Raw genomic sequence first — 72,089 nt, forward strand, 5'->3', positions numbered from 1 at the left:
CAGATTCAACTCTGCATTACATTTGACTTCAGCTGTTACACACTTTCATTTTTCTAGCTGTGTCACTTCCTGCTTTTTGGATCAGATAGTTTATCCATGTCCACAAATGTTTGGCTGCATATTTGTATCATCTATATTTTCCAGTCTTCATACAGCCGATATTTCATGTGGACTCCAATCTGCCACCTGCCATCACGTTTTCAGGGTTCATTCAGTGTTGAAATGTAGGACAAACAGCAGCACATGTTCTCTAAATGTTTGCAGTCATTTTAAATGAAGCTGATACTACATGAGACATTTTGCACATTTATTGTCTTTGAACAGAGAATAATAAAGCCATCAAACATATACAGGCTGTGCAAATACAAACTTCTGTGGTGCATTTGATGACCTGCAGAGGAGAACAAGTCGGGCTTTTCAGCCCTAACACAACCTCTTTGTTCTCAATACTACAAAACCTTCAAAGGCTGATATGCAAGTTTGCATGAATCACCAACACAGTTGTGTTTGTTTCTAGTATAGTTATAAATAAGCTGATCAAATATCTGCTGACTGATTAGATCCAGTATCTATTACAGATGAACTGGATATCACAGCATGTTGGGGATGCATGTTGTCTCTGCTGGGGACAGGAAGAGACTGAACAGGCTGATCCGAAGGGCCAGCTCTGTTCTAGGATGCCCTCTGGACCCAGTGGAGGTGGTGAGTGACAGGAGAATGGTGGCTAAGCTGTCACCACTGTTGGACAACATCTCCCACCCCATGCATGAGACTGTGACAGCACTGAGCAGCTCCTTCAGTGGGAGACTGTGGCACCCACGGTGTGGGACGGAGAGATTTCGCAGGTCTTTCCTCCCCACTGCTGTCAGACTCCACAACAAAGACTTTTGCAGCTGATCAAACACACAAACCCACACATGTGCAATAAGACTGCTATATGTGCAATTCTTCTTCTGACGAAGTTGTGTTTTTGTATTTTCCTACTCAGTTGTATATAGTATTTGTATTTCTATTTTATTCTATTGTACATAGTATTTTATTTTATTTTATTTTATTTTATTTTATTGCATTCCAGTGTTTTCTGCTGTAACAAAACAAATTTCCCACCTGTGGGACTAATAAAGGCCATCTTATCTTATCTTATGTTGTTAATCCGTCATATCAAACTAAACAGTGTTGCTGGTGTAAATATCCTCCAATAAAGTCAGATGAGGGCTGCTGTTGCCAGGTAACGATGATGTCACACTGGATCTTCTGATCTTTAGCATCGTGCGCTGGAGTCTGATGTTGGCTCATGTGTTGTCAGACACCAACATGACGTTCTACTAGTCAAGGCCTCACCTTAACCCACTGATGCTGATCACACAGACCCACTAATAGAACTGTTTGATCAGGTTTATGCAGCGTCACCATTAATGTCACATTTAATCACATTTACATTACAAGCCCACTACAACCATTATCAACATGTTAAATTACATTATACATCTGCACCACTATTTTAACATGATTCATTGTTTCCACCTTAACAGTTCATTCCTCAAATGAAACAAGATATTTGACCCTCAAAAAATGTATCAACAAATAATTTTGAAAGAAAATATTTATTTTTCAGCTTTTCCAAGTGAAATCAAACAAGTGTATTTACAGTGAAACCAGAGTGGAAGCTGCTCATATAGAGTCCAACCCAGGCTAAAGTGAGTTGAGTAGAGCAGCATCATCAAAGTGTCGGCTCTCTGAACACGGTGCAAGATCGCCATCTGCAGGACAAAACTAGTTTTTCTCCTCATCAACGTCAAGATGACGTCATCGTACAACAGAACATGCAGATCAGGTGACATGACTGTCTGAGAGGCGGAGTTAAACTGTGGCAGGTAAGCATGAGGAGGAGGAGCAACAACATGACGCTGGAACATCATCATTGCATTATACAGTTTCCTCTCTAACTGGATGCAGCTGTGAACAAGAACAGCTGTGGAACCAGAGTCCTGAGTGTCATCTATGGATGAATGCAGGTCAGTGTGTTGCTGGTGATGAGTCACAGCGTCCATCTCACGTTGGAGTCACAGCTTTTCTTCAGCTGCTCTGCTCTTCAAATGTAAGGCATCGACGGCTCTCCTCTTCAGCTCTGTTGGAATATCACCTTCTTCTGTCTGAGAAATATTCGTGAAACAAACCTGACAAAATACAAACAGCAGCAGTAACAGTAAACTGTACTTATAAACTCACTGAAAACCCACATTTGAACTCTACCTACTTGTTCATCAAGGCGTGAGTTCAAGGCCAAGGAGACGTCACAGACATGTGGAAATTGTGATGTGAAGACGGTGGACTGTGGTGGCCTCTGCAGACTGTTGGACTCTGTTACAATCTTCTTCAGTCTCTGTTACAGCCGTGGGTTTGCTTGGACAGCCTTATAGCGACTCCCTGTCTGTCTGGAACAAAGCATTTACATTAAAGACATTTACAGAAAATACAAACAACACATGTCAACATCACATGACATAACTAAGCACAACTGTTAAACTGTATGTTTTAAGTGCTAACATTTGAACTCTTAGCCACTGTCAGCTTCCTGAATACCCAATAAGAAATAAATCAGGCCAAATCAACAACCTTTGCGTGTCGTTTTCAAAAGTGCACGTTTGGCAGCTTCTGTCTCTCTTTCCATCCACTGTTGGATGTTCTGAATTCTTTCTAATCTATTAATCTGAATTGTTCTGAAATAGTCACTTGGACAAACATGGAAGAGAAAAATAACAAATTCACTTGTGACTACAAACATACCTTCCATTAAAGTCGGGTTACTTGGGGACTCTTTCAGGATGACAGAAATCTGCTCCTCAGCAAGACTGGTGACCTTCTCCTCTTTGTCCCATCTCTGAAGGAGCTGCACGTCTATAAGTAGGAACTGTTAGCTCTCTCAGTTTGAATCTAAATGAATCATTTTTTTCTTGCTCTTGACGAAGGCGGTCGCACTTTTCTCCTCTCCTCTCCTCCCTTAGCTTCCCTGCTTAGCCTCTTGTGTCCTTGTCTAGTCTCGTGTTTTTTGTATTACTTTTCCCTGGAACACTCTCTCACAGTCTGTTCTCTAAAACCTAAAAGAGAATTATGGATTTGATCAACTGGTCCCTGAATGCAATTGACACCCTTTTCCCAACGAGATGTCTGGGCTCGGGAGAGCCTGACTGCTGAAGATATCTACCTATTTAGAACCATGATAACAGGGTTCTTGCTGATCGGAGCTGGCCTGGCACTGACTTATCGAAGAATCAAGAAAGTGGAACCGGCTGTTCAAACCCCCACAAGGCTGCCTGCTGACAGACAGACAATACACTAACTAAGAATAGCCAATGATTTCGAGTCGATAAGAGAAATAACATGTTTGACAAACATTTGATTACATTTTTGACAACAGATTAATGACTTAAGCATTGATTAACAACTCAGTCATGTTCATGAGTCATGTTCAAAAACATGAAGGGAATTTAATGATGACAGGAGGCTCCACATACACCAGTTACACCAGTTACATCTAGTTTTAAATAACGAATCAAACAAAACAAGTCAAGATAAAATCTGTTTTACAGCAATTATGAAATAAACCTGAAATCCCAACATTTATGAATATAAATAATAATTAGCTGCTTACATTCCACTTCTCTGGAAGGTGGAGAGTTTTTGTGTTTCCCTAATGCAGGTATGGCAATATACACGAGTACTGCTGTGTTCATACACAGCTGTTCTCCATGTCCTTTGCAAATAATGCAGATGTTTGTCGATTGTTCTGACGATTTATATGACATCTTTCAGTGAATCCCACAGGCTGAGTTATTCTCTCTTTGTCTTACTGTTTGCTGTCTCTGAACCAAAAGTGCTGCAAGACACATTATCCATGTTCTCAGGCAGTGGTGTGACTGGTGTGGGGACAGGTGAACCAGTCTGACTGAAGCTGGGAGGTGAGGACTTCAGCTGACTTCAATATATGACCAAAAACCACAAAGTGGAATGAATTGTTTGGACTATATGAATAACCTGCTGATTTTTAAATGTGAATTATTAAAAAATCAATCTAAATCATTTTAGAAAATACTTTTAAAAGGCACGTCGGAGCTACTTTAAAACAAACATTAAATCATAATATAAATGACCTAAGTCATTTTCCACACAAATTAGATGTTTAATGTTTAGACACACCTGTAATAAGGTCCTCTAGCCATATATTGTTAAGGAGATGCCACGTGTAAAAAAAAAAAAAGACGCTAAAACAGCTTCCGTTTTTTTTACCGGTTTGTATCAAACTGGAGTGTGTCTGTACTGGATCTGGATTCATCGTCGTCCCTCCAACAGCGACACAGCGATCCAGCTCACCAATTGGTGATAACGACCTACTGAGCCTGGTAGCAGGTGCAGGAGGGCCAATCTGAGCCACAGTTATGGACTGATAACTGCTAATAACGTCCACTGATGGACTGATAACATCTGAAGCGGGTGGAGTATGAGTACAGGTGTTTAAACAAACAGCATCTTCTTCCTCTCTCCTGGGACTGTTGGCCGATGCTTTCTGGACAAATTTGTCACTTTGAGCTTTTTGACCTGAAGGGTCTGTGCAGCCTGGATCTGATCCAACATCTGCTCGGAGAATGAAAGTCATGACCTGATTGGCTGTGAGCAGCATGTGGGAACAAAGCTGGAACACCTGAGGACAGGTTTGAAGAAGCAGGGAGTCAGTGCAGACAGAAAGCCTCAGAGCTTTGAAGGAGAGGCTGCAGGAGCCCAGAGCACAGACTGGATATCAAAGATGGCCTGTTTGGAGTGAGTGTATTTGGAGCGGATGGTGGAGCGCTCAGTTTCTCAGTGGAGTCATGTTTCAGTCCTGGACGTTGATGCTTGTTTGTTTGAAAGGACACAGATGGACCTTGTTTCCTTCTTTCCTTCCTTTTTGTGTCCTCTGTGCTTCATCTGCTGCTCTTCACTCTGTTACTTTGGACTGATTTCACTCACACTTTGTTTCCATGGTTTCTGTGCGTCACGCTGACAGCACGTGAACAACACGACATGTTTGATCTCAAAGAAGGAGCAGCATCCTCTCTCCAACCTGTTTCTCCATCTTCTACAACACCTGATTCATTCCAGTTTCTCTGCTTTGATTCATGTCAACATGAAGCCTGAACGTCTGTGATGAACACACTATCAGCATCACTGACATGTTTCATCATTTAAAACACTTCCTGTCACTGTGGTGGTTACAGTGACATCATGCAGTTTGTGCTTTGACCTCCAGAGGGCGACAAATCAGCACAGACAGAGAGCTCCATTCAAACTTTGCTGCCATCAGTAATAATTCTTCAAATATAATCATCAGTGTTTGAGCAGTTATGATATCAGGGACAATCTAGACATGTGTGACAATACTGAACATGTCACATGACACACCTTAAACATCATGTGATCCACTCTCAGTCTGCACTTTCATTCATGACTTCATGAATTTATCAGTTCAGTGCTGAAATATTCAAACGCTGCAGGATGAAGAACAACAAAGTGATGACACATGTTTGTGTCTCAAACAGGAAAACCAGCAGAAATAAATCATCTTTGGACAACATGACAGAGATTAGTGAGTTTCCAAGTTGCACTTGAATGCAGCACAGACAGCTTCTGATGTTCGTGGTTGTAAACGTGTCCTCAAACGCCTCTCTGACTCCTTCCTTCCTGCTCAAAGTTCCTCTTTTCTGAACTTGGTGTTTGTGACTGATGCTGATCGTCTCCGTGTGAAGCTCCGTGTGAAGGTAACGTTAGCAGTGTGTAATGTTTCCTGGCTAACATCAGCTGTGTGCAGCTCAGTTCCAGCACAAATCTGCCGCTCCATAGTTCACGGTAACGGACTCATGAGGCCGACCGTTAAACGCTCTCCCGCCATTTTGTCTGTGTGCGCGGATGTGTAAGTTTTTGTTACCACTGTCATCTCATCAATAGCTTATTTGTAAAAGATCTCTGTTCATAGTTTAGTTGGATTTTAAAACTCTGTAGTTGCAGTTTTATTTTGGGACTGATGCTAAAATTCTTGCTGATTTTTTCTGTCCAGGTTTGTACTTGACATCCGCCATTTTGGACGTGATAAGCTGTAGAGAGCACGTTCAGAAAGAGAAACAGAAAGAGAACCTGTTTTATTAATAACCTCTATCAGATAGAAGAATGTGAATAAAAACAACAACAAATAGGATAAACACTTTAAATTACTTGAATTTTTAAAATCACCAGCATCTGTTGACACAATATTTCATCATTTCAAATTTTTGTTTTCATTTTCTCTTCCTAGTTACTTCTTTCTCCTTCTCTTCAGTCTCCTTGTCACCTTACGTCTCACTCCTTAACTGAAGTTATAGTTCTAACATAAGAAATCCCACAAACATCCTTTATTTAATCTGTGTTGTCACAGTTAGTTATTATCATCAGATCAGACATGAGACAACAACATAAGTTTACAAGCTAACATCATGTCAGCTAACATTAGACGATAGCATCATAAAACTGTATATTACTTTGCCTCTGATCAACAGTTTGATTACATTCTCACATCACAAGTTTATTTGCTAAGTGTGAGTCTGCCCACATTAGATCCACTTTTCAGCAGGTGGAATAATGTGTAGTACTGCTGTGTTTAGCAGCAATAGCAGCATGTTTTGCAAATCACTGCATTTTGTTTGACTTCCTTGTGAAATCCAAACCCCCCCAATAAAATTACATGAGGTATAAATAAAAGCCAAATAAAAGAAAGAAAAAATAAAATCCTCCTGGATCTTGGTACCTCCAGGAGCAGCTGGTCAGCTGACCTGAGAGACCGACATGTTGTGTGGAGATGAAGAAGCTCAGAGAGCTACAGCGGGGCAAGACTGTGAAAGCATTTAAAGACAAACGGCACGAATTTTAAAATGAACTCTAAAAGACACAGGCAGCCAGTGCAGGGAGGCCAGCACAGGGGTTATATGCTCTCTTTTACAAGTTCCTGTTAGGAGTCGTGCAGCAGCATTTTGAACCAGCTGCAGACGTGAGAGCAACAACTCACTGACCCCCACATAAAGTGCGTTACAGCAGTCCAGGTGGGAAGAAATAAAAGCATGGATCACTGTTTCAAGGTGCTGCCTTGAAAGAAAAGACTTGCTCTTGCCAGTCGCCTTAAATGATAAAAATTGGACTTCACCACTGCTCTGATTTGGTTGTCCAATTTAAAATCACTTAAAACCAAGGTCAGTAACAACAGGTTTAAAGTAAACTTCCAGGGATCGTAAAACAACAGAGGAGGGCTCACAGGGACCACTGGGTCCAAACACCAACAACTCTGTTTTCTTTTCATTAAAATGTAAAAGATTTCAAGCCAACCAAGGTTTAATGTCATCTGGGCATGTCATGAGAGGTTTTATGGAGATGCCACCCTTCTGCTTCAGTGGCAAATAAATTTGGCAGTCATCGGCATAACAATGAAATGCGATCCCATGCCTTCTAAGGATGAAAGCCAGAGGCAGTAAATACAGTAAAACGAGCAGTGGCCCTAAAATTGAGCCCTGTGGGACGCCGCATGACAGCGGAGCAGAAGATGATTTGGAACCGAGAAGGCTGACAGAGAAAGTTCTGACAAATAAGACCTAAACCAATTGAGTGCAGTGCTACCAATACCCACCACCAATGTTCCCTCTAAACTGCGCATGTGCGCAACTGCACACTGTTGGCACGGTCTCTGCGCTGCGCCCACAAAAACATTCTAACCTGAATTGAAATGAAAGTAATTCACATTCGCATATATGTCTAGCCAATGATGCGATTCACATTCGTATATACGCAGCTAATCAACGTCGCTGACAGGCTATGACAGCGTCCTTATGTGCCGACACCGGTGTTTTAGCAAAGCGGCGTGGCTGATGTGCAGTGAAGCCACGTTAATGACAACGTGTCCAACCATTGGAGATGTGAGCAGAACAGACGGAACAACTGACGGAAAAAGTGTGGACTTTATACCAGTTTTTAAATTGTGTTGATAGGCCGCGTAAAACCAGAGTTATGATAAAAATATCTGCAATGTTTGGTTTTCTTCCTGAATACTATCGTTGTTTATATTTACTGCGGGAAGAAACGGTAAAAACGGCGTTTTATAAGGAAAGCACTCTCCGCCTGTGAGCAAAGAAAAAACACTCCTTCCCTATTGGTGGAATAATGTACCATGTCGTCCAATCAAAAAATGATACGCCAACATGTGGTATTTGGTTGTTGGGACGAAAGGGAAGAGAGAGCGAGTGAGCGAAAAAGAGAGAAGTTTTGATACGTGATGAGATTTGTGATGTTTATCATGTTTGGAGTCTCAAGTTGGTGTGTTGTCTTGTGTTGTTAGTGTGTAGTCGTTGTTTTGTTTTGTGTGTCAGTTCTACTAGTGAACGTCACAGTTGCTGCAAAAAAGCCACCAAAGGCAGGTTGCAGTGTAAACGCTGAGTGACACACCTGCTGTCAGACCTGCAGGTTTATCTCTCTGCTGTTGTCATCTGTGTTATAGTGGACACAAACTATGTTTTGGAGTTGCACAAATAATTTGTGTTCCTTCTTATTTGACGAAGAGCACCTGATTGTTCTGTAAATAGTTTTGAATGGTTATGTAAAAAACGTCTGAGTCTTGGCTGTATTCTTAGGTAAATAGTAACATATAACTTTGTTTGCAAAACTTGTTCATATTTTTTAAAAATGTCCAATTTCTATTTGCATTTGAAGTTATGAAAATGATTCATTAAACATGCTTGTGGTTTTTACAGTCAAAAATATCACTTTCCACTCGTATTTTAAATTTTGTCTGAATTTAGATAAATTGTGCTGACACATTATGTCAAAATGAGAAAATAACAGATTGGCAAGATAAACAGTTTTTAATGGTGAAATATAGAGGCCAAATCAAAAGTAGTCGAAAACGGCCAGTTAACCCCAGAGGGTTAAAGGCTAAAAGCAAAGTTGTCACCAAGTACTGTTTATATTTGCGTGTATTGCTGCAGCTTTTTTGAGTATTAATTTGGTGCCTTTGGGTGAAATAATGGTAATATGAGTGATCCATATGGTCACAAAGAATAGCCACTTGTTTCTGTGCTACCAAAGTTCCCCGGCTTTCATTCAAAATGTGTTTATCGCCACCTACACATTAAACTACTTAAACAGTCAGTGCTGTTCTCCATGCCTGTCTGACTTGATGTTATTAGCACAAACACTTTAAAGGTGATCATTTAGGACTTCACGTTTTTCTATGTCCTAACAAAAGGGGAGCTAAGGTGTCTTTTCACATGGTCTTACTGAGGTGATGCAAATTGAAACATGTGCTGGAAAAGCTTAAAAAGGGACCTTGAAAGTGCTTAAAAAGTGCTTGAATTTGACCCTGAAAAAATGTATGTTGCAGACAGAGTTACAGACTCTCTCCCAGACCACAGACTCATAATACAAGTCAGAGTTTCATTAACAAAAAAAAAAAGTTGTGTTTTCAAAATTGGAGTTCAAGTTATTTTTTACTTCCAATAGTGTTAACACACTACACAGGTCAATGACTAGATTTTTTAAATTTTCACTGTAAGTGGGCTAAAGCAGTTAATTAAAAGTAGTCTAACATAAATGTAAATGCTGTAATTTGATTATTTTAATAAACATGTAACTTGGATGGATTAGATGCTGGCGTGACCACAGTGCACACGTCTGATGTCGCTCACAGTGGTTCAAGGGACCACTCAGGGAGTTTGTGTGTTCGCTCAGACACATGAAAAATTAGAGGGAACATTGATCACAGGGAAACGTTTTAAACATTGAGGCTTTAAACAAAAACCAAAGTGAAACAGTTTGTAGTTGAGATCAGTGGGAATGAAGCTGAATAACTGTTTCTTCAATAACTTCAATAACCACATCACTTAATTGAGAAATTAGAATATTGTGGTCTTCGGTGTCAAAAGCAGCAGTTAGGTCAAGCAAGACCAGAACAACATGGTTACCAGAATCACATGCCAGAAGGATGTCATTAAAAACCCTTAATAATGCAGATTCATTGCTAGGAAGGGTTTTAAAACCTGACTGAAAAACCTCAAGGATGCCGTTATCATCTAGAAAATCTTTCAGTTGACTAAAAATAAAACTAAAAACTAAAAATATTTTCTCTAAAACCTTGGAAAGTAAAGGCAGCTTGGAAATAGGCCTATAATTAGCTAAAACGTTGTGATCAAGGCCAGGTTTCTCAGCCCTTTGAGGTCCTCACCAAGAAAAAAAAGCAATGGATTTTTTTTTCATTTCTTATTGATTTGGGTGAGTAATAACCACAATCATTTTTCAATAGACACTGTAGTTTTTAAAATATTGATCTCTACCAAACGGTTGAGATGTCATGCAAATACAAGTACATTAGATAATATTAGAGATGGACCGATCCGATATTACGTATCGGTATCGGTCTGATACTGACCTAAATTACTGGATCGGATATCGGAGGGAAATAAAAAATGTAATCCGATCCATTAAATATCAAAAAAACACCTCACAAAACTTGCGACACGGCGTAACTCGGCTCATAACCGTAGCACGTTGCAGCAGTGTGCATCAGGTGATAGAGCGGCTGTGTGTATTTGTAGCCTCGTTAGCAATCCAGCATTTCATCTCCGAGGAAGTTATCCCAGAGAGAAGTAAAGCAAGTGTGTAAGTTCATCTCTGAATGTTTGTAAAGCATTCCCATGTTAAGCTTAACAACCGATATATAGAGCGACTGCCTCTCTCTCTCCCTCACCTTCCTGTGGCTACTTCAATCGTGAAACTGCTTAATGATCAGCTGATCGGCTTTTCTGTCGCGAGTCCGTCTCTCTTCTTTGTTTTTGGCCCACTTTGCACCAGAAAGAGGAAACCAGCGGCTGAACAACAGCAGCACGTTTAAGCTTGATAAGCTGTTGTTAGAATTTATTTAATATTACTTTCTAGACCAGGATCCTTTTCTACGTAGCTGACGGCTGGTAACTGTGCAGGGGCGGATCTAGCAAAGTGTAGCCAGGGGGGCCGATAGGGCATGAACAGGGAAAAGGGGGCACAAAGACATACTTTTCTTTCTTATTCTCATTTAAAATGTCTAGCTTTTAATAAATAATTATCTGAATCTTACACCCAAAGTTTTAATCTGATGTAAAATGTATAGAAGTCCATTACTATATATAGTAACTGTTAAGTCTAATATACCCTAGTAAGCTATACTACTTTTTCCTTTGGGAAGGTACCATCTGTGCAGTCTGCAATTCTGTTGAAGAAAGATGTTGAATCTATTTAATTATTCTTGAAAAATAATTTATTTCTGTGCATTTTTTTTTCACCCTGCATCAAATTAAAGTTGATTACATCGATTAAGCATCATGAGGTGGAGGGTGGGGGGTGGTTCCCTTTTTTTTTGCTGGGAGTTTGCAACCCTATTAGTTAGGTTGCTTAATATTTCTGCTAAGTACTCTTTAAAATACCAGAATAGGGAGGATGGTGCAGGTTTAAGTTTATTAGATTGATCAGTGTTGCTGAACTATGAAATATTTTGAGTGCAGTGTATTTTTTACATACAGGTATAACAGAATAGCTTTAGTGTTGTTGTTTATTTAAACTGGAGGATGAACTTATACAAAATGCAGCAAGATATTAAAAAACAGTTTTATTGATTAAAACACACTATATCGGATTCATATCGGTATCGGCAGATATCCAAATTTATGATATCGGTATCGGTATTGGACATAAAAAAGTGGTATCGTGCCATCTCTAGATAATACAGTTGAAAAAAATTAAATAAAGAGCCAAATTAAAATTAAATGAATAACAAAAACTATTCAGGACATTGGACACAGTTTATTTCTAGCAGCATGCCAGTGAACATTGCTGTTTTCATTCCATCAAAGGACAGTATAATATCAAACTACAAAATACATAGCTTTTAATCTGCAAATGTGAAAAATGTGCTACAGCACAAAATACTCACATTCAGGCTACTTCTGATTGAATGCTACTGTGCAAAATCATTTTTGTTTAAAACAACAAAAACAACAACAAAAAAAAACCCCCAGTGCAAATCCAGCACATCTGCTTGTGTTTTTGGTCTTTGGGGTCTTAGTGTGTAGCATCTATTCTGTGGTCTTGGAGAGCTGAATCATGTTAATCAAATTAACACTTAATTTGATTTATCAACAGCAATGGATAAACAATGATTTTATAGCAAATAATCAATATTAATAACATTTAGGTTATGTTAGCATTAGCACCATGAAGGAACAAATCAACCGTTCGTCTGACCACTTTAAAAGAAAAAATTTAAATATTTAATTTAACTTTTTTAATGCTGTCAAGTGACATACATCTGTTTAGTAAGTCCTCTAACACTATCATATATGAAAAAATTATATCTTCCTATCTTAGTTTAATCAAAAACACTCAAAATATGTGTGACGACACATGTTTGTGTTTCAAACAGGAAAACCAGCAGAAATAAATCATCTTTGGACAACATGACAGAGATTAGTGAGTTTCAAGTTTGCACTTGAATGCAGCACACACAGCTACTGATGTTCTTGATTGTAACCGTGACATACATCTGTTTAGTCAACACGTTCTCACTCCCAACTCGTCAAATGTGTGACGCATGGTCAGGCTCCCTCTGCTTCACTTATGGACGCGCAGGGTACCCCCCTCGCGTCGAGAATTGACGTGCAGGGTCCTCCTATTGAATACTATAGCGCTCCCTAAACGTTGTTTATCGACGAAAAGAGATTTCCGCGCAAGAGCCTGTTGTTCGTATATTTATATATTTCCGAAATCACATTGTAGTGACGTATACAGAACACAATATATTATATAATGTAAACAACTACCTGAGAAACAGCAGATACAGCAGATAAATTAATTATAGGCTATTACTTTTGCATTTATGGAGGGAGAGGTGTATGCTGGGTAATGGCACAGCTAGCGACTGGGTGACTTTATTCACCCGCTTCGGCTGTTATCAGTCCATACAATGGGCGTTATTAGCAGACATCAGTCCCATAGATATGGGCCATCTCCACCTGCTAGATTGTTCAGAAGGTTGTTATCATCCATCCAGATGGAGGATCAGTAACAGGAGCGTGGGAAGACTCCAGAATCCACCCTGGCTGGAATCCGGTGGATACAGCAGTGTTACAGGTAAGACCATTTAAACGGACAGCATTTATAGAATGACTATTAAAAGTCAGCGAGTGTCAATAATGTTAATGTGGTTATGTTAGTAATACACCGAGTGCTAATATAACAGCTTTAAGATGCATTTGTAGATATTATTACGTGTTTTACCGTCTTTATGGTGCTAGCTTAAAGTTACGGTGTAAACGTTAGCTTATATTGTAGTAAAGCTGTTACTGTTTAAACGATGTTGGCACAGAAATATTAGCTTCTGTCATGACTGATGAAGTTACTAGTTAATAAAGTTTCCAGTAAAGTGATTAATCGCAGCCACAGATTAACAGTAAATATCCCGATTAGCTTCAATGCATCTGTAATAAATATGTGCTTCGTTTAAACTGTATGATACTTATACTGACCCAGGGTCAGTGTAAAATACAATCCTAGCTGTGTGAACAAAGCCTGGCTCCTTTAATCCTGCATGACAAACCTCAGGATGCAGGTTATTATTACTCTTTCCTGCTGGCACACCTGTCACACCTGAGAGTCAGCTAGAAGCTTACAGTGACGTGGACATCATGCAAAGACTGCCAGACTCTGTAATACTGTAAATGATCAGTGACTCAGGTTAACACTAAACTTTAAACAGTACCTCTGTGTCTCTGTGTGTGCTGAACATCTGGAATCAGATTGAGTCAGGCTGCATTGACTGTGGGACTTTAATGTGTTAAAAGCAGGTTGAAGACGGCTCAGAAACATTTGATGATTAAAATTTACATTTATTTATTAATTAATTAATTTATGGCTGCTGGTGATTTGTAAAGCCTCTGCTCAGCTGTATTTTTGTTACTAATTTATGTTTGTTGTTGTTTAACAAAGATTTCAGAAGAGCAAAGATGAGGACTCCTACTTCATCCTTAATAGTTTAACCTGATTGGAAATCAAAAAAATCCTGATTCTTCTTCCACAGAAGTTTCATTTGTCAGTGTGGATCTGCTGAGTCACCTGAAGAACTCATTTCATTCTCCACGATGTTGATTTACAGAAATGTTTCACAGGAACTGATTCCTCCCAAAGGGTGAACTAGTGTGTTTCCATAGATTATCTCTGTATGAATGTACTTCTTAAATGAAGGCAAGCGTTTGTCCTGTTTTGTTCCTCAGGTACAGTACGTGATATTAAGGGCAGGTGGTCATCACTGGGGGAAGACAAGAAGCAGACGTACTTCCAAGAGGGAGCTGCAGTGAACACAGCCTGGTCACTGAGGTCAGAGGTCAGAATCTGAAACAGCTCAGGTTTATATTCTAGGGTTATAAAAAATTCAAATGTATTTATAGAGAAACCTTTAAATAATATTTCAAATAATAGTCATAATTATGATTATTATTAGAAATATCAAACATCTAAGTGGATTTTCTGTTACACGTATTGTCTTAGCCCTGCGATAACTGGCAGCCTGTCTTTGTCCTGTATCAGCTGGGATAGGCTTCATCCTCCCGCAACCCTGAATTGGGTACATGAATTTTATTGAATTGTATCCCAATTATGTAATCTGATCTTTTACAAACTCAAGGTATCCAATCAAAATGTAAGTAATAATGATAAAAATGGGAAAGCAGAAATAAGTGTGACATGAATGTAAATGTGTGAGCTGACATAGAGGACAGCTACATGTAGTCTGAAAAACCTTTGTTGTCAAGTTTGCAGGTCTATCACGAGACATTCTTACATAGAAGAGACTGTTAAAGTCTCTAACTCAGTGAAGCATTATTGGTCCAGTCTGTTTGGATAAATATAGTAAACTGATGTTTGTCCATTTATTGACACATTTTCTTAAGTGCTTATCCAGTTCAGGATCACAGTGGAGCTGCAGCTGGATATGTTCAGTAAAGAAACCTTACAAAAGTTAACATAAACCTGCATCTCTGTACGTTGTTGTCCACAGGATGAGAAAATCAAACTGGAAGACTGTGGAACATGTTAATAAATGTTTGTGTGTTTATGCCTGTGTCTTTCACAGGAGGCGCTGAAAGGTTTCCCTAATAGTTCCTGGTGAATCCAAGCAGAACCATAAAGGTTGCTGGACTGCATCGTGGCCTTACCCCTGAGAAGTCATCCTGTTAAAGGAGGAACCAGTTAGAAGCTGTTTTCAAAGTAGCTGAGCAGATTTCATCTCAAGTAAGCGATTAACTGTTTGTTCATTTGTTCTGCCACTTAAAGAACATTTAAGGACGTCTTTTGAGTGTCCAGTTGAATTAATTCTACTGGCTCTCATGGTCATTTGTGATTATGGACATATTTTTCACCTTTAATAGTCCAAAGGTGAGGTAGAGAGTAGTGGGTAACAGGCTGAAGGGGACTGCAGAAACTTTAACTGTCAGGTTAAGTATCTTACAGTCTATCTTACAGTCTGAGAAATGACAGTGTTGATATTCAGCACGAAGAGAAAAGCTCACTTGTTTGAATTTATTTACAATCATAGTTTTTATAAATTCTGACTGTAAACAGCTTTTACAGCTTTGATATTGTTTGACACTCGATATCAGGTGATGGTATCTAATATAAAGGTTTGTATGTCCCAATGAGCCATTTACACTGACCAGTGTCACTTTAACTGTAACACATTCATTATTTACATCCAACATTTCTAAGAGAAATAACTGAATGTAAAAAATGGCAGCCCTCAGGCCAGGTTTATAGAGATATATGCATGCATTATGAAAGTTATGTATCCCAGATCATTTTTATTCATCTAGTCATGGCAGACCCACCCCTTCCTCCCAAGTTAACTGCAACCCAAAAGAACTAGTGGGGGTATTTACACACTCACAACCAGTGTGGGGTAGAAAAAGCCACCAAAAACCTGTCAGCCTGCACAGCTACAGATGTGCTAAAAGCTATAAGACTTAGAAGCTCTGTTTATGGAGAAACTTTCTAAGCCTAACAGGGGACAGGTACTCCTGCCCAAATAACATGATATAACCCCACATACAGCCCAGCCATAAAGTGAACCAAGTCATTTGGTTAAAGACAGCATGGGAGCAAATGCATGTAACCAGCCTGCACCAACCTGACATTTCTTCCTCCTGAATTAAATGAATGAATGCATGAAAGTTAAATGACTACAAACCTAAAGCCACTAGTTCCCACACTGGAGTTCCCTGACACTGTGTTAACTGTACTGAGCTTGTATCAAGAGTTGTAACAGGCTAAGCTACCTGAGAGACTGCATTGAACGATTGTTTCTATCTTAATGGTTTCAGCTCAGATGTTCTGCTTTTTCCTTTCAGTAGATCAAAGCAGCTCGTGCTCTTTCTGCTTCCATTCTGATGGCAAGAAGAAGAAGAAGGAGAAGAATGCTTCAGCGAAGTGGCGTTCATGGTCTCAGTGGACAGTCATGGTCACACACTGCATGTGGTTTTAAAAGCAACATTGTTCACCACAACAATGGAGATGTGTAATATTAGTGCAGCTACAGTTTGTTCTTGAACATCAGTTCTGTTTTCTACTTCGACCACTTAGACCAAAAAAGTGTTGTTTTCAGATTCTTTCTTATAAATCTGTAAAGCACCTGTTCATTTTTTATTACAATTAGTTTCACATAAATGTTAGTGTTTCCTTTATGGTCTTTTAATGCTTACACTAGACTGTACACGTCTACATTAGAGACATTTCTGTTACCTATTTATGAGAGTGGGCTGCTTTACTACAATTTGGAAATGGATGCAAAATCGTGCTATTGTTTGTTTTTTAATATGATTCAATTCAATTCAATAAAACTTTATTGATCCTGAAGGTTGACCCCGAGGGAAATTTGGGTTAAGGCCAACACAGGACGTGTCTGACTAAGCAAAGATTAATCTGATCCCATTTCTACCTGTCTCTACTGTTTCAGGATATATATTTATTCCAGCTCTCATAGGGCAAAGGAATGACTCAGACGTGTCAAATGTTCTTTGACTTGATAAACAATTTAAAGTTCACAATTTTCTTACAAATAAAACTTTAATGACAAACATGAACAGCTGTGCTTATTTCTGAGACATGATTTTTTTTGAATGTGTTCATATTTAGACAGTGTGCATCTGTATGCTGAAACTGTAATGGTGAACCTGAGGTGATGGTCAACAGAAGGCAAACATATATAAATAGAAAGCAATACTGAAGTAATGTCTTTACCCTCTGCAGCGTGTGGACGCTGTTCACACTATCACCTTAATCACTGTAGTAAACATGCACCGCTAGCTCACGTGACTGACTGTCTCCATGGTTACATCGTATATTAGCTATGTAAACAGCTTCCAAAGATACCGCCATAGCTCTCTGCAGCTGTAACACTTTCATGCTTTACAAATCATTTCACGTTTTTGATAGTTATGAAGACAGAATATGTTTTTAAAGTCATGCTAGGCGGTTGCTATGGTGGTTGCTGTGGACTAGGGTGGACCGCGCGTCCGATTCCTGTTATTAGCTGTCCGCCGTAGGAAGGCTGCGTTCCGTTTAAAGTAGCGACAGTCTGCCGTAACTCGAACTCAAACCCCGCTTTGTTCTGTAATTAAAGGGCTTTTACAGCCGTTCATGACACGCACACACACACAAAGCACTTTGCCTCACCATGAGAATGCAACTTTACTAAAACCTTTAAAGTATCTGAGATAGGACAGAAAAATGAAGCAACCAGAGATTTAATGATGAAGACTCTGGGTTCTGTAGTTCACGTTTTACAGTCCTGAATGACTCTCTGCACATCCATATAATTTATTGAAGAGGAGTTTAGAATGCACTTTAAATTTAGACTGTTGCTGTTTAATTTTTTACATTGTTACTGTGTTATGTCATGAATAAGGTTCACCTGCTGGGAGTTTGATGGATCAGCTGGACAATACAGTCAAAGACAGACTTCATTCATCATATGCAAGAATCCTAGTTGGATTTTTGTTTTCACTCATATTTTAGAACCAAATATTGAAAACAACTGTGACAGACTGGATACCTGGTCAGGGTGTACATTACCTTTCACTCAAGCATCCCAGGACAGAGCCCTGCCCCACCATGAGCCTGGGTGGATACGTGGTTATAATATAAAATGACTGATACTGAATATGAATATTTCATGAAAATCAAATTATAATATGAATTCCTAGGTGTTTGTTATATCCAGCAAGAGTAATATGTCAGACATATGTCTGAATTGCTAACCCTAACCCTAGCTCAACAGACCACAATGCCCTGGACTGTCACTATTATTACATGCTGTGAACATAAGTAGCTTTGATCACAGTTTATGTTGTAAAAGAGAAGGAATATTAAAAAAAAAGATCAACATTGTGATATTATTTCTTCCAAACTGACCAGAAACATGCTTGTCAGACTCTCACAGCACAGGATCAGACTCACTGTGCATGACGGCTCAGGCCAGTAATGTTTGTTAGATTGTCAGTTGTTTAGTGCTTCTGTACAGTTAGGGTCACCGTCTCTGTGTCAGTATAATTAATATGCAGAAAACACTAAAAGCTGATTGTCTTCCAATATTCTAGCATAATTAAAAAACTTTGACTTTGTTAGTACATATTGTTACAGTCCTAATGCCAGTATGATTCTTCATAACTCCTGCTTTGAAATACTGAACTTTAAAATTGACCTGATATAAGATAATTTACAGGCAGTCTGTCAGGATAATTCTGACTGTAAGATCACTGTATTAATCTGAATCCTTCTGAAATGTCCTGTGAATCAATGCTGATGCAACTGACTGTGGGAAAGCTGTTAATAAAATGAATCTGTGACACATGCAACACATTCACAGAGGAAGAGGACACAAAGGGAGGACACACAGAGGCTGTGTTAAAGTCAGAAATCCAAATCTTTAGTCAAAAACAGGCGGCGGTTACAAACAGGAAGACAAGCAGTCCATCAAACAGTCTACAGGGTCAAACATACACAGAATTCAAACAGCAGTAAAAAATAGCTGGACACTGGAAAAACTTAAAGCAATGTGAGACGCAATAAAAGGAAGCAGCGCAGTATATTCACTGAATTACAAAATTACAAAAGAGAAAAACGACAATTTCTAAGGATTATTTTCTTAATTGCGGGTAGAGTGTGGCTGGTAAAGATGGAAACATACAGAATGTAAACTGTGTGAGTTTGGTGAACTTTGTTAGTAACAAATGAGGTAAAAAAACCCAAAACAGACAAAACACAGAAAGAGGCTCTCAGTATTCATTAATAATTAGAAAGCATCTAAACATTCTGATTTTTACAGTCTTAGTTCCGCTCGCTGTCATCATTAAAATCATCATGATCAATGGCGAGGTCATGAGGTGGGCGGGGCCGTCTCTGGTGATGTCACCATGAAGGAACAGCATCTGGCACGTGTTGGTGAAACATCCCAGTACACTGGTGTAGTTTCCTCTCCAGCTGTTGGACATTTGACACTTCAACATTAAGGGGAAGAAGAAGAAACAGCGTTAGGTCAGGTGACCACATGGTTTCTAAAATAACTGACAGGAAGTAACCAGGCTGTTAGAAATGGATATCATGTTTTTAAAGTTACTGTAGTTAGGTAACTCTACTTACCAAAAGCAGAGCTGCTGAATGTTGCAGGAACTGATCATGTGTGGTGGTCATTCAGTGCTGCTCTGGCAGGTTAGACAGTCTAATAGTGATATCCTGCCCATCTGAGAGTTTGAAAACACACATGCAAAGATTTAATTGTATTACAGTCAAAGTTGGATGTTCATTTTTGTCCTTTAAAAATGTTTGTGTATTTGAAAGCACTAACATTTAAGGATGACTCTGATCGTCTCTCTCTAAGAGTATCTCCTTTAAAGGGGAGACAAGTGTATCCACTGATCAACAAGTCAAGGTGGTGAGATGGACTCGTGCCCTTGGTGACTCTGCTAATTCTTCTGAGGAAACACCACCGTCTCTCCACACCGTCACCATCTGTGAGCACAAACTGCCACTCTGCTCTGTCAGCATGTAGGAAATCACATATCACACACACACACAAGGGTGAAGAAACATTAGAGCTCAACTTTGGATACTTTAGATCAAAACTAGCTCTTAGTTTCAGCAATCAGACAAACAATGATACCAAACTGATTCTGTATGAATACAATATGGTATTTTCAATACAGGTGTCAAATTAATGTATAAAAACTAATACAGATATATGTATATATATTTTTGATAAATTAGTTTGCTAAATTAGAATATATTTTTATTTATTTTTGATTTAACAATTGCAACTGAAAGAAATTAAATATTGAACCAAAATATATTGTCACATTCTACATTCTCAAATACAAATTTCACAAAGTAAATTTTGATTAACAGAAAAATATGAATTACAAAAATAATTGTATATTATTAAAATATTATGCAACCGTGACCAAAGTCAGAATCATCATTACAGTATTGTGGACTTACTGCTTGCCTAATAGTGATAAACTTCAGGGGAGATCATGATGACAGAAAACTGTAAACAACACTCTGAAGTCAAACTGCTTTTCTTGTTTCTGTGACCTCAGCACGCTGACAGACCTGAAGTTGCTACAGATTTTAAAAAGTGATAATTACAGGGAAGAAACTTCTCTTTTTCATCCGTTTAATCAAACATTTGATGCCTCAGCTGTCTCAGTCCTATAGCATTCTGCAACTACAACTAACCTGAGGAGGCTTGGATTTGGCTGCAGGTGCCCCTGTACATCCTTCTCAGCAGCACACATGTGGGTACCATTTAATCACACTTCTTCCTGAGCTTTGCTTCATCACAAGACTAAAGGTGGCATCCCGTGTCACAGTCTTATCATCATCCAATTGGAGAAGAAACATTTACGGTCATCCTGGTTTTGTTTTCTGATCCTTCAAACAGACTGAGGACAACAAAGCCCAGAGAACACGAGACACACAACATCCAACATTCAGACTCAACAGCCTCCATAAATGAAGAGCACCAGGTTGGTCCAGTTATACTAGATATAAGCATACTTCACATTACTGTGTATGAATAATAATCAAGAGACAAACTTTGAAGATGCAGAGCATGATGTCCCATCATCAGACTGTAAACAAATATCCACCAGGCTTCTTTGTTGGCAGAGGTGATGATTCTCCCATCAGGGATCAGTAGAGTGTATTAACCTGTGGTATAAGCAGCAGTCACTGAAATGTTACTGTTTCAGATAAGAAATCTAGCACATAAAAGCCAGGGTGGGAGGGATCTCTACAAACTGACTTACCTCTGCAACTGTGAGGCTGTTCCTCCAGCTTCAACAAAAATCTGACTCTCCCGTCACAAACAAAAAAACTCCAGCTGGGAGATAGAAAACGCTGCCTGGGTCTTGCTGGATGTTGCTGGTCAGAGTCCCACATTAGCACAGTGCTGCTTGGTCCCACTGACCCATGTGGACAGCGACTGTGGCGAACTGTTCTGGAAAACGGAAAAGAGAATTAAAATGACAAAAAGCCAAACAGGATTTCCACAAAGACTCTCTTGGAATCAGCAATCAGAAAATCATTGGTTCATATTACAATTAAATATGACCAGGCTCCTTAAATGTAAGCAGTTAAGATCTGATTTGATTTACATCCTTCACACAGCACATTTGTCCAGGCTGTCAGGTAAACATAGAATTAATCTCGGTAACATGACTCATAGTAGAGATTCAGTAAGAAAGATTGCCAGCTCTAATATTATTACCACACCAACAGTTCAGATTTCTAGAAGTATTTAAACAAATGTCAGTCTATCCATCATTTTCTTCTGAATATTCAATTCAGGTTCACAGTGGGGGGGGCGTGTCGTGGAATTTTGTAAAGTCTGCAACACAGAAAGAGCTGTGATCAAGCTATTTATTACTGCGTGCAGCAGAGCCAACACACATCAAACATCACAGTTCACAGTCATGTCAGCTCTGCCACAGAAGTGGTGCTCCTACTCCTTTATGCATTCCAAGGAAGAGGGAGGAAGTTACAAACTGATCCTACCACACTTCACGCGTCTCGCTATGAAACCTAACGGATCAACGGTTAAGCTGTTTTGTGCCCTTGGCCTTATCAGCACCTGTAAAGGGAGTTGTTTTCTCAAACTGCTGATGCTGAAGTAAGTTCATCTAGTGTTAGAAACTTTCACTGATCAGTCTATAACAGTGTCACAACTAAGCATATGCATAAGCACTTAAATACCTTAAATGAGAATAATAGAAAATTTCTATTACAGGAGCCAGAGCCTGTCCCAGTAGTCATAGGTAGAGCACACCTGGACAGGTCACCAGTCTGTCAGAGGACTAACAGAGACACAGACATCAGAGTAACAAATCTATTTAAAATTAATGTAAGCTTGCTGCAGCTGTATGTATGAACATGTGTTTCTGTGCTCACAGTCCACCTCTCAGGAACCTGCAGTTCATTTTAAGTCTACTTTAAACAGACCTCACAAAAGGCTGATGTGGCTGGATCAGTAGTCTGATGTAAGTACGATACCTTTGGCCAGGGATTAATCTGGTACATCTCTTCACTGCAGTCTTACATATTATCCCCACACCTGAATAAAAAATATTGATATTTACAAATAACATATTCAGCTGATGCAGCCTGACTCAATCTGATTCCAGATGTTCAGCACACACAGAGACACAGAGGGACTGTTTAAAGTTTAGTGTTAACCTGAGTCACTGATCATTTACAGTATTACAGTCTGTCAGTCTTTGCATGATGTCCACGTCACTGTAAGCTTCTAGCTGACTCTCAGGTGTGACAGGTGTGCCAGCAGGAAAGAGTAATAATAACCTGCATCCTGAGGTTTGTCATGCAGGATTAAAGGAGCCAGGCTTTGTTTACACAGCTAGGATTGTATTTCACACTGACCCTGGGTCAGTATAAGTATCATACAGTTTAAACGAAGCACTGAAACTTGCACATATTTATTACAGATGCATTGAAGCTAATCGGGATATTTACTGTTAATCTGTGGCTGCGATTAATCACTTTACTGGAAACTTTATTAACTAGTAACTTCATCAGTCATGACAGAAGCTAATATTTCTGTGCTAACATCGTTTAAACAGTAACAGCTATAGTATTCAATAGGAGGACCCTGCACGTCAATTCTCGACGCGAGGGGGGTACCCTGCGCGTCCATAAGTGAAGCAGAGGGAGCCTGACCATGCGTCACACATTTGACGAGTTGGGAGTGAGAACGTGTTGCTGAAGCAGCTGCATTATAACCAATCTGCTCCTTTGTGGCCTTTAAAACAGCTTAAATAACTGTTGTTATATTTGTTTCTGCTCCTCTTGGACAGACGACTCTTGAAAAGACATTTTTGAATTTCAATGTGACTTTAACTGGATAAATATGGGATATATAAACGTCCCTCTGCAACAAACTGATTCCAGCTTCGACCTCATGATAGGAATGTTTTTGTGGCTCAAGATGACCTGATATCTTTCATGATGGAGACATTTGACACATGTTTCACATATTATAGACCAACAAGTTATTCATAGCAGTTTAAATACAGGGAGTCACTTTTGGGCCCAGCAGATAAAACAGAGCCAATATTTCCTTCTTTATTTAAGTGACGTGTGTCACAGATGTGACCTAGTAAAGTGTAGCTGAACATTAGTAACGTTATTAACACTCTCAGCTCGTCCTTGTTCCAGACCTGAAGATCCTCTTCTTTCATTCAGCAGCAGCTTCAGGTCTCTGATGGTCCAGGCTTGTTGTTGGGAAACAGCCCTGCTGGGATGATGGTGTCCTCACAGAAACAGTCAGTGATGCTGTTGATCTCCATCACAGAGCACGTCCCAGTCTGCAGTCTCAGTCCTGCAGGGCCTCGCTGGCTTCCTGACTCCACCCAGTCAACAACAGGAAGTGTTTGCAGGAACAAAGTGAGGCTGTGGTCAAACAGGAGTTTTTATCTCCTGGCTCTGACTCTCACTGCGGCCCCGCTGCTGTGTCAACATGTGTTTGTGCTAAACAATGATGGAAAGTGTTATAAATGACTTGTTGGCCTCTGATCTGTCACAAACAGCTGAAACGTGTCTCTCATGAGTCACATGAAGGTTTCTGACAGAAAGGACAAAAAGTAGCTGCAGTCAGTTTGTGTCATTTTTATATTTATTCATCTGGGAGAAAAATCTGAGGGACATTAAAATGTGTTTTTCAACAGAGACAAGAACATAAATATAACATCACAGGTAAATGAACATATTTCAAGTAAACAGCTGGACTGATCAGGTCCAAACACAGAGTGATCAACAAACAGCTGTCATATCTTTATATATAAGCTCTTTATAAATCCTGTTCACTGCAGTCTGTTTACTAATAATGTCAAACTGTTAGAAACACAGAAACATCAGAATCGTCTTTGTTGACATAAACCTGTCTGGGATCCTTTGTTGTTCTTTTGATGCAGAGTTACATTATAAATATAAAGAGTTATTTCAGAGTCTCATCAGTTTTCCTGCATGTCTTTATTGAACACATCAGCAGGGCTGAAGCTCTCATGTTAAACACACACTGATCTATGGACACGTTCATGTGTTTCTAACAGAACCAGGCTGTTATCAGCTGCACTAACATGATGTCACACACACTGAATGTAACAGTGACAGTTTACATCATCACACAATCAGCTGTGATTGTTTCACTGTCATCAAACTAGTCAACAGGAAGTAGAATCAATAGAAACCAATCATTTACTGACAGCATGTCTGATTGAAATCAGTGCAGATTATGTATGAAGTATAACTGCACACAGTAACTGTGTTACAATAAGGACTTAACAGCGCCCTCTGCTGGAGTGTTTCAGTACTGCGTTAACTAGAATACACCACCTCCTCCTCCTCCTCACACCACCTGCTACAGCTCTACTCTTCTATGACTACAGTCATCCACAGCACTGATGTGAGGTCACATGGTTCATATGTAAGGAGCACAGAGACGTGCTAGCAGCTGACCTCAGGTCAGTTTAATGACTGTGAGCAGCAGCTGTGTTATTGTCACTGTGACAGGGAGACACTCTCAGACACAGCGCTCATGTCAGCTTGTTCTCATGCAGGAGGATCAGGAGCTCCATGTTTGTCTTTCTGTTTGAATCATGATGTGTTTGTGCCATCAGAGTCTGTCATGAGTACTCAGGGTTTCACAGCAGCTCTTCTGGATGCTGACGAGGACTCCAACCTCATGTTTCACCTCTCTGAGCTTCTGATGTCTGTGAACACTCGTGTTTCTTCTCTGGGCTCATCTGGACAAAAACACCTTTCTGTGTTTGGCTCCAGCCTCATTCTGACTGACAGGAAGTGTGTTATCCATGAGCTTCTTTGTTTCCTGCTGTGTTTCCTGTCTGTGGACAAACACGAGTGTTTCAGCTGAGGACTTGGTTCCTTCCACCTGTCCATACAGGACATCACGCTGTCTTTTCTCTTTAAATGCAGCTCCAGGTCCTTCCACGTGCTGCTCTGTATTTGTGCAGTTTGTAGTGTGTCCTGGGAAACGTAGCACACATGGTGTTCTTCTGGTGTTTCCTCCTTTCACTGAGTGTGAAACACTGACGCTGTGCTGTTGTTCACAGAGCTGATTCTAGCTGCAGCTGGACTCTGTCATCTAACTGAATGTGTTGGTGCTGATCACGGGGCTCTGAGGGGGAGCAGCAGGAGGACTCTGGATGCTGACGTCAGTGTATCTGTGGAAGCTCACACAGCGTCTCTGTCATTCAATATTGTGCTATATATTGTATCTATGCAAAGATGAACAGACTGTGTGTTCACTGGTCTCTGTGCTGCTGACTGCTGCAGCTCTGATGTCATCATCACTCCCTCCTCCACCCTCAGCAGTCCCAGCATGCTGCTGTGGTGCACCCCACCCTCACTCTACACCTGAGCCATAGACCACACCCTCCACCTCAATATACACCAGAGTTTTCTCTGCTATGGAAATGAGATCAGGAGGAAATCATTATTATTATTATTTAATAAATGCTCACATTAATGTGGGCTTATTTGTTTCATATTAGAAACATTAGTCGAGTGTTTTTAGTATAAAATGGTGAAAGTCCCTCTTCTTGCTCCTCCCCTCACCTGTGGATGGACGGTGCTGTTACCGTGGTGACAGCTGTGATGTGTTTCAGTCCTGCCTGGTTATCACTGCAGGAATCTTTCACATTTATTACAGGTAATAACTCTGATTTTTCTGTGTATTATGAACTAAATGTATCCTGATACACACAGAGATGGATGAGCAGAGGTCACATGATGAAAGAACAAACATGGAGTCTTTGATTTATTTAGATATTTATTGATGAATGCAAACAAACCCTGACACTGAACCATCGTCCAGCAGAACAAACCTGATCACATGACCTGCTGACCCAAACAGTGAAAAGCTCCATGGCAACAACAACAAACAGCCTCACATATGTTAACAGAGGCTGTTAGAAGCACAGAGTCTTTACAGTCTTTCTCCTGTTTGTACACAGATCTCTGCACATCTTCATCACAGTTACTCACAGACGTGCAGAGTGTGTGGATATCAAAGCTAAGTTTCCACCATGTTTGTAGTCTGTACTGGGACTCATGGAGCATCTCTCTATGAGCACTCAGTGCTTTAAACAGTGAGTCCCAGTTTAACCAGCAGCCTTCACACCACACATCACACAGACATGGAAACTTCAAACCCTCAGACTGAAGTCACTGGCAGTCTCTGGCACCAGCGACTCGCGCTAACAAACACACAGCAAACAGTGAAGGTTTGGTAGAGAAAGCTGGTTGGGTAATACCAAGTATGCAGCGAAGGAGGCGGGGTTACATTACTAGATGATTAAACATGAAACTATTTTGCTGATAATAATTGAAATGATTAAAGAAAATCAACAAGATATTTATGCAAGATAATTCATAATTTTATAAACTGGAATGATGAAATTATATTGGCTGGATCTGATTATTGGGGGGTCATGACCCCCGTAACCCCCCTGGAAATGACGCGCCTGGTCCTGAGGTCAAATCCACCATCTTTGTTTCAGTGCTTCATGTTCTCCCGTGTTTGTGTGCGTCCTCTCCGGTACTCCGGCTTCCTCCCACAGTCCAAACACATGCAGTTAGTGGGGTCAGGTTAACTGTGAGTGGTTGTGTGTCTCTGTGTTATTCCACCTTAATCAATGACTTCCTGTTAGCATTAAGTGCTTCTGTAGGACTGATGTCATTTTCATGGTTGGATCATTTAAATGAAGCTGGACTCAGATGCAGTAAATAAGTTGATTGATCATTAATGAATAAAGCTGGTCAAATCCATCACGTGGACACATGTGATTGTGTAGTATTGATCCCAATGCTGGTATTAGTCCTGGATCAATAACACTGGATGGATGCGTTCAGCATGGAGCCCTGAGCTGTGTTACAGACAAACATGAAACTGACAGGTCTGTGTCATTCACAGTCTGTAACACTTCTAAACAACAGAGGCTGACCCAAGTGCCTCAGAGCCAGGCACGCTCACATCACAGCTCTCTAAAGAAGTTTCAAAATAAGAGCTGAAAGCTGTGTTTGCTTGTGTTAGCTTATTATTGTGGAGACTAACATTCAGTGATCATGTGTTCAGACTCATAATGATTACTCTCATAAATCCTGATCTTTGTATTTACTGTGTGTTGGATCAATAACTGAGATTCATCGTATCACACAGCTGTGCTGCTGCTGCTGCTGGTGATGTCAGCACATCTGGAACAATACGAGGTATCTGCTACCAGACTGAGCAGGACGTGAGACCTGTGGACTGTTTAAAGCTGTCCCTCCACAGGTCACTCAGACCTGATCCACACCTCAGTGAGATTCTCTGACTTCCTCAGTAGAGACAGAAACCATTCAGATCTGGGACGATCAGCTGACTGATGATGTCACACAGACTGTGTTTTTCAGGAACAGTGATTCTGATGTGAGCCTGCTAGCTGACAGCAGACCTGATGAAACCACATGTTGACATCTGTGAGGACAGACTGGACTCTTTGACTGCACCTTGGTTCTCCTCAGAGGTCCTGTACAGGAGCATGTCCACCCCACTGAAGATCTCAGTCACTGTGAAACATAGAAACCTGCTTGTGTGGCCTCTGCCTCACATGTAGATGCAGCTACAGGTTTCTCTGTCAGTCAGACTGAAACAGTGTCCTGATGCTGCATCATTCAGCTCTGTGCCCCAGTCAGCATCACTGTGTCTACCAGTGTCAGTGTTTCTTTTCCTGTAACACTCAGCACAGGCTCAGCTGGTATCCAGTGTTGGACTTTCAGCTGCTGTGATAGATCCTCTAACATAGATCAGCTCTGCTACATGTTGTTAGATCAGTGCAGCTGCCTGTCATGTCCTGATGTTTCTCTGGGTCAGCAGCTTCTCCATCAGAGGTTCCTCACAAATGTGCAGATTATTCTTCTAATGAGGCGTCGACCATGTTTTCAGTTCTTTGGAAGAAAACATCGCCCTTTGCCATCCTTACTTTTCTTTGACTTGTTCAAATGCAGCTGAACTCCAGCTGGTATTTTATTGGACTCTGCAGCTGTTTCTGGTCATCAGTTCATTCCTGCAAACCTCTGAACCTGAACAACAATGATGCTGCATTGCTGGCTGATCCCAAAAGGTTGATTCTGTTCATCTGGACGTTTTCACGTTTGCTCACTGATCAGGTGACTTCTTCAGTCTCAGCTGACTGCAGCTTTACAACCTTACAAACAGCACATTTGCACAATGACTGAAACCAGCAGCACCTGAAATATATGATATGTGGACAGGAACACATGTGACATCACTTCCTGTTTGTTGGTGACTGAAGAGGAAGAAGTTCACAAGGAATCATTTAGAAGAGGTTCAAACATCAACTGATTGAATCCATGAATCTGAAAACGTGTTTGTGAGTGAAAGAGACAGACATGTACAGACTGAACTGTCTGTTCAACAGTCAGAGTGTTTCTCTAACAGGAGACACTCTTTACACTCAGCACAGGGACACTGAGGAACCACGGTAGACCATAAACCCAGGATAAAGAGTTTGAGTGAATGTGGTGTTGAAGGTGTGGAGGTGGATCAGAGAGTCAGAGGAGACTCTGTAGAAGGACAGAGTGCCAGCAGGACAGTCCACATACACTGCTGCTCTGTTAGAGACAGAGGAGGAGGAGGAGGAGGAGGAGGAGGAGATGTATGTTTGTCTCTTATTGTGCCAGACATGACGAGGACCATCATCAGAGCAGCTCAGACTCCAGGACTGATCATTGAATCCAAACACACAGTCTCTGCTTCCTTTCCTTCTGATGCTTCTGTAACTCACTGATATATAAACGTCTCCTCTCCACTCGACCTCCCAGTAACAGCGACCAGTCAGACCATTTCTACACAGCAGCTGAGACCAACGATCAAATCTGTCTGGATGATCAGGATATGACTGAACCTCCTCCACATGTGTCACCTTCCTGTTGTTGTCAGACAGTTGGAGCTTTGTGTTCACTGTGTTTGTGTCGATTGTGAGTTGACAGGAATCTGATGGAGAGAACAAACACAATCCAGCTGCAGTTATTGATCCATCATCTGTTCATTGATTGACACTTTGATGATGACTCCTGACATGATGAAGATGGTTGAATGTGTGCTGCTTTGTTTTCATGAATCCCATTAAAAACACACTTACACTTCCTCAGACCTGGTCTCAACCATCGGACTCCAGCAGGCTCCACCCTGAAAGGAGGAGGGGTCAGAGCAGCACAGTCAGCATGCACACATGGACATTACATGGCTCTCACACACACACTGTTACACACTGAGCTCAAAGCTCAGCTCCACTGTTTTATTCAAAGAAATCTACATTTATTTATCAGCACATTTAAAAACAGGTTGAGCCAAAGGGCTGCACAGAGTAGATATAAAATAGGAAACATACACAGTAATTACTATAAAGACTCGTCAGAATTGAAAGCTACAGAGTACAAACGTGTTTCCAACCGGGTTTTAAAAGTGTCGAGTGTTGGTGAAGACCTGATGTGAAGGGCGACTGTTCCAGAGTTTGGCATGACTTATCAGTTATCATTAATGTTCTTGCAGACAGACTCCTTGGAGACCCCCTACATAAATATCCATGTACTATCCAGCTAGACTAGTGTGTCTGTCCCTGAACATATTCCTGCATGTGTGATTATTCATGTCTCATCTACAGGAAGCAATTAGGAAGTGAGTGAAGAACACAGGAAATGTTTCCAGCTCTTCCTCCTCTATCAGACATTCTCTCAATACCTGAGAGTGTCCAGTCTCCAGCCTGGATCCTTCAGTCCAGCCGACAGCAGCTTCATTTCTGAGTCACCTGGATGATTGTAGCTCAGGTCCAGCTCTCTCAGATGGGAGGGGTTGGAGCTCAGAGCTGAGGCCAGAGAAGTACAGCCTTCCTCTGTGATCAGACAGCCTGACAGACTGCAGACACACAAAACAACAATCCATCTGTTATCCATCTCTATGGCAGCATAACTAAGGGTGGTTCAGGGTCACCTGATCCAGCTCGAACTCTAAGCTTTATCAAAAAGGAAAGTTTGAAGCTGATCTTCAAAGTAGAGAGGGTGTCTCCTGAACTCAAACTGGGAGCTGCTTCCACACAAAGTCTGTTGAAAGATTTTATTATGTTTATGTTTAGAAGTACATTTTGCTTAAGGTTTTTTAGATGTGTTTGCTCTTTTCATTAGAGAAGTTACGTTGTGCAAGCTTTGTGTGCATTCCAGAGCTCCCTGACTTTCACACCCGCATCCTGGGATCATGGGAGAGGTCACACACCTTGTCTTATTGTTTATCTCATATATGCTTAGAAGTATATAGTCATTTGTAGATTGAAAGAATGTCTCATCCTAGGAGGTCTGTAACAACTCTGTGCAGCATGAAGAGGGGAGTGCGTTCACTCCTCCTCAGAGTGTTCTGGCATAGATCACACGTCTCCTAAGAGAGGTCGTACCTTCTTTTATTGTTTTATGGTAGGATAAACGTATCTATGTCTGTTTTACTCTAAGTGCATTTTGTTTAGATGAACTGCTGGACTTCCAGGCCAGCAGGGTTAGGAAGTCATTTTATGACCACACACACACACACACACACACACACACACACACACACACACAAGGTATTCTTTGTTCACATGTATACCTATAAGATGTCATATGTTAATGAACCTATGCATATTCATGTAACCACAATAAAAGAGCAGTGTTACGGGAGAGCGGACGAGAGCAACTGAGGTCAAGCGAAGGAACGGCGCCTGTCCAGTTCTCTCCCGTGCACGTTAATTTGTAAAACCTGTCTGAGTGTCACTTATTCCAATCTGAGTTGAATTACAGGAAAACTCCTAACAAAGTCCAACATAGCCAGGCTTTCTTTGTGTTTGCTACTTTGACAAAACCTCAAATCCCAGTCAGAGATGACTGTGGTGTCAGCCAGACTGACACCACTCCACAAGTACACCACTAGGAGGTGCTAAAAGACTACAAAAACACCAAACCTGGGACTGTGACATATTCAGTCTGTTCAAATGTCCTGCATGGATATATGAAGAATGTGAAAAACATAAGGTGAACAAATATCACTAATCAATGATTTACATTCAGACATTCCTATAAAGTTACTGTTTATGCCTTAATATAAATCCAGTTTGAAATGATCAGCAGTGAAAAAATTTAAATCCTGACCTGAGAGTTTCCATTATACAGTGTGGACTCTTCACTTCAGCAGACAGAAGCTTCACTCCTGAATCCTGCAGGTCAGAGTTACTCAGGTCCAGCTCTCTCAGACTAGAGGACTGAGAGCTGAGGACTGAGAACAGAGCTTCATAGCCTCTCTCTGAGAATTGACAGTGACTGAGTCTGAAAAATGAAAGATAAACATTAAACAAACACTGTTGTTAAAATGTAGTGAGGGTGCACTGAAATGTTGTTAGATTTAGCAGTATGCAATTCTGTTTCTACAGGAATCCTACATTCCTGACTAAGATACAACAAATGAATCACACTGACAGACAGTGGTTAAAATACACTGATCAAACGAAGAAAATATCAAAATGGTACTTAGTTTTTTTTTCAGGAATCCTCCTTTCCTTACTATGATACAATAACAAATTACCTTTAATAGCTTAAATACACTGTTAACAAAAGTACACTTATCAAATTGGTACTCGGTAAAGTGAAGGATCAATTCAGGTATTCTAGGGCAAATGCCAAATAGCTCCATGTGCCGGACAGTGAGGTCAGGACATTAACACCAAAGCAGCTGATATTGATCAATAAGTCTCTGCTACTTAAACAATCAGAAAACTAGTGCAGATGTTAAACTGACTTGATGTTATACTTTGATTAAACAGTATTTATTTCTATATCCGTTTAGGTGGAGCATTTTTCTTAGTTAATTCTGCTAATTTGATGAAAAACAACCTCACTCAATCTCACCTCAGCGTATTCAGTTTACAGTGTGGAATCGCCAGTCCAGCAGAAAGATGCTTCATTTCTGAATCCCACAGGTTGTTGATATTCAGGTCCAACCCTCTCAGACTATAAAGCTGGGAGCTGAGAACTGAGGACAGAGCTTCACAGCCTCTCTCTGAGAGATAAGGCACACTCAGCCTGAATCAAATGGGAACAAAAAGATCTAAACTGGAATTTGAAAACATTCTGGTAAACAGAAACAAGTGAGGAGCTGGTAGATTTACTGACACTGGTTTAGTACCTGCTGGCACATCCATACATAGCTGTTCATCGGCTTCCCAAACTAAATATCTGTGATTGTTTTAAATCATTCTTACTGATCACAAACTGAATCTTGCTGCAGCCTCTCACAGCTCACCTGTTTCATTTGTGGGTGACTGCATCTCAAATGATCATGGAACTTGGACTCAACTATCTGCAATTTAAATTTCATGGTGGTGTGGGATTTTGGCTTTATATTTCAATTTTTTTTCAATATATATTGGGGGTTTTTTTGTGAAAAATTGCCTATCAACCTACTTCCAGCATGTTTGTTCACACTTTTGTGTGAACAAACAGGCGCTTACGACTGCAGTGAAAGCTCAGAATAACACCTCTGAGCGGATATTGGATTACATCAGGAAAGAATCCACTCAGAACAACACCTAATGGCAGAAGCTGGATTACATCTCGGATCAGTTGGCTGCGGTCGTGAGGTTTCAGGACCTGCTCTGTGAGCAAAAGACTGACAAGACCACGGAATCGATGGCTAATAACATCTTGGAGAAACTCGCAGCTATTAACAGGAGATTGAGAGACCAGTGCCGGAGTGTGAAACAGCTTGAAATTCTCATGAGTTGTTTGTAAAAGAAAATTCACCATCATAATGCGGCTACCCCTTCATCACCAGCTGTGGGCTCAAGGCTGGAGCTGAACAAAAACTCCCTGATAACGACTGTGTTATGTCTGTTCCTCCCCATCCTATGCAAGGCCACCTGAGTTGGCTGGAAGACTGTTTACTTAGCCTGGCAGGGCGAAGGACACTGTCTCAGCTTGACTCTGGACACGCAGACACATACACACATACTGATTTGCACACACTCATCCCCCTCCCTTTCCAAACGCCTTCGATGCTTGTTTCCTGCGGAGGAACACGGCGAGTCTGTGTGCCACGCTGGAACGATAGCGCTGTGCAGGATGGCTGCTGTGTTCGCTTCGGATTACTCCTCACCCCCACCCAACCCTGTGGCTTGTCATGTCTCTCACAATGTTGTGCTGTGGACATTTATGTGCTTTTGTGCGGAGGAGTTTTTTTGTTTCCTGTTCCCATGCTGTCCTACCATGGAAGCACAGCATGAATAGAGGTCTCTTTTTTTCCTCTTGTACTTTCCCATTGTAGTGCACATTTGAGTGTTTTTTCTGTAACGCTACCGATCTCCAACTTGTATCCCCATGTAATGTCTGTGCTGTGTGTGTTACACCTGGTAAAACGTCAATGCTGGTTGTTTTATTAAAGATGAAACAATTTAGACAGTTTTTAACTCTCAGTGATGCTGCAGTGTTCGTTTGACTTTGGGACCTGAATTTGACGGAGTTTAGGACCCAGATTACTCCCAGATTTACGAGCACCTTAGTCCGACAAATACGGCAATAACGACAGCCCGCTTGCATGTTCTACAAGAAAAATGTGCTTTGTTGTGTATCTGACAGACAAACACCAAACCAGTTCCACATCACTGAAGTTGCACCATTTTTACAAACCAATTTTGGTTCATCCCTTTCACTCAACGATCCACTTTCGCCCTTTTCATTCTCCTGTGCCGCTGTGCTTTTTCGGTCATGTGCGTATGAAAACAAAGGTACTGCGCATGCGCGTTTTACCCATATTCTATCGCAATATTTCATTTTCTTATTGTTGCCTAACATTGTACCGGTATTACTGTGAACGGTATAATATGGCCCAGCCCTGACTGAATGTTGGTTTTGTCTAATATTCAAATAACTGCCCACCGCTGAACTCCTTCACCCCCAGTGGGTCTGAGCAGTACCAATAGCAAAGAGGTGCAACACTGATGAAGCTGTGAGCTGAGCTGCAGTGATGAGTGAGGGAGCTGACTGTCTGCACTGCTGAGGTGAAGGAGAATAACAGATGTACTTTCTTTTATAGGTGGATAGTGGAAGGTTAGGGAAAGATGACTCCTCATTCTATGAACAGGTGATAATCCTCGTGAGTGAGGGTTAGTTACTCCAGGAGAAAGTCAAGATATGATGAAGAGATTCTGGGAGACTGAACCAGTGAAGTTTAATGGAAATTATTTCTACTAAAGCAGATACAATGATTAGTCCTTCCATCAGTCGTCCACAAAGCAGTGAGATAAAGTCTCAAGTCTCATTCTGCGCAGTGTAAATGTCAATGTCTTCTGGATCCTCACTGATCATTGGATTCTGTCACAAACTGTCAAGGTTCACAGACTGTGTACAGTCAGAAATCAAAGTGATGACATAGGAAGGATTGAAAAAGAATCAAACTAATAGATCTAACAGCAGGAAACCTGTAGAGACACGAGGAATATTATTGAATCTACCAGCACAGTACAATCACCAATACAGTTCTCCATTCTGCTGGGTAACTGTACTTGTGGGGCTGATTGTAACATATAGAAATGAATTCATCTTCAGCTGAGCAATAAGACCAGAGGAGGAATGAGGGAGTTGATGATTATCACCTATGGCTCCATCACAGTCTCTCAACGTCTTCAGTCAGTGCCCTGTGTGGTCAGGTCCCAGCCTATATTTCTGACCTTCTAGAAACATACAGCTATTCTCACAGTCTGAGATCTTCCAGTCAACTGTTACTGTTCCCACTAACTCATTTATTCAGACTCTAGTATTAAGAGTGGCCTTTAACTAGTTTTAGGCTGTATGATGTTCAGTGTTTGCTGTTTTATGGTTTCATCTTCCGTTTTTATTGCCTGTTTCTATTTTAAAGCACTTGGTGGTTTTTCGCATGTGAAGGCTGCTGTATAAATAAAGTTTACTTACAAAATCAAAGTCATGATTCTGGACATGACTTTAATAAAGGCTGAAACTGAGAAATATTTAAGACCCTCTGACATTTACTGTTGCTATCAAACATTAAATAAAATCAGCTTTATTTAGTGCTGATGATCATTTAAATAAATATGTTTAAGTTTTTAAGTGTCCATCACACATTGCACTGATCACATATTTACTCACAGAGCTTTGTTGGAGGCTTTGACCACTGGCAGCAGCCACAGAAGAGCCTCCTCTGAAGCAAAGTATTTCTTCAGGTCAAACACATCCAGATCTTCTTCTGATGACAGTAAGATGAAGACCAGAGCTGACCACTGAGCAGGAGACAGTTTATCTGTGGAGAGACTTCCTGATCTCAGGGACTGTTGGATCTCCTCCACTAGAGAACGGCCATTCAGTTCATTCAGACAGTGGAACAGATTGATGCTTTTCTCTGCAGACAGATTCTTACTGAGCTTCTCCTTGATGTACTGGACTGTTTTCTGATTGGTCTGTGAGCTACTTCCTGTCTGTGTCAGCAGACCTCGTAGGAGAGTCTGATTGGTCTGCAGTGAAAGACCCAGGAGGAAGCGGAGGAACAAGTCCAGGTGTCCATTTGGACTCAGTAAGGCCTTGTTCACAGCACTCTGGTGGAGAGATTGTAGGTTTGGTTTGTTAAATAATTTAGACCACATGGAGGTTGTTTGTTGTTCTTCCAGCAGATTGAGTCCAGAGTTGATGAAGGTCAGATGGACATGAAGAGCAGCCAGAAACTCCTGAACACTCAGATGGATGAAGCAGAACACCTTGTCCTGGTACAGTCCTCTCTCCTCTTTAAAGATCTGTGTGAACACTCCTGAGTACACTGAGGCTGCTCTGATATCGATGCCACACTCTGTCAGGTCTGATTCATAGAAGATCAGGTTTCCTTTCTGCAGCTGATCAAAAGCCAGTTTTCCCAGAGACTCCATCATCTTCCTGCTCTCTGGACTCCAGTGTGGATCTGTCTCAGCTCCTCCATCATACTTGACCTTCTTCACTTTGGCCTGAACCACCAGGAAGTGGATGTACATCTCAGTCAGGGTCTTGGGCAGCTGTCCTCCTCTCTGGTTTCCAGCACATCCTCCAGAACTGTAGCAGTGATCCAGCAGAAGACTGGGATGTGGCACATGATGTGGAGGCTTCGTGATGTCTTGATGTGGGAGATGATCCTGCTGGCCTGATCCTCATCTCTGAATCTCTTCCTGAAGTACTCCTCCTTCTGTGGGTCAGTGAACCCTCTGACCTCTGTCACCATGCCAACACAGTCAGGAGGGATCTGATTGGCTGCTGCAGGTCGTGTGGTTATCCAGAGGCGAGCAGAAGGAAGCAGTTTCCCCCTGATGAGGTTTATCAGCAGCACATCCACTGAGGTGGACTTTCTAGGGTCAGTCAGGATTGTAGTTTTGTGGAAGTCCAGAGGAGGTCGACACTCATCCAGATCATCAAAGATGAACACAACCTGGAAGTCTTCAAAGCTGCAGATTCCTGCTTCTTTGGTTTCAGTAAAGAAGTGATGAACAAGTCCCACCAAGCTGAACTTTTCCTCTTTCAGCACATTCAGCTCTCTGAAAGTGAATGGAAATATGAACTGGATGTCCTGGTTGGCTTTGTCTTCAGCCCAGTCCAGGCTGTATTTCTGTGTTAAGACTGTTTTCCCAATGCCAGCCACTCCCTTTGTCAGCACTGTTCTGATTGGTTCATCTCTTCCAGGTGAGGCTTTAAAGATGTCTTCTTGTCTGATGGTTGTTTCTGGTCTGTCTGGTTTCCTGGATGCTGTTTCAATCTGTCTGACCTCATGTTCATCATTGACCTCTGCAGTCCCTCCCTCTGTGATGTAGAGCTCTGTGTAGATCTGATTCAGAAGGGTTGGGTTTCCTGCTTTAGCGATGCCCTCAAACACACACTGGAACTTCTTCTTCAGAGCAGATTTAAGGTTACGATGACAAACTGCAGCAGGAAGTTCTGAACAATAATAATAATAAAAATACAACTTCAACAATCGTATTTTACAAAATGCTGATGACATTTTCTGACCCACTGAGAAATAACTGAACACACTGGTGTCACAAGTGTCTCATTTATCCAGCAGCTTAAATCTTTAGATAAATCCTCTTACTGCTCTGCAGACGGTCAGCCAGCTCCTCCTGCTTCATTCTCCTCAGGAAGTCCACTGTGATCTTCACAAATGCCTCTCTGCTGCTCCTCTGCTCATCATCCTCCCTCTGAAACTCCAAGCACTGGGGCTTATTTGGACTCAGAACCTTCTGGATCTTCTTCAGCTCGTTCTTCACAAAAGTGATGATGTTGTCCTCCAGCAGCTGGAACAGAATATTTATGAATGACCCACCACTCTGAACTTCAGTCTACACAACATCCACTTCTTTATGATCAAGGGGCATATCCATGATCTCTTCACCAATTATAAGTCTGACTTTATCTGGTTAACTGACACATTCTTGACTCTCATCATCCACTGAAACACAAACTGGGCGTCATCAGGATGCTACAACACAAAACAAACACCATCCCCACAGACACAGCAGCCAGGGAGGCAGAAGAACATCACATCAAGAAGGTCCTGAGTAAATGTGAACGCTGGTTTGAGGGCGGAGTCAATGAGGCTATTAATGTGAAAAGGGAAAGACCATCTCTGAATGGAGGAGGGGCCTAAGGGTACATCTGTCACCATCTTACAATGCTGTGATTGCAGCCATTCCCAAACTCTGTGAATGGGACTCATGGACATTGATCAGTGGTTGTTGATCAATGGTCTTGACAATATGCGCACTGACTTCCCAGCCCATTGTTCCTTCAGTGCTGCTGGTTTCAGTCATTATACAAATGTGCTGTTTATAACCTGCAGTCAGCTGAGACTGAAGAAGCCACCTGAAGATGATGAAACGTTTCTCCCAGTGAAAACATCCAGATGAACAGAATCAGCCTTTTTGGGATTCACTTACCTGGATCATTGAGCATCAAGACACAACTCTGTGACTTTTCTCAGTTGAATAAATCCTCTCCTCCAGGTTTGTTTACATCTACCAGCCCTGTGGCTCTGCCCAGGGACAATAATCTATGTGAGTGGTGGAAAGTCATACAGGTGTCTGCTCCTGCCTTCAGTTATTTTTAATCTACTGTGTGTCAACTGGCTGAACCTACTCCATCTGTCTACCATCCCCCTAAACTCAACAATGACTTAGTGATCTATCCAGTCTCTGACCAAACACATCCTGCTGCAGGATCATAGCAGCCACTGATGATCCCACTCACTGTGAACAACACATTTGGACCTGATTTGCTGCTCTGGTTTACTGCTGTCACCAACTTGAGAGGCTCTGCAGAAAAACTGGACTTGTCCACAAACAGATGTATAAAAATCATAAACTACATTACAAAGACAGCATTGCTCCATCAACTCTAATTACTATGGCCACGTTATCTCTTCTAATTAAGGTACAGACACTCAAACTTGCTGCTTTCATTGAGAAGTCAAATGTCTGAATATGAGCTGGAAGCTGCTGATTGTCCTCCTCCTTCCCATGGGGTGAACTTTCTCTACTACTTTCACTATAAACACGCCCCTTTCATGCACCTGCAGAGGGCCACCAGCAGATGGAGCTGTCTTAAACAAATCCACTTGGATAGTTAGCTGTAGATGATTCTCAGTATGATTGTAGGATTTTGGGTTGTTCTTTAGATTTATTTAAACTCTTATATTGTGCACAAGTGTTGAGCGACCCATAATTTCTCTGTACTTTTCATAAAAGCAGCCAGACTTTCAGCTAGTTTTTGTTTTTTAAGAGCTCAAAGTTATTGAAGAAACAGTTATTCAGCTTCATTCCCACTGATCTCGACTACAAACTGTTTCACTTTGGTTTTTGTTTAAAGCCTCGATGTTTAAAACGTTTCCCTGTGATCACATTTGCACCGTCTGATTTCAAAGTTTGTTTTCTGTTGGTCATTTAATCCACAGAGTCCTTGGTGTTCTGAAAGGGAGCTATCAATTTATGTATTATTATTAATATTAATAATAAAAGTAGTTGTTGTGCATGTACAGACCATAAATATGGAGTCCAGCTGTGTTTGATGCTGCTGGGCAGACTGACCACTGGGAACCTCTGAGCTCTGCTGGTCCACTCTGTGGAGGAACCATGAAGACACACACACACACACACACACACACACACACACACACTTTCATTATTTAAATGTGAACTTAGCCTCTAAAATCTGTGTTCAGTCAGTTTTGCTGCTTCCCTGTGTCTGACCTCACGTATGTGCTTCTGAAAGAACCGTTAAAAATCCCTGTAAACACTTTTAAACCTGTGAAAAAACCTTTTTAGAACAGTTTAAGCTGTTATATGCTGAACTCTTGGCTGACATCATATTAAATGCTGTGGATTCAGAGTACCAGTTCTTTTGGTAATACAGTGTAAAGTTGCACTCATTTCCATGAACACCACTGTGGTTCAGTGTTGTCCTGATGGAGTATCATTAACAGCAGCCAGTATGATCCAGGCTTTAGCTGCTGGGTCTCTTTGTGACCTCTCAGACTGTTTAACAGATCAAACACAAAGACATGAGAATCAGAGACAGAGCAGCTCTCTTCTTCTTCTTCCTGTGGCTTCTAGTTTAGTTCCTCTTGTTTCTGTGTTCCCTCCGTCTCACCAGTTGATCACGTCTCCATGTCAGTGTCAAGTCTGTGTTTTAGTCTGTGGCTGTGTCCCAATCCAGTGACCACACGCTTTGGAGACCGATCACATCATAGCGATGCGACGAAGGGTGTCCCAGGTCAAAGTGTACTCCAAATGCTGTCGACAAATGCGTCATTCATTTGCAGTCCCGTGGTCTCAGCCTCAGATACTCAACTAATCAAAGTGATGTCATGAAAAATGAATGAACAAAAAAAAAACATTTTTTCTCCTTCATTTCTGTCAAACAAAGCTGTATGAAAAAGTTTCTCGCGTTTGGTATCATGGTTTCTAGGCAACCTGAGCAGCGCGACGAAGGATAGACCGTCCCATTTCATAAGCCTCTTGTAGCCCAGCTAGAAAAAAAAAAAGCAGTGGAAAGTAGTTTTTTTCCCTGTATGATGTAAACAATTTAGTCATTTCTTTTTCTTTTTTTTGTTTAAAGGAAGATGTGGACAAATAAGATTATCTGTTGTCGTTTAACTTGGCCAATCAGCAATGAGCTCCCTGTGACCCTTGCTGTTGACCTTGATCACATGATTTCCTGTGTTGCAATTTCGTTCCTGTTCATACAATGCCATGTGCCATAGAAACTAATGTTCCCGAAATCGAATCGCTAGGAGTTAAAAGCAAGTCTGCTGCAGTTGTTTTTGGTCGTTCAGAGTTTCACCCGGTCAACGGTGAGTATGAAAAGTGGGGAAAACCTAATTTGTTAAGGATAAAATGGTAAATGGCCTGCATTTGTATAGCGCTTTACTTAGTCCCTAAGGACCCCAAAGCGCTTTACACTACATTCAGTCATTCACCCATTCACGCACACATTCACACACTGGCGATGGCAAGCTACATTGTAGCCACAGCTGCCCTGGGGCGCACTGACAGAGGCGAGGCTGCCGAACACTGGCGCCACCAGGCCCTCTGACCACCACCAGTAGGCAAACATGGGGTTAGTATCTTGCCCAAGGATATTTGGCATGTAGCCAGGAGGCAGCCTGGGATCGAACCACCGACCTTCTGATTGGTGGCAGACCTGCTCTACCACCTGAGCTACAGCCACCCCAAAAGGGCAGACTTAACAGGACGGAAAGTCCGCTAGCCGCTAAGCTAACAGCTAGCGCTCACGCTAGCAGAATTGAATGTGTTTCTGTGTGTGAGATGGCTAGCGACTGCGACCGTATTACGTTTAAGAAAAAAAAGAAAAGAAACGAAAACAAAAGAAATGGTCCTAATCAGTTTTATGTGTAACAATTTAATTCAATTGTAAGCCGATTCTTGTATTTCAGTTGTGTTCTTTGAGTTGTTTATAATGTACAAGTCTGGTGAGCTACTGTGAGTTGCTGACTGCAGCTACAGTGTTAACTCTAGCAGCGGTGTTTTTGTGAACATTGTCAACCCTTCAGGTTGATAAAATTATAGCTCACCTAAGAGGATATGATGCTGTAGTGATATAATTTTGTTGTACAACAGAGCTAGCTGAATTAAGATATAGAGTTACTGATACTTATTGTTCATTCTGAATGTTCTAAGTAAGTGTGGCTGTTTCACAACGGTGTATGTGACTATATGGACCTGTGACCTGTTTATAGGTCAGGTTTTTTTGTTATCTGGTAAAAGGATGACTCGACAGACGGACCCAGTCTGAAGCAAGCCCCATCGAGAAGCAGTGATTCCACAGTTCCAGTTAACTGGATGGCGAGCCAACCCAAAAGTGAACAGGATTTGCCGAGGTTTTATTGAAGCCAAACGTTCATTCCCATTGAAGCTTCCGATACCTGCAGGACTACGAACTTTCTTCCTTCATTGGAGTGTGGTAGGACACATATATATACACACACACACACACACACACACACACACACACACACACACACACACACACATGTTTTAATGTTCGTCGTTATTACACATTCGCTCATAAATAAGTGACATCATATTCAGTACTCACTTTTAACAGTTCACTCTTCGGCTGCTCCCTTCTGCCATATTTTGCGGCACAATTATCCACACCCACCGCTGCGCTATGAATTGTGGGATATATGGGACCACGAAGCGTGCACCAGACCACGCTTGATATTTGGGGAAATCGATGGCGCATTTGGAGTATGCATTTGAAGTACACTTCAAATTGGGACAGCCGTCGTCGCGTGGCGGTGATGTAATCTCACCTAAAATGCGTACTTCAAGCGTGCAGATCCTGAATTGGGACACAGCCACAGACTGCAGATAATGCAGCTGCTTCCTGTCAGTAACATCCTCTTAGATTAGAGTTCAACTTTTTACAGGAAAACAAACGTCCCTGAATGCAACAGTGAGAAACAGTCTGCCTGTGTGGCTGTGATAGCTGCTGTTAGGAGCGCTCATGTGTTTGCAGTTAGACGAGGAGATGTTACCATCACGGACATGTTAACAAATCCTGCAGCATCACATGACACAAATGTTTCATGAACACTTTGTGTTCCTGTCATCTGCAAGCAACAGGAAGTTCATTAACAAACGATGGAGACGTGACTGTGATGGTTCTCATTCATCCAGCTGTTACACACACATCTGGGCTCACACAACAAGCCTTTGTCTAATAAAGCAGCTGCTCTCTGAACACTTTTCTGAAGAGGAGCTGCACAAACCTTTGTTTGCTTTCTAGAGCAGCGTATCATCCTCACAGAGCACAGCTGGCGCGCTTGTTTCTGTTAGCTTAGCCACCAGGCTAAAGTCAAACTACCCACTGCTAGGAGCTGTTTCTATCATAGTTTAGGATCCAGATGTGTGACGTCTAAATTTACACCTGTGATTAAAATAAATAGTTAAAAACAGCCAATTGTGTCCAAATGTGTCTTAAAACCAGATAAAATGACAGTTACAGCTGAGCCTGTGTGTCCTTTGAGACAGTGCTCTCCTACAGAGATGCATTTTAGAAACCAGGAAACATTTTAAAAAATCATTTAAATCAGACAGCAGACATCAAAGAGCTCATCTTACTAACAGCTCTCTGCAGCAGATGTCTGTCGACCTTTAAAATCAATGAGGCGACCTATAGATTGCTCACTCTTTAAGGACACAGAGCTGAGTTCAGGTCTCTTAATAAACCTAAAAAAGAAAAATAAATAAATAATATCAATAAACAAAGAAAATAAAGATAAAAACTAAAAATGAATAGAATTAACATGAAATGGATAGTAAAAGCTGATTTAATTTTAGACATTGTAAAACTGTTTACTACTGACTTTTTGGAAGATTTATCTTTTTGTTGAGCTCTTTTAATACAATCATTTAAGATGTTGCTCTCATAAGACACAGAGCTGACATTAAACATCATGGAGGATTTATTCACAAACACACAACAACATTTACACACACATTACCTCTGTAAAGGACGACACACGCCTGATTTAAAGTCAATGACATCTTCTTTAGACGCATCACTCTTACAGGACACACTGCTGGGTTGAGGTCCAGGTTCAGTTTCTGTTTCAGGTTTACCTTTCCTTCTCCTTCTACGTCTCTTCCTGTGAATAATGATGGAGCAGTGATGTGAGTGCTGAGCTGTGACATGGAGAAGAGTCATGGACAGTTAGAGATGGTCATCTCACCTCTGAGCTTTGGTCTGGCTCTCATGTTCCCCACACAGAGTGCTTTTAGAGGGAGGGACTCCCTCCTCTCTGTCCTCACACTGATCCATGCTGCTCAATTCAGCTCACACACACTTTCTACCTTCACCTGCAGAGGAAACACAAATCATTCATGTGCACATCAACTGAAACCCTCCTTTGCATCATGTGTGCTGTCCAAATATCAGCTGCTTCTTTCCTGCTTCATCTCAGTGTCAGCTGAATGCAGTCAGACAGCAGTGTGAGGCAGAGGAAGCTGCCATCAGCTGCTCTACTATCAGTCCACTAGATGGAGCCGTGAAACACACACGATGCATTCACTGACACACACTCATTCACTGTGACTGGAAGCTTCAATCAGGTCAAGGTAACTTTATTTATACCCATAGGGAAGGTAAATTTGCTTTACAGAAAAATGACAGCATTTGGCATCCCTTCAAAAACACACATACCTAGTAAAAATATAAACCTCACTGTAGCATATAGTAATTTAATGCTTTGATTCAAAAACAGTTCTTATGTAATTCAGTGACAGCAACGGGGACAAAGCTGTTTTTATAACGCTTTGTCCTGCATCTCGGAAATAGAAACCTCCGTCCTGAGGGAAGAAGCTGAAATTCACCCCTTAGAGGATGGGAACCATTTTTAAGGATTGATAAAGCCATCCTCTGTACCTGCTTGGAGTACAGGGAGGCTAAACAAGACTGTGGCTCACCTATCAGACGACTGGACCATCTCACTATCTGATTTAGAGAGTTTTTCTCTGTGACAGAGGTCTGACCAAACCATGCCACCAAACAAAAGGATAAAACAGACTCAATAAAAGAATGATAAAACAAAGTTAACATTTTTTGGTCAATGTGGAAATGAGCAAGTTTCCTAAGGCAATAAAGGTGCTGATAACCCTTTTTACAAACTGATTTGCAATTTTGATCAAAGTTCAGTTTTTCATTGATTACAGTCCCAAGATATTTATATGATTGTACTTGCTCTATTTTCTGACCTTTGATTAAAGTGACTCCGTGCCCATTTTGTTGTTTCCTAAAATCAACAACCATATCTTTTGTTTTAGATATGTTCAGCTGGAGATAAGACTCCTCCCACCACTGAACAAAGTCATCAATGACTGGACCGTGGTTAGTTTCACCCTCTTTCAGTAAGCTGACAATAACAGAGTCATCTGCATATTTAATAATGACCCTGTTTTCATGTCTGCTCTGACACATATTTGTATATAGAATGAATAATAAGGGCGATAAGACGCAGCCTTGAGGAGGACCTGTGGAGGAGAACACTGGGTCAGACAGAACCCCATTTATTCTCACTCTTTGTGACCTGTCAGTTAAAAAATCTAAAATCCAGCCCACCAGGTTTTTCGTGACTTCAAACTGTTCTAAAAGTCTTTTAATTAAAATATGTGGCTGTATTGTATTAAAAGCCGAAGAAAAATCAATGAAAAGAAGTCTTGCAAAAGTCCCTTTACTGTCTACATGTTTAAGAATCAGATTTAGTAAAGTCAAAAGTGCGTCCTCCACTCCTCTATTGGGCCTATATGCAAACTGCATTGGATCCAGCTGACCTTCAGTCTCTTTCATAATCACATTTCTGATGATTTTTTCAAAGACTTTCATTACAACTGAAGTGAGGGCAACAGGCCTGAAGTTGTTTAGAATTGTTGGACGACTAGATTTAGGGACCGGAGCCACGACTGCTTCTTTCCAAAGAGAGGGCACATGTTGTGTTTGCAAGGATTTATTAAAAATAACCTGAAATAGGACTGAGTTCATCAGCACAAGATTTAATTAGGCGGCCACTAATATTATCAGGACCCTGGCTCTTGTTCACATTAACTGTATGAATGGCCTTTTTGACATCACTGAGTTCAATGATAAAGTGCCGAGTATCTCTCAGTTTCTGTTTCAGTTCCAAAATATCCTCGCTAAAATCAGAAGAACTAAAACGAGCATAAAACATATTTAAAGTATTTGCAAAATTTCTGTCTGAATTAAAACCATCTATAATGATCTGACTGCTGTCTGGGGATTTTGAAACCCTGCTATGTTCAACACGTCTGAACAACATTTTCAACATTTCAGCTGATCCATGAGTCAAAGAGGATCAGCAGAGTTAAAAGCTTCACACTAATTATCTCGAAGTTAATGTGGATTAATGTGAAAAGCCAACCAGAGCTGTTACTAAAAAATATTTTCAGTTTAGTGCTTTTAATGCTTTTCCATTAAATATCAATTCGATATTTTAGCAGCTGAATGCAGCGTCATCAGTATTAAAAAATAAGCATTTTAGTGTTAGGAAAAACAAATGACTCTATCAAAACCTCACAGCAGATATTTGCTTCAAAGCACAAATGATTCTCCTAAAGACAAACTGTTCAAGGCGGAAACAAAGCAAACTTACAGTTTCTTCACACACCAACAACAAGCCTCACTCCACAGCTGGACACTAAATACAGACACACAGGTGAGCTGCTTCCTGGAAGGAGCCCCTCCCACCTGTCCTGCTTCAGGTGGGAGGGGGAGGAGGAGCAGCACTCACCTTCATTTAACGACATCTTTCAAAGTCCTCAACAACACATTTGAATTGTGAAAAGTGAAGCTCACCTCTGTTCACCCTTCACCATTTCTTCCTTTCTTTCCATTTAGTGTAAACTCGCAAGAACACAGGATCTTTGCTCTTTACATTCATTAGGTCTGCCATTTGATTTCTCACATACCAACAGGCTGAGAAAGCAGACACAGCTTATTATTTATTTGAGAACTACTCAAATAAATAAGAAGATAAAATAAATACTTTTAATCAAACTATAGCATCAAGTCAGTTTAACGTCTACACAAATTTTGGTGATTGATTAAGTAGCAGATAGTTATTGATCATTGTCAGCCGCTTTGGCGTTAATGCCCTCACTGCACATGCAGACCAGAACTCCTCCACTGTACAGTATAGCACTATGATGACTGTACTTTTTTTTAAATTGTGTATTTAAGCTCTTAAAGGTGGTTTGTAAGGAATCAAAGATTCTTGAAAAAACAGGATTACATATTGCTAAATCTAATAACTCTTCAGTGCACCCTCACTGCACTTGTACAACAGGGTCTGGAATCAGGTGACTCCGTGGTTAGGCTTTATTTATTCTTTGTTGTGACTATCTGTTATGGTTTTGGCTTTTATATTTCATGTTTCTTACTTATTTTTTTTCAGCTCTGTGTATTGTGTTCCTGGGTTGATGGTCATATATCAGTGTGTCTAGTTTTGCTTCCCCTTGTCTCGTTATTTCTAATTAATCCCAGCTGTGATCCCTCCTGTTTCCCTCATTACTCCTCTGTATATTTAAGCTCTTCTCTTCCTTTTGTAATGTCCTTCTCATGTGTATGAGTCTCTCTGCGGTTCCAGCCTCTCATTTCTGGTTTCCTGGAATTTGAATTTTCATTTACCAGTGTTTTTGTTTCTGATTTCTTTTTCTAAGTTTAGTTTGTTTTTGTTAGCTTATGTTATGTTTGGACTATTTTTCCCCCAAATAAAGCAACCTTTTGTTTTTGAGTTTTGCATTTGGGTCCACATCCTTCCTGCCTGCCTCAGTCTCACATGACAAACATTGTGTTTGTTTAATATTTATCTTTCATTTTTCAGACTGAGTCACTGTCAGTTCTCAGAGAGAGCCTGAGAGAAAGAGAAAAGACTGAATAATCTTAACTCCACTTGAATCAGAGTTCATGATGTGACTGCTTTGATATCAGTTTGTTTCTGCTCCAAGATGCGACTGGAAACACTTACATTTAAGAGAGACACCAATTCTGACGTCCTTTGAAAGTTTTCATCACTCGTCATGTACACAGATGTTAATTCTACATATTCCTAGTACTGAACTCTAAATCAATATGAAGAAAATGCTCCTACTAATCTGCATATATGTTGATATCAAATCCTTTTCCAGCACATGGATAAATCTCTATAAATCTTTCAGTCTGATCAGAATGGGCACAGTGTTGTTATTGCAGCACTCCCTGATGTTTGAAAAGCTAAATGTCCATTTTAAAGTGCTCGTGTGTAGGATTGTGTTTCCTTCCTTTGTGCAGTTCTTACAGTAAACATGTTTGAATGTTTCCTGTTCCCCTGATGCTTCTTCCTGTTGGATAAAGTTGGTTTGAATAACATGTTCTTATAGGTTTCAATGAACTTCAAACTGGGATCCACTTACAAAACTGTCTCATTTTATTGGAACGATCCACATTTGCATCCATTCACGGTACATTTGACATCTGAACACGTTTGTACACATGATGAAGGACAGATGGTGTTTGTGTGTCCTTCTTAAACTTAGTGTGAATGTTTCATCATGTAGAACTACTTAGAACAAAGTCTTTGGGAACATTTGGAGAACACGTTTAGGAAAGTAACATCCTGGAAGAACATTTTCTTAAAGCAAAGCAGAGCTGCAACATGACTGTGAGGATTCACAATAATAAAGTCACAATACTTTATTATTATGAAGACTAAAGTGCACCTTAATGCTGCCAATGAATACACATGTTCTTTGTGAAAGCATGAGCACAGCTGACATGCACCACACTGACCCCACTCGCCCCCATTTCTTCATCCACTTCTTGCTCTTGTGCTTGAAATGAGACGCAGACGCAGCAAAAGTCAGAGGCTCTAAAATCCACAAAAAGGGGCTCGTTAGATCAGGATATTGATGTGATCCATAGAAAACATGGATAATACACCACTTTATTTGAAGACATCTGTAGCACTGCCTCAGGATGTTTCCACAGACTCCTCTGTGCACCTAAAGAAAAGGTCAAAGGTCAGCAGCACATGTAGTTGGGACAATTCTTCATTTAAAAACAACAGTCGCACAAACTACACAATTATTTTCCTCCAATTAGGACTTTTCACTTGCAGAAATGGTCCTGTGTGATTTCTAGGCTGTGATATAAAAACTAGTTCCTAATGGCAGCGATTCACTCAGTAAACATGTGTTTCCTTCACCAACCTCACACACAGATCCAATAAGATCAGGAAGTGGGCAGTATAGTACAATATGTGTTATTTTGTACTGTGCTGCCCAAACTAAAGATCTGCTGAAGTGTTGAAATGATTCAGATGTTTATTTTGGACGATACAGCAGAAGATCAGACATGAAAGTGGAGATAACACAGAAGACCTGCAGCAAAGGGTCAGAGGTCAGACTGGGCCACGTGATTCAACAATGAGCCAATGATCATCAAGTAGTGACTAAAGCAGAGCCCTGACGTTCTGACATTTATCACACAGTTAGAACAAATGTCTGCTGATGACTTCATCTCATGAAATGACTGATAGATGTCAATTCATTGATCAGCTGAGCTGCTGCTGCTGATCTTCATCGTGCACAGAAACATTCAGCTTGTTTCAATCAGTAAATAACTCCCACTACTCCCAGTTTGAACTGTTCCCACTCAAAATGCTGTCAGAACAATGATCATTGTAGAACTTCACAAACATCACGTGTTGTTTTCCACATGTAAGATCAGCAAACATACAGAAACTTCCTGTTGCCACACACGGCCTCTAAAATCTCTTCCACGCTTTCTGTCTGAAGTCCACTCTCTGTGTCGGATCCACAGGAAACAACAAGATCTTATTAACATGGTTTTCAATGCGTCTCCTTCCAAAAGTCCAACCAATGAACAAATGTGTATATTTGTGGAGGCCGAACAAAAGCATGACACATTTCTCTGTTTCTATAAACTGGTGTCAAACACAAATATGAAGAGTTTCATTGACAGACTCCAAAATGCCCCGCAGTGAATCACAGGGAAATCCTACAGTGTGCAGAGAATCTTAATGGCTCCAACATCAACACATCCACAATGTTGGATCCAGTTCTACCTCACAGAGTTACTAAGACACACCCTCTGCCAGCATTACAACAGCTCCACCTGCTTCACCTGCCTCCTCAGCCTCTGTACACCTGAAGAGAAAAGAAAGGCTCCAAAAGCTCAAATCTACAAAGGATTCATGAAGTTTCATCCAACAAGAACATGTTTGCCTTCCACAGTGTGCTGTTAGACACCACTGTACCTCTGCCATTTCAAAAAGAGCAGCTTGGGAACATTTTGGCTCCAAACACTTTGTGTTTAAGTTCCTAATCTTTGTTTTCTTTGTGAACAACATCTGGAGCTTTTTGACTCATAGAAACATCATTTTGTTCTTTAGATGACAGCAGATTGGGACTGAATAATCAATCACTATCAAACCAATAAAGATGCTGATTTTACAGGAACTTTGTTGGAGAAGCTGAAAGACATGAAACTGGTGGAGATCCCAAACCAGTTGATAGTGCTGATTATTCCAAATAAAGCTGTTTTCCATTTGAGATGAAATGACTTTCTGTCCTGATATATAATAAAGATGTTGGTTGTTTTGAGCCCTGTATTAAAAGTAGATCCAGTTTAAAGTCAGCTTGAGTTTGATGTCTTTATGTCAAAGCTGCTCATGATGTTGAGCTGCTGATGGAATAAAAACAGGTAAAAATCTGCCTCAATATAAAAGCATGTAGTCCAGACTTAAATGTAGCCTATTGTTAGCTGAGGTCCACACACAGTGTTTGACAGTGTAAACTGTGTGAAAGGGCTGCTGGTGGAGCTCACTAGGATGAGCAGGTGACCATGTGCCACGAGGTGGAGAGCAGCTGGCCTGGCTTTGATTCTGACCACGCCCCTTTCTCTCTCCCTCTGCTTTGCTGTCACTTATCTTCACTGCTCTGTCCAATAAAGCTGAAAAAGGCCCCAAATCAAAGAAATCTGCTGCAGCCTCTGAAATGTCTTCTGTTTCCTTCCTGACGGCTTTTTCACCGTCAGCCCATCAGACAGTCCAGCAGCATTTATGATGATGTCATGATGTTGAAGAGACTGCTATGGTGGCCTCCCATGACCCCCAGCCTCATCTACACTGAGATGCAGACATTTGAAAACATTCAGCAGACAACTGAATAATAGTCCAACACAACAGTCTGTGTACAGACACACACTGAGCTTTCATAGAGTCAAAGGAGTCAATCAAACACAGCTAGTTGAGTCATTTCTTGTGTGAGTCTAAAGTGAATCTAGTATTTGAAAGTCCACTTCCTGTATTTGTTGTTGAAGACTTCTTCAGCTTCTTCTCAAGGACATCAGCTGCTTGTTTGGCAGCAGAGGCAGTTAAGAAGCTTCCTGAAAACACTGAACAGTGAGTTCACTGTGGCATATGACAAATTCAGCTTTCTATGTGCAAATGTGTCTGTGTCAACCTTTCAAATGCTGTTGAATCCAAAACATCAGCGGCTCCTTGGCTGCTCACTTCATGCACTTCTGTCTTTGTGACAGTCCAATGACATCACAGCTGTTTCCACCCCAGTCAGTGCCTGCATCAGTGCCGACTTGACACCAGATCTGGGCCAGACCTGTCTGCTATGTGGGTCTGGTTCAGGGCTCCTCTGAGTTTTCCATTAAAGCTGCAAACATAGTGGAAAGTGTGAGCACAGCTGTTAGAAAGGCCAAAGCTCAGATCTGTGTGAGAACTGGATGGTTGGAAGGTGGCTGAATTCAGGCTGTGTCTTCTGTAGCAGGACCTGTGATGCAAGCTACACCTCTGCACCAGAGTGTGGAGCGTAGCTGCTCTTTTCTGCTGCTGCGGTTTTACTGAGTCCTAGACTGCCATGTGCTTCACCAAAACAACTAAAAGTAGTGATAAAAGTATCAGACGTGTTTAAACTCTTCACTTTGTCACTTTAAACTCAGTGGGAATAAACAGCTGGAATCAAAGATTTTAAAGACTGTTACATTCAGTTAACTAACATAAAATAAAATGAAAATATAGAGGAAGTATCCTTAGCTTTAGTGTTGCAAAACTTGAAATATCCGTTGATCATTCAGACTGTTGGATTTCTACTAAACTGTGAGTCAGCTGCTTTTAAAAAACTGCTGTCTGGTTTTGTTGCCTCTGACATACGCCCTCCATACAGTAATGATGAGTAAAGACTCAATTTAGCTTTAATGTTCAAAGACAAAGAGGCACACACCCTGCAAACCAAAGTTTACAGTTCACACGTCACTCAATTTTGACCAACTGTCAGTTTCTTATGGGCGTTGCCCAGACAACTGCAATGTGCACGCACAAACACTAACGTGCACGCTACTGTTATCTGCAGAGGAAAGTTAGTCTCCAGTAACTGCAGCTCATAACTCCTTGTTATACAGTTCCTTCCGTGTAATAATTATTAAATTAATATTGATAATTTTAATGCAGCTTTTAAGAGTTTTTCTGATGTGCAGCTCTGACTGATTCCAGGTAACAGCTCAGCTTTTTCTGCTTACCAAGTGCAGCAAGTTTGGACTTTTTAATATGAACATTTTCACTCAGCAGCACACATCTTTGACAGTGATGACAGGACTGATCTGTTTCATTCTTATGTAACATGATCAAAACACCGAAAAAAGTGGTGAAGATCAGAACATCACTGCATGGAATAAACGATTAACAGACTTCAAACAAGACTCCGAGTTCTGAGTTCCCATGAGGCCCCAGCAGCTCTACAGTCAGTGCCTGCATCAATCAAACTATAAAAAAAGTTTGAAGAAGCAGAAAAGTTTTAAAGTTTTAAAGACTCTTTAGAAATATTGTTGGGACATTACTCATTCATTGTTCTGGACACTCTGCAGTCTCATGCTTTACCTTTACTGACTCTGTGCTGTTTTATGTGACATGTCTGAGCTTGTGTGGTGTTTTAAGTTCCCAGTGAACCCTGGATCAAATGGGTGGAGAAAAAATAAAGAAAAGAAATCGTCAAGGAGCTTTTGAAGCCACACAACACTAGTCAAGACAAGAACACATTGAGAAAGTCCCGGGAGTGGAGACAAAATTCTTTACTCTGTGAAGAATTTCAACAACCTGTAAGTTTCCCTTCTTTCTTCCTTTAACTTATTATAGTTACTGATTTACTGCAGTAAGACACTGTTGAAAATTATCATCAAATGACCAGATGTTTGATTTCTTCACACAATAAACTGTGTGTGTGTTTGTATTTCCGGTCTCTCCATTAAAGTCAGTGTGTAATGTTTCCTGGCTAACATCAGCTGTGTTAGTTCCAGCACAAATCTGCCGCTCCATAGTTCACGGTAACAGACTCACACCTGGACCAACGAGGCCGAGTGTGTTCGCCATTCTCAGCTATTCTGTGTTTGAGTACTTACAGTTTGTACTTTGTGAGTTCTAGTGATGGGAATAACGGCGTAAAAAGTAAATGCCGTTACTTTTTTCAGTAATGAGTAATTAAACTAATTACTATCTCTATCGCTATCGATCGCATGGCGTTACCATTACTAACAATTTGCATTTCAAGTTATGAAATATGATTGATTGACATGTGGTTAGTGAAGAATATACATTTTTCTACTCGGATTTTATCTTTTTTGTTTGATTTTAGATCCGTTGTGTTAATACAGTATGCCAAAATGTAAACATAAATGAAAATTCAGACATATGATGTTGTGCTGACAAGAATAATACCAAACAAGGAAAGGTAAATAGTTTTTAAAGGTGAAATGTAGAGGTTAAATCAAAAGCAGTCAAAAATGGCTAATTATACCTTGGTTAAACATTTTTTTAAAGTAAATCAATAGATACTTTTCCTAGTAATTAATTACTTTTAGAATATCACTACTCAATTATTAACTCAGTTACTCTTTTGAAGACATAACTAGTAACTATACCTAATTATTTATTAAAAGTAACTTGCCCAACATTGGTGAGTTCACTCATAGTCCACAGACTCCGAGGACTCAGCGTATGTGATGACCTCACAGCTCAGCTGCAGCCTTTTTTATAGTCTTTATCTCCTGTGATTATTATTTAGACACAAGACACCTTCCAGAGCTCTGACTAAGACAGCATGGTAGCGCTAAGCTAACGCTATGCTCAAGCTAAGCTAGCGAAGAGCCCAAAGGGATATCAAAGCTGAGTAAATGCTGACACCATCCCAGCACCGTGATAAAGTGAGCTGCTGCTGCTGAACTTGAACAGGTAACAAAGTGATGAGCAGTCAGGCTGCAGGTTTCTAGCTGTTCATGTTTCTACAGTAGAATCACTTTGAAGTGTCTTTGTGCTGGTTTCATCTTTGATTTGTGTTACAATACTTAATACATATGTTTAATATGTGTAATAATAACTTTTTTGAGTAATGACTCAACACTGATCACAACAAAGAGGAAATACCTTCAACATGCAAAAACATTTGACCCAAAACACAGAGTTAATGTGCACAAATGTCTTTGACATGCTGCTCAGTGATGGTGGTGACTGTCAAAGCAGAGCTACTGAGAATCAATAAGAGAACTGATAAGGAATCAAGGTTTCTGCTCGAGTTGAAAAGGTTCCTAGGTTCCTCCTTGAAATAAGTGTTTATATTTTTGTTCTATTGTTGACTCACTACTGCTTATGTAATGATTCACATGATCAATCAGCTGACCCTCTCACGTTTAAATATCTGGGACTCTCCACAGTTTGTTTTAGAACTGAACAAGCTTCTCAGATGAAACGTCTTCAAGAAACTTGAAGAAGTGGCTTTTCTTTCCAAGCTCCTTAGATCACATGACCTGGATGAATGAGAACCTACAGACATACTGACTAATGATGTGCGAATCATAAACAAATCGTTCAATACTCGAGAATCACTTTACTGACTCGTGAATCATGATTCACAAGCCCAACTGACTCACTGACTCATCCCTGTTGCTGTTAGCAGCAATATATCTAGCTTATAATTAAAATTGTGGAGATAAACACAACATCCAGTATCTTAACAGAAACATTTCTGCTCTGAACTGGAAGAAAAAATCCTGAGTAAAAGCTCACATCAAGACAATAGCTCCTCAGTTCACAGTAGCATCGCTCTGCTAACATGCTAACAGCACATTTGAGCTACTCACCCCGTCCTTTCCTGCGCTGAATCATACCGCAAACGAATCACTCGGGACTCACTCACCCCCTCCCTCCTTTGCTGAATCGCAGCATAAACGAATCACTCACCCCCTCCCTCCTGGCTCACAGCTTCTACTTCTTCTTGGTTGGCAACCAATGTTAAGGCGCATTACCGCCCCCTGGGTCACAGCTCAGTGGACATTTAGATGAGAAAATATATATTTGACACATTTAAGGAAAATACTAATAAAATAAAAATAAATTAAATAAATGTTCCCTTTAGAATTTTTTTTGCTCTTTTTTGCTCTATGAAATAGTTGTTTTTCTTTTACAATCACTCATCTTAGCAGTAGGATATACATGAAAAGAGAAACAAATTAAGTTTGAGTGAAAATGTACATTTTTTGCACTCTCTGGTCAACTGACTCAGTGACTCAAATGACTCTAAAAACCCGATTCACTTTGGTGAGTGACTCATTCAAACTCGATTCAGTAAAAAGAATCAAATTTACCATCACTAATACTGACCTGGTTTCTAGGTTACATGACAGGTCAGCGGTCAGCAACTGTAACACAGTTACTTCTGTTAATGTGAACTCACTGAGTTTTTGTGGTTTACCTCTCAGACTGACTGAAGTCCACAAGAAGATGATGATGGAGGAAGAGGAGGACAGAGCTGAGTCTGCAGGATCCAGCTGCCCCTCTGTGACCAGTGACCGGTCCAAAGGTCAAAATCGTCCAGACTTCAGTGGTGAACCTGGACCAACGAGGTCAGAGAACTGAATTCACAGAATTAAGAGAAATAATTCTGCACTGACATTATAATTAGTGTTGATTCTGGTTGATTTTCTGACTATGTTTACGTGCGGAGAGGAAATGACAATAAATTTATAACAAAAAATCAGTTTTGTCCCGTTTTCCTGTAAAACGCTGTAATCTAATCTAAAGGGACTGTTACTGACAGGAAACAGCTGCATTATCTGCAGTCTGTGTGATCAGAGCTGCTTCAATGACTTTATCAGAGAATTTATCATCAAATAAAACATATTTGTGTCTGCAGAGGTCAGATGTCACAGTCTGAAGAATCCAGCTGTCCATCCATGAGGAGTGACATGTCCAGAGGGAACAATCCAGGCTACAGAAATGAACCTGGACTAACGAGGTCAGAGAACACTGATGAGCTCCTTTAGATGTTTGCGTTTTCCTGGATAAATCTGCTGTTTCAGGACAGTGATGTTCATATCTGTGGGGAAAGTCTGTACAGAGTGCTTTAATGTTTGTCTTTAAAGAACAGAGCTGCTCTGTCTCTGATTCCCATGTCTTTGTGTTTGATCTGTTAAACAGTCTGAGAGGTCACAAAGAGACCCAGCAGCTAAAGCAGGGTGGGCAAACTTTTTTGGCTCAGGGGCCAGACTAAAGTTTAAAATTTACAAAATGGGCCAGGCCAGCACCAGATGCATACATATCAAAGAAAAACATTAAGAAGGCATTATAGTGTTAATTCTTACATTCACTTTTAGTGGGAACAGTGATGTTGATCACCCTTTTTGTCAGTGCGTCGAAATCTGGTGTTAGATTTGTTGTGGCAATTCTCAGAACAGATCTGTTCATCACTCAACTGGGATCTGTTGTTCATCACACTGAAAGTCTGTTCACATACATACGTAGAGCCAAACAACACCAGCATCCTCTGTGACATCTTCTGGATCTTTGGAAATTTGGCTGTGTTTAATAATGCATAAAACTCATCCAGTTTAAGAGAGTTGAACTTCTCCTTTAAGACAGTGTCACATTGCAGATCATTCAGTTCCAACTGCAACTCCTGTGGAGTTGTTTCAGGATCTTGTAACACCAGCTGAAGTGACTTTTCAATTTTCCCAAAATAATAACAATAATAATAATAATAATAATAATGGATTGGATTTCCCCAAACTTAACCAGTGGACATTGGAGTGGTAAAGCAAGTCCTGGTAATCAGCGTCAATTTCTTCAAGAAACTTAATAAACTGATGATGCATCTTGCCTTTCAAGATGGCGCCGCGGATGGCAGCCTCGGTACTGCGCTCTCTCGCACTTTTCCTGTTTCTGTTTATTTTCTGCGCTTTTGGTCACTCAGACCACATCACTTTCTCCAGAGATGAACTGCTAAACATCAGGCAGTCGTCTCACTATAGTTCTTATCCATTTTCACAAACCCGGAAAGTTTTTGGAGATTTTAGTTGGGCGCAGCAGCTCTCTGTGGCTCCTGGAGGAGACGTGACGGGGGGACCCGCTGGTGCACTGGTGAAACTACGTCGGCGAGGATTCCGCACAGCACTCCCCTCCATTCACCTCGCGAATCTCCGCTCTCTTCCAAACAAAGTCGACGAATTACTGCTCTTAAACCGGACTAACATGGACTTTGCACGCTCTGCTGCCCTCTGCTTCACTGAAACCTGGTTTAGTGAGCGTGTCCCAGACGCTGTCTTAAATCTGCCGGGCTTCCAACTTCACCGGGCGGACCGCGAAACGGAGCTCTCAGGGAAAACAAAGGGTGGTGGAGTCTGCTTCTACATTAATGAAGGTTGGTGTACTGATGTCACAGTGTTACAGAAACACTGCAGCCCACACTTGGAAAGTCTTTTCATCAATTGTAAACCGTTTTATTCACCGCGGGAGTTTTCTTCCTTCATGCTGGTCGGAGTTTACATCCCTCCTCAGGCCAACGCGAACAACGCACTGTGCGAGCTGGCTGACCAGATCACCAACCTGGAAAGGAAATTCCCGGACTCCTTTACAATTATCCTTGGGGATTTTAACAGAGCAAACCTCAACCACGAACTCCCTAAATACAGACAGCATATAGACTGCCCCACCAGGGACAACATCATACTGGATCACTGTTACACCACTGTAAAAGATGCCTATCGCTCTGTGCCCCGGGCAGCTTTGGGACATTCTGATCACTGCATGGTCCATCTTATTCCAGTTTATAGGCAAAAACTCAAACGTGCCAAGCCTGTAGTCAAAACTGTGAAGAAGTGGACTAACGCAGCAAAGCAGGAACTGCAGGACTGTTTTGACTGCACTGATTGGACTGTTTTTGAAGCTGCATCTGATAACCTGGATGAGCTCACGGACACTGTGACATCATACATCAGTTTTTGTGAAGACGTGTGTGTGCCAACAAAGACCTTCTGCACATACAACAACAATAAACCATGGTTCACTCCTACACTCCAACATCTTCGTAAGGCTAAGGAGGACGCCTACAGAAGTGGTGACAGGGCCCTGTACAAGCAGGCCAGGAACACACTGACCAAGGAGATCAAAGCAGCTAAAAGGATCTACTCCCAGAAGCTGGAAGAACGGCTCTCAGCCAACGACCCTGCGTCAGTGTGGAGGGGCCTGCAGGAAATCACCAGCTACAGACGCCCCCACCCACTGTTGAAGCAAACAAAGACCTGGCCAACGAGCTAAATACATTCTACTGCAGGTTTGAGACGGACAGACTCCCACGCCTCACCCTCCCTCCCCAGAGACACTGCTTCAGACAATGACCCCAACACACCTTCCACCTCTCCCCTTCACCCTCACCCTCTCCAATCCAGTCTCAACGACCACCCCCACCCTCCCCAATCCAGACTCAACGACCACCACCACCCTTCCCATTTCAGACTCAACGACCACCACCACCCTCTCCAATCCAGACTCAACGACCTCCATCACACCTCCCACCCCCTTTCCTCCTCCCTGAAACTCAGAATACACACTGAGGATGTGAGCCGACTATTCCAGAAACAGAAGCCCAGGAAAGCCCCGGACCAGACGGTGTCTCACCCTCCTGCCTCAAGACCTGTGCTGAACAGCTGGCTCCCATCTTTACTCGCATCTTCAACAGATCCCTGGAACTGTGTGAAGTTCCATCCTGCTTCAAACGCTCCACCATCATCCCTGTTCCCAAGAAACCCACCATCACAGGACTGAATGACTACAGACCTATCGCCTTGACGTCTGTGGTCATGAAATCCTTCGAACGACTGGTGTTAGCCCATCTGAAGGACATTACAGGCCACCAGCTGGACCCTCTGCAGTTTGCCTACCGGGCAAACAGGTCGGTGGATGATGCAGTGAATATGGGGCTGCATTACATCCTGCAACACCTCGACCGCCCGGGAACTTATGCCAGGATCCTGTTTGTGGACTTTAGTTCGGCTTTTAACACCATCGTGCCTGAACTTCTCTCTTCCAAACTCTCCCAGCTCAGCGTGTCTCCAGCTACCTGTCAGTGGATCACCAGCTTCCTGACAGACAGAAAGCAACAAGTGAGGCTGGGGGAGATCACCTCTGAAACTCGGACCCTCAGTATTGGTGCCCCTCAAGGATGTGTCCTCTCACCACTACTGTTCTCCCTCTACACTAATGACTGCACCTCCAAGAACTCGGCTGTTAAACTCCTAAAGTTTGCAGATGACACCACCGTCATTGGCCTCATTCAGGATGGTGATGAGTCTGCATACCGGCAGGAAGTTGAGCGGCTGGTACTCTGGTGCAGTCAGCACAATCTGGAGCTGAACACTCTTAAAACTGTAGAGATGACAGTGGACTTCAGGAGACATCCCCAACTCTGCCCCCCTCATCATGTCAGACAGCCCTGTGTTGACTGTGAAGATCTTCAAGTTCCTGGGTACCACCATCTCCCAGGACCTGAAGTGGGAGACCAACATCAACTCCATCCTCAAAAAGACCCAGCAGAGGATGTACTTCCTGAGACAACTGGGGAAGTACAGTCTTCCACAGGAGCTGCTGATCCAGTTCTACACTGCAGTCATTGAGTCTGTCCTGTGCTCCTCCATCACAGTCTGGTATGGTGCAGCCACTAAACAGGACAGGTGCAGACTGCAGCGGACTGTACGGGCAGCAGAAAGGATCATCGGCGCCCCCTGCCCTCCATCCAGGATCTGTACCTCTCAAGAACCAGGAAACGGGCAGGGAAAATCATCACAGACCCCTCACACCCTGGACACAGACTTTTTGACCTGCTGCCCTCTGGCAGACGGTACAGAAGCCTGCAAACCAAGACCACCCGACACAGGAACAGTTTCTTTCCCCTCGCCATCTCCCTCCTAAACAGTTGACCTGTCACACTGTTCCCACTGCCAGACTGCAACTGCACCTTATGTACATTCTGTAGTATTCATTCCACCTCATTTCATTTCTGTATTTTATGTACATAAGTTTAGTTATTTATAGTTGGTTTACACAGCTTTGTGTATGTATGTGTATGCATGTGTAATGTATATATAGACGTGTGTGTGTGTGTGTGTGTGTGTGTGTGTGTGTGTGTGTGTGTGTGTTTTACATTGCTGTGCTCGAGAGCCACCATCTACCGGAACCAAATTCCTTGTATTTGTCTGCACATATACTTGGCCAATAAACACGATTCTGATTCTGATTCTGATTCTGATTCTGATGCTAAAGTCCCCTCGCTCTAATAAAGTTAATGCATTTTACAACTGGCTTCAATACATGATCAAGGTGCAATACAATACAGATTAAGTGTAAAAACTTACCTCCTGCTCAGGGTTTTCCTCTTTTACCCTGTCCTGGATTCTTTTGAGCAACCCAACTTTTTGGGTTGCTCAAAAGAACCGCTTTGATTGATCACTACGGCCGTCTTCTTCTGTTTATCTACCACCACTATGTCCAGTTGGTTAGCCACCACCATTGTGTCTGTCTGTATCTGGAAGTCCCACAGGATCTTAGCTCGGTCATTCTCCACCACCCTTGGGGGCATCTCCCATTTTGACCTCGGGACTTCCAGGTTATACTCGGCACAGATGTTCCTGTACACTATGCCGGCCACTTGGTTATGGCGTTCCATGTATGCCTTGCCTGCTAGCATCTTGCACCCTGCTGTTATGTGCTGGATCGTCTCTGGGGCATCTTTACACAGCCTGCACCTGGCGTCTTGCCTGGTGTGGTAGACCCCAGCCTCTATGGATCTTGTGCTCAGAGCTTGTTCTTGTGCTGCCATAATTAGTGCCTCTGTGCTGTCTTTCAGTCCAGCTTTGTCCAGCCACTGGTAGGATTTCTGGATATCAGCCACCTCCTCTATCTGCCGGTGGTACATACCGTGCAGGGGCCTGTCCTTCCATGATGGTTCCTCGCCTTCCTCCTCTTTCTTGGGTTTCTGCTGCCTGAGGTATTCACTGAGCACTCGGTCAGTTGGGGCCATCTTCGTGATGTATTCGTGGATGTTTCTTGTCTCATCCTGGACTGTGGTGCTGGCACTCACCAGTCCCCGGCCCCCTTCCTTCCGCTTAGCGTACAGCCTCAGGGTGCTGGACTTGGGGTGAAACCCTCCATGCATGGTCAGGAGCTTTCTTGTCTTTATGTCAGTGGCTTCTATCTCCTCCTTTGGCCAGCCTATTACCCCAGCAGGGTACCTGATCATGGGCAGGGTGTAGGTGTTGATGGCCCGGATCTTGTTCTTACCGTTCAGCTGAATTCTAATGGAATTCCAATAAAATTTATTCATGTTTGTGGCTGTAATGTGACAAAATGTGGGAAAGTTCAAGGGGGCCGAATACTTTTGCAAGCCACTATATATTTTTCAATGATGTGACTAAAAAAACACCAGTGTGACCAACTGTTCGAAAAAAAAAAAAAAATCCCTGCAACGCTCTGTGTGGTCAACAACAGACACACATTATGCCCCTATCATGGACTAAATCAATCTGAGATAGTCAGGGGCGGGACCTCTCTGATTGGCTGTGGTCCAGTTGAAAGTGCAAGTGGATAGAGAGAGGGGAGTACCTTGAATAAAGCGATATCGATTAATTAAATCCTGAATCGACTTTTAAATATAACTGTGTTTTGCCAGAAACGCCTATTTCAACAACCACGAAACAGCAAATGAGAGCAGGTACACGGATTCCACACAAAGACGTAAACACAGAGTGCGGGTCCGACGCATCAGAATCAGCTTTCTCTTTCTCGGCTTTCTCACCTGATGGCACGTAGACGGACACGCTGTCGGAGCTCACCGATTCTGATGCGTCGGGTCTGCTCTGCGTTTACGTCTTTTTGCGCTGATTCTGAGCTGCAGGTTTTGTCTCTCTCCAACCAAAATTCACAGAGCCAGCAGCAAAAGATAAATAAATGTCGTCATGAATTCCCTCAGACTTTTGCTGTTTTGCTTCCACCATGATAAAAATCACACTTCATGCACAGCTCTCTCTCTCTCTCTCTCTCTGTGTGTACTTCAAGAACAGTTTCCCGTCTCAAATCTCTGTTTTCTGCATTATTCATTCACTTATTACCCACCACTCTACCATTTTTACAGCGCTGTCGGCCACTGTCTTTTTCTTTTCTTTTGTTTTTTGTTTTTTTACTTAAATGATCTCGGACAAGAGAGCATAATTTCTGCTGTTCAATACTGAAGAAATTGAAACTTTTTAATATTATGCAAAATTGCAGAATATTTTTAAGGCCAGGAAAAATCTCATTCATGTATCAGTACTGATAAATGATCAGAATTATAATATTTCTGACTGTCTGAGGCAAAATTGAATCGAATCAGGACGTTGAGAACCAGAATCGAATGGATTATAGAAATCAATGATGATACTCAGCCCTAGTGAGCAGCCTAGGCCTGACAGAAGTGGATGTAGCTGTGGGTAATAAGAAAAGATGAAAAGAACTATTGATAACTTTTTTAAGTTAAGGCCTGATCCATGTGAAATTCATAGGCAGTGTTCTGACACAGTGCCATCAATCTTTGAATGCTGAAAAAGCACAGCGTATCCAGAAAACACATTATATGCTGCAATAAATGCACAGCCCAAGTGTCCCCTCTCCCCACTGCCTTTCAGCAGCATGCAGCAGCAAACAGGTCGTCAGAGGAGCCGAGATGATGATTAAGTTTAACATTTTCTACAATATTGACAAAGAGTGCCAAAGCACTTTAAGTACAAGATTGTTAGTTAATCATTTACGAATGAATATTGTCTCTATGGACTGCAATCCCCCAAAAAAAAATTGCACATCTAAAACTGCGGTGTTAAGCGATGCGGTTGAAAATTTGACACACAGACACCAGCTTATTTAAGGACACTAACCTTTTAGCTTTCAAATCATTTTCCAACTTTTTAAAGTTAGGCGCACCGGTGCAACCGTGGCAAAAAGTTAGTTTAGAGCCCTGAACACTGTGATATTGGTGTCTTACTCAGAGAACCAAGGTTACAAAATAACCAACTGCTCTTTAACATTGTGCTTGAACTAATTCTTCATGGTTCCTCCACAGAGTGGACCAGCAGAGCTCAGAGGTTCCCAGTGGTCAGTCTGCCCAGCAGCATCAAACACAGCTGGACTCCATATTTATGGTCTGTACATGTACAACAACTACTGTTACATCTATTCTGTTCACAGTCATCTCCATGCTGCTCTTTGTAGACCAGTGGATTGTCAGTGTGTCCAACATGGATCTGATGTTTGGCTCCATGATTTCAGTCTGATTGGCTCATTCATAAATATTCTGTTCCAGCTGCTGGAGGACAACATCATCACTTTTGTGAAGAATGAGCTGAAGAAGATCCAGAAGGTTCTGAGTTCAGATTACCCAGAATGCTTAGAGAGTCAGAGGAGCAGCAGCAGAGAGGCATTTGTGAAGATCACAGTGGACTTCCTGAGGAGAATGAAGCAGGAGGAGCTGGCTGACCGTCTGCAGAACAGTAAGAGGATTTCTGTGAAGCAGTGAACATCAACTGGTGGTGCAAAGGCCTCAGAGCCTTCCATCCTTCTCTATAGTATCAGTAAATTCATGAAAAGCCTAGTAAGGAGGAAAATGTATCTCTCATTTACATTTTTTTTTTCAGTGTTTCACATGCTTGTTTTATCTATAATCATTTTTCACAATTGTCCTAGGTGGGACATCACAACAAAATTGTAATATATGTTATGGTCCACACTGTCCATTTCACACATTGCCTCTCCAAGCGTGTGGACTCCAAAGCGTGTGGACAGTAAAATCTAAGTGGAAAAATTTGCATATTGAGGTTTCAGAGTAACAATTTTTCCCTTTTTGGACCTCAGCCTATGTAACCCCAAAGCCTCCTGTAGAGGGTTAACATCAATATTCCCTCTAATTTTTCATGTGTCGACCAAACACACAAACTCCAGTCCCTTGGACCACTGTGAGCAACAGTAGTTATGTGCACTGTGGTCACGCCAGCATTGAATCCATCAAGTTACATGGTTTATTAAAATAATCAAATTACAGCATTTACATTAATGTTATACTACTTTTAATTAACTTCTTTAGCCCACTTACAATGAAAATTAAAAAAAAATCTTGTTCATGACCTGTGTAGGATGTTAACACTATTGGAAGTAAAAATAACTTGAACTCCAATTTTGAAAACACAACTTTCTTTTTTTTTTCTTTTTTTATAAAGCTCTGACTTGTATTGTGAGTCTGAGTCTGTGGTCTGGGAGAGAGTCCTGGAAATAAGGGCTGGTTATCGTCACTGATTTCTAGAATCGATTCGATTCCGATTCACAAGGTCCCGAATTGATTCGATCCATGATTCGATTCGATTTGAATCTGGGAAATTTTGCCTCAGACAGTCAGAAATATTATAATTCAGATCATGCATCAGTACATTTCCATATTTTTATATCTATAAAAAGAAAGCTGACACTGTGAGACGTCATCAGAGGTGTAAGCATCACAGCAGATGCCTTTGTGTCAAAGTAACTAAGGATAAAACACAATAAAACAGGAAGGTGATTTTCCTGGCTACGATTTTATAAAAATATTCTGCAGCAGATCAAAAACGAAAGAAAACCATTCATCAACATATGAACATTACCTGATTCTGCTGAAGTGAAGCAGAGCAAAGTTACAGAGGTTTTATTAGAGACACAGCTGAGCATTTTGCAATTTTGCATAATTTTAAAAAGTTTAAATTTGTTCAGTAGCCAATTGAAAGGCAGAAATGAGGCTTTCTTTTCGGAAGTAAGTGAAAGGAAACAAACAGCGTCCGACAGCGCTGTAAACAACAGTAGACTTGTGTGTAACAAGCAAGTGAATAATGCAGAAAACAGATTTTCAGACGGGAAACTGTTCTTGAAGTATACTGAGAGAGAGAGAGAGAGAGAGCTCTGCATGGAGTGTGATTTTATCGTGGTGGAAGCGAAACAGCGAAAGTCACAGGGAATTCATGACGACATTTATCAAATGTGAAGCGTAGTTTGCTGCTTCTTTTGCTGCTGGTTCAGTGAATTGTTGGAGAGAGATAAAACCTTCAGCTCAGAATCTAGCGCAAAAAGATGTAGACACAAAGTGCGGACCTGCTGAAACATCAGAATCAGTGAGCTGTCGGCTTTCAGCCCCTACCTTGTCCGTGCCGTCGGGTGAGAAAAGCGACATCTCACTGATTCTGATCCGTTGGCGGGTCCGCGCTTTGTGTTTATGTCTTTGTGCAGAATCTGTGTACCTGCTCTCATTTACTGTTTTAGCTGTTTGGTGGTTGTTCAGATTTTGTAGGGTTTAACCTGAGATTCTGGCATTTCGAGCAAAATAAATTCATATTGAAAAATCGATTCAGGATTTTAATGAATCGATATCACGTTATCCAAGCTAGAATCGATTTTAATCGATAAATCAATAATCAAAACCCACCCCTACTGGAAATAGTCCAATGTAACTATCTCTGTAAAATACAGTATATAATGACCAATGTTGGGCAATTAGTCACAAAGTTACTTCTACAAAAAAAGTAACTGAGTTTTGCAAACAAAGTTTATTGCAGCTATTTGCCTAAAAATGCAGCCAAGGCACTTTTTTAAATAAATATTTCAAACTATTTACAGAACAATCAGCTGTTCTGCATCAAATTTGATGCCACACAAATTATTTGTGCCACTCCAAAAAATCATTTCTGTCCACTATGAGATAAAGGAGAACAACAGCCTGATACCTGCAGGCCTGACAACAGGACCTGTATCACTCCTGTAACATTCAACAGTCGCCTCATTGTTCTGACACACACAATAAAACTATTGACTACACTACACACTAACTACACAAGAGTAGCACTAAACGTCGCAAATCTTTCACATCTCAAGACACCGCTGTCACTCCTAAAACTTCCCCCATTCCTAAATAACTAAATGCCATGTTGCCATATCATTTTTTTGATTGGTCGACATGGTACATTTTTCCACCAATAGGAAAGGGTGGGGGTTTTTTTGGTTTTGTTTTGCTCACAGACAGAGAGTTCTTTCGAGCGCTTTCTGTATAAAACACAGTTTTTACAGTTTCTTCCCACAGTAAATATAAACAACGACAGTATTCAGGAAAAAAAAAAATCAAACATTGCATATATTTTTATCATAACTCTGGTTTTACGTGGGCTATCAACACAATTTAAAAACTGGTATAAAGTCCACACTTTTTCCGTCAATTTTTCCATCTGTGGTTATTAGTGTGTCTTCACTCCACATCAGCCACGCCGCTTTGCTAGCTAAAACACCGGTGTCGGCACTTAAATGTGAATCTGTCATGTTTCGGCTGTGTGCAGGCAGGAGAAGGACCCAAACGCAAAACTCACCACGCAGGAATTAAACTCAAAAGCTGCTTTATTGCAGAGTGGCATGAAAACCATAACAAAACTAATCTAATCTAATCTAATCTAATCTAATCTAATCTAATCTAATCTAATCTAATCTAATCTGGGACACGGATAAACTGACACACAGGGAAACAGCCATGAGGGAGACTACGACACTGACAAAGAGAAAACACAGGGCTTAAATACACAGAGGGATAACGAGGGAATGAGACACAGAAGGAGAGCACAGCTGGGAGTAATCAGGCTGGACGAGACAAGGGAAGTAAAACTAGAAACACTGACATGAGACACGGACCTTCAAAGTAAAACAGGAAACACACTGACTGTAACTTAACAGCAACTGGGGAGACAGAACATAAGAACCTGAAACATGGTACAGAAAGGCACAGTAGGCAACATGGAACACACAGGGAAGCCATATGACAGCACCTAAGAACTAAACTTTTGATAACCATAATTGAAACCTAGGGAATAACAAAGACAGTACAACAAAGGACTCAAAACATAAACCATAATATACAAACACTAGATCTCTTCAAAATAAAATAGGAAACCTAATGACACACAGACATGACAACCATAACTTGACAACGTAAGACACAGACATGAAACACATGAAGAGCAGGGGAGACTTAACAGGGGTTGGAAGACACAAGGGGAATCTAATAACAAAGAACTAGAAAAACTCATGAGCTTAATCATATAAACATCCAAATAAACTAAACTCAAAACACTGGGTCATAAGACCCAGGACCGTGACAGAATCGCAATATTGGCTGGAGCAGCCAGCCACCTGTCAGTTACTGACTGACACTACAAAACAGAATGGATTGTTAACGTATTTATTTTAATTGCAATTCAGGTTAGATATGAGACCGTGCCAGCAGTGTGCGATTGCGCACAGCTTAGAGGGAACATTGGTTGGCATGTGGTTTCACTATAACACCTGGTCTGTTATTCAAATATAGACATGTGTGGTATGCACAGAAATGTCAGAATCACACCTCACAAAACTTCCATGATCACTAAAAAAAGCTAATACAACAAATAATTAGAGCAGGCAAAAAGATTCGAAAAGATGGAAACACAAATTAAACAATTAGACAATAATATTTTATGTGAACATCTCACCCCCTATGTCTGATGAAAAAATTCTGGCCCTTGGACAAATGTGATTGACCCCTGGTGTAACAACCTAACCTGGTGTCTAAAGAGATAAAACAGCATTTATTCATATTGTATTAATCATTGTTTAAATCAATAAAATTTTCATTTGTGCTTAATAGTTTCAATTATATTTTTGATTCTCCATGCTTTAGGAATTTTCAGCAGAGTTTGTGAAAAGGAACTTAAATCTGCACTAAAGAAGAAGTTCCAGTGTGTGTTTGAGGGCATCGCTAAAGCAGGAAACCCAACCCTTCTGAATCAGATCTACACAGAACTCTACATCACAGAGGGAGGGACTGCAGAGGTCAATGATGAACATGAGGTCAGACAGATTGAAACAGCATCCAGGAAACCAGACAGACCAGAAACAACAATCAGACAAGAAGACATCTTTAAAGCCTCACCTGGAAGAGATGAACCAATCAGAACAGTGCTGACAAAGGGAGTGGCTGGCATTGGGAAAACAGTCTTAACACAGAAATACACCCTGGACTGGGCTGAAGACAAGGCCAACCAGGACATCCAGTTCATATTTCCATTCACTTTCAGAGAGCTGAATGTGCTGAAAGAGGAAAAGTTCAGCTTGGTGGAACTTGTTCATCACTTCTTTACTGAAACCAAAGAAGCAGGAATCTGCAGCTTTGAAGACTTCCAGGTTCTGTTCATCTTTGATGGTCTGGATGAGTGTCGACTTCCTCTGGACTTCCACAGAACTACAATCCTAACTGACCCTAGAAAGTCCACCTCAGTGGATGTGCTGCTGATAAACCTCATCAGGGGAAACTGCTTCCTCTGCTCACCTCTGGATAACCACACGACCTGCAGCAGCCAATCAGATCCCTCCTGACTGTGTTGACATGGTGACAGAGGTCAGAGGGTTCACTGACCCACAGAAGGAGGAGTACTTCAGGAAGAGATTCAGAGATGACCAGCAGGCCAGCAGGATCATCTCCCACATCAAGACATCAGGAAGCCTCCACATCATGTGCCACATCCCAGTCTTCTGCTGGATCACTGCTACAGTTCTGGAGGATGTGCTGGAAACCAGAGAGGGAGGACAGCTGCCCAAGACCCTGACTGAGATGTACATCCACTTCCTGGTGGTTCAGGCCAAAGTGAAGAAGGTCAAGTATGATGGAGGAGCTGAGACAGATCCACACTGGAGTCCAGAGAGCAAGAAGATGATTGAGTCTCTGGGAAAACTGGCTTTTGATCAGCTGCAGAAAGGAAACCTGATCTTCTATGAATCAGACCTGACAGAGTGTGGCATCGATATCAGAGCAGCCTCGGTGTACTCAGGAGTGTTCACACAGATCTTTAAAGAGGAGAGAGGACTGTACCAGGACAAGGTGTTCTGCTTCATCCATCTGAGTGTTCAGGAGTTTCTGGCTGCTCTTCATGTCCATATGAAATGTATCAACTCTGGACTCAATATGCTGGAAAAACAACAAATCCCCAGGTGGTCTCCATACTTTAACACGCCAAGCCTACAATCATCTCTCCACCAGAGTGCTGTGAACAAGGCTTTAAAGAGTCCAAATGGACACATGGACTTGTTCCTCCGTTTCCTCCTGGGTCTTTCACTGCAGACCAATCACACATTCCTACGAGGTCTGCTGACACAGACAGTTAAAAGCTCACAGACAGATCAGAAAATAATCTGGTACATCAAGGAGAAGCTCAATGAGAATCTATCTGCAGAGAAAAGCATCAATCTGCTCCATTGTCTGAATGAGCTGAATGATCATTCTCTAGTGGAGGAGATCCAACAGTCCCTGAGATCAGGAAGTCTCTCCACAGATAAACTGTCTCCTGCTCAGTGGTCAGCTCTGGTCTTCATCTTACTGTCATCAGAAAAAGATCTGGATGTGTTTGACCTGAAGAAATACTCTGCTTCAGAGGAGGCTCTTCTGAGGCTGCTGCCAGTGGTCAAAGCATCCAACAAAGCTCTGTAAGTAAAAATGTGATCATACATATAGTTTGAAAAATATTGACCACAGACAGTCAGTGATGTCTTCCATCACAGATCCATATCCTAAAACTATAAATCTATGGTAAATGGCCTGTATTTGTATAGCGCTTTACGTGGTCCGTAAGGACCCCAAAGCACTTTACACATTCAGTCATCCACCCATTGGTGATGACAAGCTACATTGTAGCCACAGCCGCCCTGGGGCGCACTGACAGAGGCCACCGGACCCTCTGACCACCGCCAGTGAAGTGTCTTGCCCAAGGACACAACGACCGAGACTGTCGGAGCTGGGGCTCGAACTAGCAACCTTCCGATTTCAAGACGAACGGCCAACTTTTGAGCCACGATCGCCCCATGCACTTCTATAGTGCAAAAAAACAAAAACAAAACTTTAGACTAATGTTGTAACTTGGATTAACCTTTGACACAACCTTTAAACACTTAAGGATCCTCCACCCACCCCTCAAAATCTCTACCTTTAACCAGTGATTGTTCCACGCACTACAAGGTTCAGTCTGTCCACTCTCAAGATTGTCTAGAAGATTAAAAATATTCTCACCTAAATCATATTTTAGCAGTTAGTGTTTTGACTGATACTGAAATATCAATTCTTCTGATTCCAGATATTTATGTTCTAAAATCAATTAAAATATCAATGTTTAAGTAACTTGGGGTAAATTTGTACTTTTCCATTAACATGAACACAGTGGTTGTCTAAATGACTGGTAGGAACTACCTCTTCATCCTGTCACATTGATATGCGAAATACAGCTGTAAAAATAGATCATTGCTCACCTGTGCTCACTCAGTTGACAATCATAAGCTAGTCATGTGTGAAACTATTTCAGCTCCACAAACAGCCAAGATGCTGTTTGTCAGAAATGTGGGAGGGCTATAAACCTTGTCCAAAACAAATTAAAGTTGATCATAACACAATTCAATTCAGTGCAATTCAATTTTATTTAGACACCACCAAATCATAACTAGAGTCAACTCGAGGCACTTCATATTGTAAGATAGACCTTACAATAATATATACAGAGAAAAACCCAACAGTCATATGTCTGTGAAGGTTCTCAGTCATCCAGGTCATCATAGTCAAAGGAGTTTGCAAAGAAAAGCGTCTGGACTTCTTTAAGTTGCTTGAAGACGTTTCACCTCTTATCCGAGAAGCTTCTTCAGTTCTAAGGTCAAATGGCCGAGAGTCCCAGATTTAAACCCAGTGGGAGTATCCCCCCAATGAGGGACAAAGGACCCCCTGGTGATCCTCTAATCACCAGACCTCTACATTGGAGAGACCAAACAGCCACTTCACAAGCGCATGGCACAACATAGAAGAGCTACCTCCACAGGACAAGACTCAGCAGTCCATCTGCATCTTAAGGATAAAGGTCACTCTTTCGAGGATGCCAATGTTCACATATTGGACAGAGAGGACAGATGGTTTGAAAGAGGAGTGAAAGAGGCCATCTATGTCCACTGTGAGCGACCATCTTTGAACAGAGGCGGTGGTTTACGACACCAACTGTCTGCCATCTATAATCCAGTTTTGAGTTCCCTCCCCAGACGCCTTAACGCCCACTCACATCCTGGGCCATCTGACCTCAGGAATTCACATGACAAGGTGGGGCCAGGTTTCACAATGAGCTCACCCGAAAACCTGGCTGATTAGGTCCCACACCCGCTTTCACACCTTGGCGCATGTGATTAGAGGATCACCAGGGGGTCCTTTGTCCCTCATTGGGGGGATACTCCCACTGGGTTTAAATCTGGGACTCTCGGCCATTTGACCTTAGAACTGAAGAAGCTTCTCGGATGAGAGGTGAAACGTCTTCAAGCAACTTAAAGAAGTCCAGACGCTTTTCTTTGCAAACTCCTTTGGCCAACAGTCATATGGCCCCCTATGAGCAAGCACTTTGGCGACAGTGGGAAGGAAAAACTCCCTTTTAATAGGAAGAAACCTCCGGCAAAACCAGGCTCGGGGAGGGGCAGCGACTGGTTGGGGTGAGAGAAGGAAGACAGGATAAAAGAAATGCTGCAGAAGAGAGCCAGAAAACTGAAAGTTCTGCTTCCCATTCTATTTTTAAATACTCTAGCAACAAATGGTACTACAAGGTAATTAAGATAAGATAGGGCCTGATTATTTAAGACCTTGTATGTGAGGAGTAGGATTTCGAATGTGGGGAGTAGGATTTCGCAGCCAATATAGCTGCAAAATGCTCTCTTTCTAGTCCCTGTCAGTACTCTTGCTGCAGCATTTTGGAATAACTGAAGGCTTTCCAAGGAGTTTTTTAGGACACCTTGATAATAATAAATTACAGTAGTCCAGCCTAGAAGTAATACAAGCATGAACTAGTTT

The 72,089-nt window shown here is 41.4% G+C and overlaps 1 protein-coding gene, 1 long non-coding RNA gene and 1 pseudogene across 9 annotated transcripts; 1 reads left to right on the plus strand and 2 right to left on the minus strand.

Annotated features, from left to right (window-relative positions):
• Positions 1-5,600: 5,600 nt before the first annotated feature.
• Positions 5,601-17,195, plus strand: zgc:113176 (uncharacterized protein LOC554708 homolog). Of its 8 annotated transcripts, XR_005611563.1 has the most exons (6): positions 5,612-5,792; positions 13,124-13,203; positions 14,150-14,257; positions 14,343-14,452; positions 15,200-15,357; positions 16,470-17,195. XR_005611563.1 is itself a non-coding variant. In XM_039608482.1 (5 exons), exons 1-4 carry the CDS (start codon positions 5,892-5,894, stop codon positions 15,207-15,209), a joined length of 246 nt encoding a protein of 81 aa, XP_039464416.1. In that variant the 5' UTR covers positions 5,601-5,891; the 3' UTR covers positions 15,210-15,357; positions 16,470-17,195. The 8 variants fall into 8 exon arrangements, 3 of the variants coding, with proteins under 3 accessions (XP_039464416.1, XP_039464415.1, XP_039464414.1); XM_039608482.1 differs by lacking the exon at positions 14,150-14,257 and having other exon boundaries at positions 5,601-5,944; positions 14,343-14,445; XR_005611560.1 differs by having other exon boundaries at positions 5,608-5,792; positions 14,059-14,452.
• Positions 17,196-19,068: 1,873 nt separating this feature from the next.
• On the minus strand, positions 19,069-21,813 carry LOC120437993. The gene is made up of 5 exons (XR_005611564.1): positions 21,426-21,813; positions 20,854-21,327; positions 20,614-20,736; positions 19,759-20,153; positions 19,069-19,616 (listed from the first exon to the last, which is right to left on the minus strand). It is a non-coding gene; the product is annotated as an uncharacterized LOC120437993 (long non-coding RNA).
• Positions 21,814-35,838: 14,025 nt separating this feature from the next.
• LOC120437985 lies at positions 35,839-39,837 on the minus strand (annotated as a pseudogene).
• Between the last annotated feature and the right edge of the window lie 32,252 nt (positions 39,838-72,089).

The sequence above is a fragment of the Oreochromis aureus genome, linkage group 3 (assembly GCF_013358895.1).
Source record: "Oreochromis aureus strain Israel breed Guangdong linkage group 3, ZZ_aureus, whole genome shotgun sequence".
NCBI lineage: Eukaryota > Metazoa > Chordata > Actinopteri > Cichliformes > Cichlidae > Oreochromis > Oreochromis aureus.

Excerpts from the sequence above, each read along its gene's own strand:
- zgc:113176 (XM_039608481.1), top strand. The coding sequence starts at position 5,892 with ATGAGGCCGACCGTTAAACGCTCTCCCGCCATTTTGTCTGTGTGCGCG. Across the intron at positions 5,945-13,123 it reads TTGTCTGTGTGCGCGGATGT|ATGGAGGATCAGTAACAGGA; the intron begins GTAAGTTTTTGT and ends TCATCCATCCAG. Across the intron at positions 13,204-14,342 it reads TGGATACAGCAGTGTTACAG|GTACAGTACGTGATATTAAG; the intron begins GTAAGACCATTT and ends TTTGTTCCTCAG.